Below are 72,089 nucleotides of genomic sequence, written 5' to 3'. Positions count from 1 at the left end.
TTGCCACCTTTTCTTGATCTCTTCTTCTTCTGTTAGGTCCTTGCCATCTTTGTTTTTGATCATACCCATTTTTGCCTGGAATTTACCTCCGATGTTTCTAATTTTCTGGAAGAGGTCTCTTGTCCTTCCTATTCTATTGTCTTCTTCCACTTCTGTGCATTGCTTGTTTAAAAATAATTCCTTATCTCTTCTGGCTAACCTCTGGAATTTTGCATTTAATTGGGCATATCTCCCCCTATCACTGTTGCCTTTTGCTTTCCTTCTTTCTTGGGCTACTTCTAGTGTCTCAGCAGACAGCCATTTTGCCTTCTTGGTTTTCTCTTTCTTTGGGATATATTTTGTTGCCGCCTCCTGAACAATGTTGCAAACTTCTGTCCATAGTTCTTCCGGGACCCTATCTACTAAGTCCAGTCCCTTAAATCTATTCTTCACCTCCACTGCATATTCCTTAGGAGTATTAGAAAGCTCATTCCCATCCTTGGGAGGAGGTTTCCATGGATTTCATTGTGGATTTGCCTCCTAAGAGAAAGACTGTGATTTGGGTGGTAAAGGACTACTTTTCTAAGCAAGCCCATTTTATTCCATGTGCTTCCATTCCGTCTGCGCAGCAATTGGACCGCCTTTTTCTAGTCCACATCTACCGGATTCATGGGAGCCCCTCCCGCTTGATCACGGATCGCGGGACACAGTTTACTTCCCAGTTCTGGAGGGCATTTTTGAAGCTGGTGGGCACCAAGCAGGCGTTGTCCACTGTGTCGCATCTGGAGACTGACGGATCTACAGAGGCTCTTAATTCGACCCTGGAGCAATTTTTGCGGGCATTTGTCAACTATCAGCAGGACAATTGGGTTGATCTGCTGCCTTTTGCTGAGGTGGCTTATAATAACGCTGTCCATCAGAGCACGGGGCACACCCCTTTCCGTACTGTGTTTGGCTGGGACTTTGTGCCCATTCCTGACTTGCCTCAGCCCTCCACACAGCCCTCCTCTGCTTCTGACTGGGCTGCTCACCTGGCTGATTCATGGCCGGTTATTCAACAGGCGTTGGCTGATGCCCAGTCTGCCTATAAACTGCACACTGATAAGCGACGAGCCCTTCAACCTGCTTTTAAAGTTGGTGATAAGGTCTACCTTTCCACAAAGTTCATTAAATCTTCTCAGCCCTCAAAGAAGTTGGCTCCTAAGTTTGTTGGTCCTTTTCCCATTGTGGGAGTTGTGAACCCTGTCACGTTTAAACTCGATCTGCCACACAATCTAAAGCGTTTACATCCTGTTTTTCATTGCAGCTTGCTCAAGCCGGTCAACCACTCCGATCATTGGCATCCACAACCCCCACCTCCTGCTCCAATCATGATTGACGGACAGCAACATTTTGAGGTGAAGGAGGTCCTTGACTCTTGCAGACTTCATGGCACCCTGCAGTACCTCATTCAGTGGAAACACTTCCCCCACCCTGAGTGGGTGTCTGCCCGTGATGTTAAATCTCCTGTTTTAGTTTGCCGCTTTCATCTGGCTTATCCTATGAAACCTGCTCCTTAATTTTTTTGGGGGGGCGGTATGTCATGTTCACCGTTTCAATGTTCCTGGTACATCGTAACATTTTGCATGTCATTTGGCTGATGCATGTTTCGTCTGGGAGGGGAGGAGGATTCCATCTCATGGGATTGTTATATGTTAGCAGCTGGTTTGGAATGTGTTTGGGTTATCTCGTGTGATCAAGGTTCCTTTCCCAGGACATCAGCAGAAACGGTTACCAGCACCTGGGGGGGGAGTTTGCAATGGCAGGGTGAGGGGAGGGATTACGTTTGAGCCGAGGGTTTTTAGTTTGTATTTGGCGCGCTTTTACTCATTCTCAGCTTTCTCTGTATTTGCATACTATTCTTTAATAAAACAGATATCATTAAGTTCCTGCTTGTGAGTCTGAGTCTATTAGAGTAGGCAATCATTACATTGTGGCTGTGACCACTGGCATGGGATTAAATGAAACCTCAATTACTTGCTTTTGAGCACTAAATTCTTTTGAAGAACCTATGTTTTTAATGATGTCAGCATTTTGCCTTCCTAGACTTCTATAGATGTCAATAAAAACATTTAATAGGATTGTTTTGTGTCACTTGATTGCCAGAATAGCAATCATGGCAAACAAATCAAAACCATCTCACACTTCTGAAGTTAAACTTTTAAATTTATTTGGCTATATGAGTATCCACACCTACTCAAGTTTACCATGAAATCCTCAAGCATGGAATCACACATCTGAGCCAACATTTTAGGCTGAAGACAGGATAAAATATAATGTCTCACAGGATAATAATCACTTTGGGTCAAAACTAATAAGAAACTGAGATGTGAATTTGACCCTGTAACAAGTTTTGAGCCATCACAGATTCTTGAAAGCAACTTCCACTCAAAACATAAATTGGATTGGATACCAACTCTCAAAGAACACACTCCTAGGAACATAATAAAGTATCTTTCATTGAGTCACTTTCTTGGTTGATTTATCTAGTGTTGTAGGTCTTTGAGGAAACAGAAATGAGTTAATAGCCTTATAAACACAAGTTCAGGTTTCACCTGAAACAATATGCATAATTTTTATTCTGCAAAGAACTTATTGTTGTTAACAGATCCTGCAGTCTTCACTCTCAGAATAAATCAGTGGGAACTTGGCCACACATCCATCTATTCAGAACTGAGATAGTGTTTAGGCTTCACAGCATGTAGCAGCCTCTACACATCTTTTAAAAGCTAAGAAGGGTCAGGTCTGGTTAGTGCTTTGATGGGAGACCATCAGGTAATTCCAGAGCTATAGAAAAAGCAAATCACTTCCACATTATTGCCAAGAAAACAACATGGACAAGTCCATGTAATCACCAGGAACTAAGCTTGACTTTACATTACCCTCTTATTCTTTAAAGAGTATCCTAAGCAGCTGAAAGACAGAGATGTGAGTTTTAGGGAATACGCAATTATATTTCAAGAACATTTTCAGCAATCTTCTCCACTCCCAGCAGCTGATACGTAATCTTGTGAGGAAAAGGAAGGAAGGAAGGAAGGAAGGAAGGAAGGAAGGAAGGAAGGAAGGAAGGAAGGAAGGAAGGAAGGAAGGAAATTAGGGGAGAAGGTGATGTAATGGTATGTGGGAATGACCTTGGCAGTCAGAGCAAAGAGACACAGCCAAGGGAATGGTCAGATAAAAGGCAGCTTAGCCCACAGCAGGAATGTGGGTGAGGCAAGAGGCTCAGAAGGGGCCTTCCTTTGTTTTGTGAGCTGTAAAGGGCATGGGGGAGAAATGTACTTTCAGACTTGCAAGATTCTGTTACTGTGACTTTTTAATAAAATAGAATTAGCTCATCTGGCAATGTTTCCTCTCTGGTCTACCTTGCAATGCTGACAGTTATGAATGCTATTGCTACGTTTATTATAAAGTTACAGTAACAGAATTTTGCAAGTCTGAATGTGCCTCTCCCCTCCCTGCCTTTACATTCAAGAGAACTAGGGAAGGCCAAGTCTGAGACATTTTCTCAAATTACATTCCTGCTTTGGACCCAGATTTCTCTTATCTGACCATTGTCTTGGTTGTAACTCTTATTTCTGTTTCTCAAAGTTATTCTCATACTCCATTATACTATCCAACCTGGCGGGGTGGGCAGATGCCTTCAGGGAGAGGTGATTCTGCATCCTTTAATGTCAGCTTTCTTTCATCCATGGTTCAGATTGGGATGAACTGGTATTTTTCCTTTAGAATCGTTTTGTCATCTGTTATCACAACAGAAACAACAACAAGAAACCTCCAGTTTCTTTGTGAAGAACTTGTGACTGACCAGTGGCATTTTATGGTCCAACTGGAGCACTCATTAGACATTTTTTTCAACTCAGTTGAAAGCAGTTGTTTTTTTGAGGCAGCTCTGCATTTTTCTCTTTCAACAAGAAATATGTGCACATTAATAACTGAAGTTAAAAAGAATTATTACATTTTATCTTCTTGTTTTTTAATAAGGATTGATTCTTCTTATCTCTGGTGAGATTGGCCTATCTCCTGGAGAGGAAACAAAGGCTGGAATCTTTAGTCACACACCTCTACGCTACCAAGCCAGAAGATTGCATTCTTTCATTTTTACTTTTTCACCACAAAAAAGGCAGCCCAGGTTGTAAGGGTCCTATTTTTTGCAGACGCTGGGGTTTGGGAGAGGACACTGGAGAAGTGTCCTAGGAAGATAGGTGGTGGTAGCATGAACTGACAAGTCACTACCCCAAAGCAGAAAACAGGGCCCAAGTATGTAGACTCAGACAGATTCTGGAAGAGGACATGTGAAACCTCTAACCTTCATAACCTCCCCAAAATCAGAGAAATTATACCTCTTCATATTACTTACTGGCTTTTTTCCTACTGTGATGGTAATTCACAACAGTGATTTTAACTTAGTTATTGCTTCCTGTGTTCAGTTAAAGTTCAAGAAGACCTTTCACCAAATTTGGGAAGAAAGGGTAACACATGCTTCATGTTTTACTTTAATGTTGTGACCTTTTAAATATTTTGTGAAGAAAATAAAAGCCCTGATGAAATCAAGGGCTTATTGTTGTCCAATAATTTCACAACCTTGCTTTGAGTGTTTCTATTGACCTTCAAACATCTTTTATTGTATTATATCCATAAGTTTGTTTTAGTATCTCCATTTCCTCTAATTACCTGGATTACTCTATACAGTTCCCTAAAGGGAAATATAATGCTGAAGTTTGAGCTTTTAAATACTAATTAAAAAATCATTAGCCTGTGAATTAATTTCCATGCTTTATATTTTTCTGTTCCTCCTGATAGCTATCAGAATTTGATAAGCAATCTAGTTGCTGCCATGCTATAACCCAGAACCCTTTTAATTATGGTTAGGACTGTCCCTTACCAGTGAAAAGTGTCGGTCTTTTGCTCCCTGTACAGAACCCTACTCAATTGTTCCCAGTTTAACCCTCTCCCTTGAAGCCAATTCAGTGGCCTGCTAGAACCACTGAAAACACTGGAGCAGAGCTTATAACACAGCTTAGAAGCTGGCACAGAAAAAGAAAATTATCTTAGATAGCTTCAATGAGCATGCCAGGGAACCACAGGTTATTGCTCTTACACATTCAGCCCTCCCAAGCTGAGACATATTAGGTTAAGAAGTAAAAAGAAGCTTACTGACTTTATTCTTCATTGGTTCTGCTACATCCATCTTGGTGGAAAAGATGAAGTTCCTTTGTTCTTCTTTTCTTTCTAATTACATAGTTTGCCCTAAACTCTCAGCCCTACAGCTGCCAAGAGCTATGTGAAAGAAAGGGGCAGAAGTCCCTCATCAAGGCCCAAGCACATGGCCCTAATGAAGAGAGCAGCATCCATGCTGCCTCTCCCTGGGTGGAGAAGCGGGAAAGAGGGAAACAGGAAGTGGGAGTGGCAACAAACAGCTTCCTCAGAGTTGCATTTTGGGCAACTTAATTTACATGTTAATGAGGCACGCTGGATTTGCTGAAACTTCCAACATCCCTGTCCCCAAATTACTAGATTCAAAAATGGATCAAGTAAAAGCAGCTAGATCCTTTAAAAAAAAAATCCATTTAACCTCAGAAGACTAGGTTAGCAGTTGCTCCCAGGTGCCCAACTCAGGGCAATGAAGATCAATGCCTCCTACATTCTGAGCTTTCTAGGCAGTCTAACATGCTGGTTTCATATCCTACTTAGTACACCCAAGTTTACAATAGAGATGTTGCAGCAAACTGTTTTAAGGAAAACATTAAAGCTGAAGCTAGGTAGAAACAAATGGAAACATGCAATGCTAGGCTTGAATCAACTCCAAGTACCTATTCAACTGCAGAGTTCACTGGGGGAGCTTTGAGCTAATTGGGCCAACCAACCTTCCTCACAGATTTACTGTGAAGATAAAATCAGGGGAGATCTCAGCATAACCTTGCTCTCAGATAAATACATGCAATAGAAATAAAATCTGAACTGCATCACACCCAGTTCTCATTTTCAACAATAACAACACATCTGTTCTGACTTCTCCTGTACATCTGCCCTGCTTTTTGATTGTTCTTTTCAGCAGCAACAATCTAAACATGAAAGCGAGGTGCATCTCACTTTCACAAGTAGCCACAAAAATGTATTGTACTGCAGATGTATCTAATTCGCTTTTTCCAGGAGTGTATACAGAATGAATATTTGTGCTTTCCAAATTTTGTGATGCAATTTGCTACTCCGAAAAGGAAGTCGAAAAAGCACACCAAATAGCATATATCCGTAAAATGTGCACAGAGATACATATGCTTTCCATGCAAACTTTAAACCCTATCACCATGAATATGCAGAAGCAAGAAGAAATGGATTTGAGACTAGAAAAAAATGAGAAACTGCATAACGTTAAATTTCATGGATTTGACCATCCAGAACTCAGGCATTATTCCCTACTGGTTTGGGTAAGTTCTAACTGCTCCTGTAAATTTTGCCTAGTTCCATGAAAAAATGGATTTTCTGCTTTTCCAGACTCAACTTCAGAATATGCAGCTGAGAATCTGAAGAGGTACATGCTTTGTACAATCCACATGACGATTTAGAAACCATGTTATGACTGTAGAACAAGTAATACAATCACATAGCTGGAAGGGATCATTTAGAGCAGCCAGTGAGCCCAACCCACTGTTCAGTTTTCTGTGACAGAGAGGCTCTGGAAATGCCCAATCAAAACTTCATTGTTCGTCTTTAGAAAGGAGGAGAATGAAAGTGTTCAAATTAAGCACATCTGAATAAAAAATCAAGCTGTTATCAATTTTGACAAACAGATGACAGTCAATATGCTTCGCACCCCCACCTCTTATAAGGCAATTCTGAAGTGGCCTTTGATGCATTCTTTTAATAGATTCAGTCATTTGTTGACTGTCTTTTATAATCCTTCTTGGTGAAGTAAAGTCATAATTTTGCTTCCCACACACAGCTGTTATTAATGCTCACAAGCTTCTACTTGAATGCTAGAACACAAGACAGCATACATGGGCTTTTCCTCCATTCGCTACAAGTTGCAAAATTATCTGAAAATAAAACTTGGATTCTACTAATATAAGGATACTATAATGGTGAGGTACTCTATATTATTCAAAAATGCAGTCATACATTTTGATTTGAGATTACTGGGGTTGGAACAAAGTTTCAGTTGGTGAGATATGCCAGTCATGCAGATACACACACACACACACACAGACACACAAACACACTCTTGAGAGGAACTGTTCAGTGGGTAAAATTATGTAATAAACAAAAGTTTGCCAGTGGCGATACTCATAATGGAAGCCTCTGACAATGATGTTCTCATAAATGTAATGGCCCAGGCAACAGGTAAAATAATTGTTTGTGCCATAATGTACAATAAGTCATTCTTCTGGCATAAACATCCAGGCTACGACTTTATGCACTTTCTTAATGGAGGTGCTTTGGTAAACCTTTTAAATATGTTTGTTTCCATGGTCATAACATCTTTCTCCCTCATTTACATTTGTGAATTTTAATGCAACTATTGGAAGAATTCAGGCAACTCCCCCCCTTCTCTTGCAAACTGCCGTTTTCAAACCACATCTTTCCCCAATAGACACTTCCCGCCAAAAATCACTTCCCCAAACTGGGTAAGAAGAGGGAAACCCCAGGGCAAAAGACTAAGACAGAAGGGAAATGACTTAAACATGAAAAGATCACGATAGAATAATAGGAGAAAACCAACACAAGCCATAAAGGAACCAATAATCTAATCAAATTCCCCATAAGCCGATCAGGTCAGGAAACTGAGAGGACAAAGGCAGAGAGGCAACACCTTAGCATAAGTAAAGGACAAGGGGCTTCCCCTCAGAATAACAATAGCCTAAACCCAATGGGCAAAAGCCACAGCCCTGCAGAGAGCCTAACTGACCAAAAGCAAGAAAACCACAAAACAATAGGGGGCGCGGCCACAGGAATGCCACTGTTCTTTGGCCAATTACCCTCTCTCAGAATTCTTAGAGAGCGCCCCCTTTCTAGGAAACCAACTAAGCATGATCTGGCTAAGACAAACATCACCTTTTGTGCTCTTTTTCTAACAAAAGACCTGCGTCTCTATATAAGGGGCTGGTGGGGGAATACAAGTGTGGCCACCTCCAACAGCTGACTTCTCTGTATTTTGCTCTCTCAGACAATAAAGCAACCACCTCTGTTCAAGCAACTGCCTGCATATCTTCATTCTTGGCTCGGAACAGACCCTGGTACTGTAAGATTTCCTTCCAACACAATGAAAAGGGCTCTGAGATTATAATGTCAGACTAACACCCCCTGTTAAAGGCAGTTGAAAACAATATCTATCACAGGTTTCCAACCATAGCTGCTAGGTATCAAAGCTATAAATAGAGCACATATTTTTTCATGCCCAAGTTCAGTATCTTAGTTCAGTATCTGACATCTCTGATTTAAATAGTCTCAGGAAACAGGATAAGGGACAGTTTATACCTCAAACCTTAATGGAGGGATCCATGTCCCATAGCCCTTAAGAAGTCTTTTGTGCATCCCAAGAGCTGCCACTAAATTGTCACTGTTAATATACAGAAGGTGGGAATTAGGTAGGAAGCAATCTTATCAACTGCATTTATTTAAATGTTAGTTACATGTAGCAATAAATTCAAATAAATCCATGCCCATTTCTTTGTCCTGCCCCATCTACCTCTGGCATACAACTCAAAGGCCAAACACTTTTTTTATTCAAAAAAGGGCCATGTTTCTACCATAGAAAGGGAGTCTCTGTCAAGCAGATCATCTTGGACTAGAAGACTAATGATGGGAGGCAAGTTTATACTTTAAGACTTTGCCCCCATCTGTCAAGGCTGTGAGAGGTGCTGTTCCAGGGGCCCCATGCCTTTGTCCCTCTCTCCATGATCTTCTTTGCTTGCAAAGTAAAACATAGACACAGAAAAGAGACCTCACACCAAAGAAAACTGGAGTCAGAAGTTATGATAAACCCAGTCCACTTTCCTTTTCAAGGAAATCCTGCACATACCTAGAGACATGCATGAGTGAGGGGCCCAGTATTTATTTGTTGTTTATTCATTCAGTCACTTCCAACTCTTTGTGACTTCATGGACCAGCCCACGCCAGAGCTTCCTGTTGGTCATCAACACCCCCAGCTCCCCCAGGGATGAGTCCGTCACCTCTAGAATATCATCCATCCATCTTGCCCTTGGTCGGCCCCTCTTCCTTTTGCCTTCCACTTTCCCTAGCATCAGCATCTTCTCCAGTGTGTCCTGTCTTCTCATTATGTGGCCAAAGTACTTCAGTTTTGCTTTTAATATCATTCCCTCAAGTGAGCAGTCTGGCTTTATTTCCTGGAGTATGGACTGGTTTGATCTTCTTGCAGTCCAAGGCACTCTCAGAATTTTCCTCCAACACCACAGTTCCAAGGCATCTATCTTCCTTCTCTCAGCCTTCCTTATGGTCCAGCTCTCGCAGCCATATGTTACTACGGGGAACACCATTGCTTTAACTATGCGGACCTTTCTTGTCAGTGTGATGTCTCTGTACCCCAAATCTATATTTCAACGTATCCCAGGCTGATTCTGCCCTCCCCCTCAGGCTCAGTTTTATGTTAAATAACAGGATCAGGAAGCCTCAAGCTATTTATCTGTCATTTGAATTTCAAATCCTTGCCTGGAGTTTCCCTATCAGCAACACAAGGCTTCCAGATTGAACTCCTCCAGCCTAAAGTGTCTGAGGTGGCCTACTTGCAAGCTGATTCATTGAATCATTCTTAGGATTTATACTTGCAATAGTAAAAACTTAGCCTGCCCACTTGCTTTTCTTTTGGTCTGGCTCTGTTAATAAATACACCCAACTAGAATTGAGACACAATGTCATTATTCTGACTAGTCTAGAAACTGGCGTTACTTGTGCATTGGGCTGCTTAGCATATATATTAACTTGGTGTTCAGAGAGTTCAAAGGAGGCTCCTTTCCCACTGCCTCCAGGGGTAAGCCTTGATTTCGTTGAGTTCAAACTAGCGTACATACACTAAACATACACTAGTACAGCTCTAAGAAATTAACACCTCTGCTTACCCACAGAAGGGGTCTTGCAGTCTGCAATATTTCACTATGTCCCACCCACTATGGTACTTATATCTTATATAGACTACAAGAATATACAGTGATATACAAATGTCACACGTATGCCTAGAAAAGTAAAATAGTACAGGCAGGGCAGGGCAGGGCAGGACTACACAGGACAGGACAGGACAGATTCCTGTTTCCTCCTCCTCTCAACTGGTAGAATATAGCTTTTATCCTGCCAGCACCAAGCAAAAGTGGTGTCATCCATAAAGCTTCTCTTTGGTGTAGAATTTTCTCCCTGCTATTTATTATTCCCCTCTCCACATTGCCTTTATTTGCACAGGGAAAGTAGGCCATTTGGCAGAGAAAACCAGGTAGTTTAACTATGTGGTACAATTGTATTTCTAGTCAGGTTCCATCAAAGGGGGCTGGATCTGGCTTACAATTGAGCCAGACTCTTGTATAGGGTGGGTAGGGACTTCTGTTTCAAAATCTTCCTGTATCCCCTCTATTCAGAATTCATTACAAAGAATCTCATTTAGGGCTTCAGGAACACAATAAAAATTTGCAATATATACATCAACATGCTTCAAGTTAATCTGCACAGTTTACAGAGGTTACAGAATTCAACTTTTTCTACTGCAGAATTTGTGTTATTCTTAGGAGACTTACTCCGAAATAAGATCAGGGTTAAGAGTTTACCATCTTTGTTCCCCTGGTATATCTGAAAAGCAAAATTACCCAGATTAAGCAGAAACTCCTCACCAACCTATTACAGTTACGGGAATCTCTGTAGAGCAAGTAAACATGTATGTGGCACATGATCACAACGTGTCTTCATATCATGCTAGCGATGATATCTACAGTTGGGGAGGGGCCATATTTAAAAGCCAGACTATTTTGTTCCCTTTTGCTTGCTTTTTGTGCTTAGAAGATACTTTCAAAGATCATGTACATCTTTGAAGAGGAGATGATTACAGATGACACAAGTCAATATAACCTACAGAAAATGCTTGCCTTCTTTGAGGCAAATAATAATACCTACAGTAAAACTCAATGAATGAGAAATTGATTGCCCTTTGTCTGTTCAGGCTACAAGAAGTTTCAGAGAAAAAAAACAGGACTTTGAGGGATGGTTTTAGCAGTGCATCAAATAATTGCACAGTCCAGGAGAAATCAATTAAGATGGCCTTCAAGATACTCAGCTGAATAAATAATTTTTTTAAGGCGGCCATTTTGTGTGTTTGCGTGTTGCACTGAATGAAAAAGATAATTCAAACTTTAATTAACATCTCTGGGTTTCAAGAGATGAAAGAAAAATATTGTTCAGGATCAAAGGACTTCATAGTCTGAAACCCCACTCCAGTTAAGTCCCCATTCCAGATACCATCATAAATCAGAACACAATTCTCAATAAAGTGTAATTTTTAAAACCAAAAACTATAGAAGATTTATAAAGATCAACCGAAGTCAACACTGAAGAGGCTGGCAACCTTTTTTGGCCCTGGGCATTGTCATGCACTCTCAGGTAATACTCTGGTCATCCAAACTGCTGAAAAGTCACACATTTCCGTGCACATTTGAGACTGTCTCTTAGGCATCTTGGTGATGTCCTGCCAATCTCTTCTCATATAGCAATACAATAGTCAATATAGCAATATATTGACTGACCATACTGGCCACATACCAGTTACCAAATGCTGATTTAGAGGAGTCACAGGATTTACAGCCACACTGGGCCACTAAGCAGAGCAGCAGGCAGATGCCAGCTATGGGTGACCTGTCTGAAAGAACAAAAGCAAAGAGGCTATAGCTGCTGTAGACACTCAGCCCCAAGAGAACAACTTGTGTTCATCTCAGGCCAGCAGGGTTGTCTACCCATAGGCTAATGCAGCTACAGGTTAATAGTAAGGCCCACAGGGTTTTCAGTAAGCAGGCCAGCTGACCCAATGGTTCATATGTGGCTCTGTCTTAACCAGTGGATAAATTGGGATGAAGCATTCTCAGGGGACCAACAGGAAGGTTGGGTTAATGGAAGTTTTCAAGCTGGCCATGACCCTCCATGGGCTAATGGAGCTTGGTGTTAGCCAATGGATATACTGTATCAGGCCAATAGGGTCATTCTCCTAAGCTGGTTTTTACTCTTCAGGGAGTGGTGCTGTTCTGTTTCCAGATCATTTTGTCAGACAAAGTCTCTTTCTCCATTTTGTAAGAATCCATTTGCAAGGTTCATCTGGGTGGATGTTAGGGCAGGAGGCACCAAACATAGTCTTTCATTTGCCCCCCGCCCCAATCCTTTAAACTGGCCCTCCTTCTGGAAGCAGCTAGCTCAAATAGAACAGAGCTACCCTGCAGCTTCTGGGCCATATCAAAGTGAAAATCCACGCACCTTCATGTCTCAATTATCCATTCTCAAGTCCCAGTATTTCTAGAAGAGCCATATTGTATGCTTTGTTCAGATGTGGGTTATATGCGATTCAAGCCAGGATGCTTTGAGGAGCCCGATACATTTCCACATAGAGTGGAAGGTCAGCTTGGGCTTTCCATCTGAAATGCGGATAGCCTAATGAAATATTTGAAATCTATATGGGAATACGGGTCCTTTGCTCACACCTGGGACCAAAATACTGATTTCTGCAGCTTTGGAAGTGTCCTGTATGCAAAACAAAACCTATTTTGTGGCTGTGTTATCCACTGATGGCAAGAGATATCCAGGTCCACAGTTCTGGTTAGGGATTGTTGCAGCATGTTTTTGCACATATAAGCTGTTTTGGCCACTAAGGCAAATAGTGATAGACAGATGAGGGGAAAGGCATCCACTAGTCTCTGTTTAAGAAATAAGGGGACTCTCTCATGCAGGGTTGCTCAACCAGGGTTCTGTGGAGCCCTAGGGTTTCGTGAGAGATCACGATTTATTTAAAAAATTATTTCAAATTCGGGCAACTTCACATTAAAGAGGTAAGTTTCATTCTTTATTTTTAGCCTAAGAACACAGTTAATGCATGTATACAGGCCTACCCATGAAACAAATATAATAATCTTGTAACTTCTGGCCTATATTTGGGCCTGAATGTGCAGGGGTTCCCCAAGGCCTGAAAAATATTTCAAGGGTTCCTCCAGGGTCAAAGGTTGAGAAAGGCTGCTCTCATGCTTCTCTCTCATCAAGATATAGTTTAGATAGGTGTCCTAGCCTATGTATTTTTTAATACATTTAACTTCTATTGTAAATATAAAGGATTGTGTTGGCATTCTTTGTAGCTGGGCACAGCCTATATCTGCATTTAAAAGAGTATGTTATGAACATTTTGTTCTTTTTTTAAATGGGATTTTCTGTTAATTGTGCTCAGGAGCACATCCTCTAACAAGGGCTCCTGCTGAAATGAAATTATGAAGATATATTCAAATCCTTGCTCCTTCTAACCAAACTAACCTCACCATTGAAATAAATAAGGCTATCCCCCTCCCCCCATGTAAAGGTCTAATAATGAATCTTATTAAAGGGGAAATGACAGAGTGATTGTGGACACCATGCACAGGCCCAAGTAAAAAACGGGATGTCCATTAAAACATTTCAGGTAAGCACTGTCAAAACCTGCAACCTGATAGCTGCATTTATGGCTCATTCGGGGTAGGTGGGGGTAGGGACTGCAACGAGTCCTAGGCTGGACTCACCCACTGGATTGTCATAAAGTGATATGGTAGGTTTTGGCTTAGTCAACTTGAGAAACTGGACCCTGTGGTTTATAAACCCTGTTTATGACTTGATATATGAACCCAGCCAGTATAGCTTGTTCAACAGTCCATAGCTTAAATCCACATAAACTGATAAAGACATATAGGAAAAAGTTGCATGCTTATGTTTTATTAATTTTATTAGAGTCTACTAAGTGTTTTGCAAATTTCAGATTTTACCTAGGATATATTGGGCAACGAAGTACACAATAGCTGATCTTATTTTTAAAATATATAACTCTGAGAGTTACTTTGAGTCTCAAGGGAAACAGACAGTTGCTTATTAAATATATAATGGATTTTTTTTTTTAAAAGCAGTAAAATTAGAAAATTCAAATCAATGTAGGTTGGTATATAATATACAGAATATACATGCACAAATGAATATATACATTAGATTTATATTCTGCCTTTTCAGCAAGGAATGGCATTTAAAGATGGCTAAAAATATTCAAACTAAAATAAAAACAAACCAGTCAAAAGCACTATTAAAATATGATTTGAAATTTTTCAGCAGAATCCAAGCATGGTAACACTTCTCAGCAATTGGTGGGAACAAAACTGCAAAAAAAGAAAAGAAAAAAAGAATTGTTCCACCTTCAGGAACAAAAACAATATTTCTCTAATATTAGGTTGTTATTGTTCAATGACTAAATTTAGTATTCTCCAGCGCACAAGAGCTTTTCTTACTTTTTTGTATCTGTGTAGTTTAAGTGCATTTATAATGCTGGACATACAAATATAGTAATTAATATCCCATATATACAATATAGAACATATAGCATTGTAAAGTTGCTTCGATTCAGAGTAAGTTATTACATCCAACCTTCATGTTTTCATATTCATGAAAGGAAGGTGGGTCTGCACTGAACAAACTGCACTAATTCACTTGCAGCCTGTTGAGATGCTTTTAGAAAAAAGAAACGAGGTGGACTGAGGGGGGAAAAAACCCTTCCTCCATCTCTCTTGACAACAGGGATCTATCTTAAGTATTTTAAATGCTTCAGACTCTCACTGACAAATACGGCTTGCATGAAGCAGGATCTGCAATGGAGCCTCTTTTGTTTCAACTACCCGGCCTGTATTTTTCCAGTTGAGGGCATACTAATGAATGCAGGTCAGTTTTTGCTATTTTTCTAACATAATCTAGTTCCACTCAACAAAACACATTGCTGCAATTGAGAGAATGGGAAATATGTATGTATGTAAGTATGTATGTATGTAATGACAAAGACATATTGGGCAGGAATGCAGAGTGTTCATTGCTGTGCAGTCCAATTAGTGCAACTTTTGTTCCTTCTCCATTGACGCTGTCATTTCAGCTCACTTTTTCCAAAGAAAGTCAAATAATTGCATGCATATCTCTGCAACTATGCAGGCTAAAGATTGGATATTTATTCACAGCTGTATAATTGTGTAGGTGTACAATAAAAAATAGCTTCAGGAAAAAGCAATCATAGACTAACAACAAAAGAAAACATATGAGGGACCAGAAACAGGAAAAAACTAATTTACTGTTCATACTTATTGTGGTAGGATTGTCCTAGATATAAATCTATTTTCATTTACATTTAAAATGAGCAACAGATGTAGTTCTAACAGCCGTGATTTTAATTTCCAGTGCAACAGGGAAAGCTGTAGGATACTCCCACAGATACATATTTTATTTTTTTAATAATACAATGTGATAATTAATCAATGAACAGTTTTAAATAAAAAGTTCATTCTACTGCAGCCAGCTATCATATCCTTTTACATCCTGTTTTCATTTCTACAGGAAGCCCATTATGTTGTATTTGTGATAAAGGCCTAGATGTTGAGTCCACCTAATTTAGAGCCTAATTTTTATCTAATGACACCTTGTAATTACTGTACCCCAGTGGCCCTCATTCAGCATTTTAAAACATGAAAGCCATATTTGACTCCCCATATCTTGACTTATTGTCAGCTTGATTACGAAGAACCCTGACCAGCCACAATTTTAGGAAGAAGGGATATTTTATTCACCTAGTAATATTTTGTTGCCATACCTCTCCTTGAGTTCTGAGATCCTGTAAAGTATTGGCAATGTCAGGCAACAGAACTGCCTCAAAAGCAAGTACTAAATACAGTGATTTCCTATATTAATGAGATATAAAATGAAAGAATATCCATTCTGGGAAGAGCACTATTGATGGGTCCAAGAGAAATGAAATATGCATGCATTATGCTTAGGAATCTTGAATCTGAAAAAAAAAATTACCTCTACTTCAGGGGCCTCAAACTCATGGTCTGCAGGCTGCGTGTGCCCTCCAGACTGTGCAACACCCCCCTTCCCCCAGTCAGACCATCATCAGACTGGTGTGTCTGGCAAAACTGCAACAGGAGCACATCCTTGTTCCCGTTGGGAAATTACTGCGTGTAATTTCAAGTTTAATTTGCACCCAGCATGCTCCCAGTCAATCTTGCTATCCAGATCAGAACAAGCACACAGGCCGCTCAGTTCAGCTATCCAAAAAGTAGCTCAATATTTATTTCTTAAACATCAGCAAACATCAACAGACAGTTGACTGGCCAAAACAGGAAGAATCATGAATAACAGGGAACAATTTGCATTATCTCTGTATTTCTCCTTTATTTTGCCCCATGAAGGAAGCAGTTTGAAGAATGGGGACTGATGGTGCCAACAGTTCCTGCTACAGGTAGTCCTCAGTTTACAGCAACAATTGGGACTGGAATCGCTATTGCTAAGTGACATGGTTGTAAAGCGTGATGTTACATGAGTGCACCACTTAGCAACGGCAGTTCTGGCAATCCTGGTTGCCATTGTTAAGTGAGGACCACATAGGTGGTTAAGCGAGGACCTCACATGACTGTGACTTCCAACTTCCTGCTGGCTTCCCCATTGACTTTGCTCGTGGGAAACAGGCAGGAACGTTGGAAATTGGGAACACATGACCACAGCTTGCTGTGACATCATAATCACAAGCCAGGTGCCAAGCACCCAGATCACAATCACGTGACCACGAGGACTCTGCGATGGCCAGAACTCCGAGGACTGGTCATAAGCCCCCCTCGTTCAGTGCCATCGCAAGTTCAAATGGTCACTGAATAAATGGACATAAGCCGAGGACTACCTGTACTTTGGTGGTATTTCATTTCATTTTATTGATTAGTCAAATTGACTTTATCAATACAGCAAGATAAAATTAAAATATAAACAAAGCATGATCAAATAATAGGAAGGGATACAATAATAAGACAAAATAAAACAGAATACATATATATGTGATCACAGTACAAGGAGGCAGTAATCAGATCAGAGAGTCGCCTTTACGGGGTACCCCAATTTGTTCAATATGTTGGGATCTTAAAGCCCCAGCCTTCAATATGAACATAGCAGTTCTGTGTACAATATATATATATACACAGAGAGAGAGAGAGACATACACACACACAAACTTACTTACTTTCTTACTTACCCTAGAGAAAATAAGGCAATCTAAAGTTTGGGTCCCAGTAAGCTGTTCTTTCCAATAGTGGAGATAGATATTTAAGTCTGATAGATGCATATAGTTGACAATTAAACAGGATATGATAATACTTTGGTGGTAGCAGCAGCAGCATTCTGCCCTCCTTCATGTCTGGAGGCACACTCACTCCCCAGACAACTTTGCTGGGGCTTGCTGACAGGAAGTACAGCTTCCCCAGCCTGTCCTCCTTTCCCTTCATCCTTTGGCAACTTCACTAACAGCTGCAAAGGCCAAGGAGACTCTGAGCACCCCCAGCCTCCCCACCTTCACTGGGGAAGGCAGAGGGAAGCCGCCAGGGGGGAGTTTAAAGGCACTGAGCAGCAAGCAATTGGGGCTGCCTGTCCTCCCCTTCCCCACTGGAGCTCCTGACCACCAGCCAGTTCCTCCAGAAAGGAGAGACCGGAGGCTCCCGGAACAGCGCTGGCATTCAATTACTCTCCTCATGTGTCTCAAAGAGGCGTGTCCCAGTTTGCCAGGCTGGCCCCTTTCCACTCACAACAGACCGATAAGGTAGGTGAGGTTTAGGCATAAATCTTAAACTGGATTTGAGACCCCGAGCCTCCATGCCAGCATCATTTTTGAGGTGCTAAGGTTTTTCCACCTCTGATCTTGGATGGGGTTGCACTGCCCCAGACGGACCCGGTGCGCAATCTGGGCGTCCGCATAGACGCACAGCTCCTGCTCGAAGAGCAAGTGGCAGCTGTGGCTAGGAGGGCCTTTGCACACCTTCGGGTTGTGCGCCAGCTGCGCCCATTCCTAGACTGAGAGGCTTTGCTCACAGTCACTCATGCCCTCGTGACCTCCCGTCTAGACTACTGTAATGCTCTCCTTGAAGAACATTCGGAAGCTTCAACTGGTGCAGAATGCAGCTGCACAGACAGTAAATGGTGTCGGGTACTCAACACATGTAACACCACTGCTATGTGAGCTGCATTGGTTGCCAGTGTGCTTCTGGGTGCAATTCAAGGTGCTGGTTGTCACCTTTAAAGCCCTTCATGGATTGGGGCCGGGTTACCTAAGGGACCACCTTCTCCGAGTTGTTTCTGCCCATCCAATTTGATCTAATAGGTTGGGTATGCTGCGGCTCCCATCAGCCAGGGAGTGTCGGCTGGTGGGAACTAGAAGGTGTGCCTTCTCCTCCATAGCTCCTGCCCTCCGGAACATCCTCCCTCCAGAAATTAGGATGTCCCCGACCCTAATTAGGATGTCCTTACAACCCTTTCGTAAGTCCGTAAAGACCTGGCTTTGTGCCCGGGCCTGGGGCCTCGAGCATGTGGATGGTCTCATCTCTTGGCTGTATTAATATCCATGCATTGCTCACTTGGCAGCCATGTATATTTATTTTGTATTTATTTTATATTTTAACTGTTTTAATTGTAATTGTTTAAACTGTTTTGTGGTTTTATTGTTGTAAGCCGCCCAGAGTCACTCGCTGAGATGGGCGGCTATAGAAATCAAATAAATAAATAAATAAAATTTTTAGTCTCCTGGCAGAACTGGACACAATCTTCCGGCAGAGCTCTTAGTCCCTCTAAGGAAATAAATCTTGCCAAGTTTCCAGTGATTACAGAAGGTGCAAGGGTTTTATGTTATTATTAAATTGCAATCCAATCAAATACTGGGGTTCTGGTTGATGAGAAAGGTGCCTGATTAGATTGCTAGAGTGAAATGTTTTGAAGGTTGCTATGTTCCACAGTTTTGTTTTGTTTTGTTTTTAATATATCCCTGTTTAACAGCACACCATGATAGTCTTTGTTTTCTTCATTTTGGATTCACTACAGATACTTGTATCAATGAATGAAAAAATGCTGGTGCTGTGGCCCAGGGGCTAGTTTGCATATAGCCCTCATAATGACTTACGTTCAAGATCCCTGCTCTAGTTCATCCCTCTTTATTATAATATAGAGATAATTGGAATTGGGAACATTGAAAAATTAAGAATACATTTTTATAGGTTTGTTAATCAGGGGGAGGCTAGTTCTTCCAACAAGTGGGGGATTAGACATAATTGCTCCTGTGCTTAGAATCAGAATTCCTGCACCATTATCCCACTTCGAGTACATTACATGCTGGCACTCCAAGTTCCTGTCAACAACCTTGACTCCTAATACAATCTCTTGCAAACAATTTTTACACTCTATAAATAATTCACAATTGCCAATCCTATGCAAATCAAAGCATCATTGGGAATCTCATTTGCCCAATTTATTTCGGCCCTGAAATATTTCGTCTGCCAATCATCTGAGATTTGTATTGAAGAATTCTCTATAGCTGGGGAAAGCAATATCCCTCACTTAATATATATGTGTAAAAATTACATTTGTTTAGTATTTTGGAAGACATATTCTGATTCCTTTGCCCCAAAAGCAGCATATCAGATTGAGTAATAAACATAGATTGGACAATCCGCATCCACAAAATATTTTCAGATGCAGTTATCTCGACTGAAGTTACTAGTTCCTTTTTGCCCCAACCTCACCAGTTGGGGACCTGCCTATTGATCCAGGAAGAGAGATCAGCATGCATAATTTCTTACTTAATTCATTTCATGTCTGTATATCCTTTCACTATATTTTCAGATTAACATACAGCCAAGATGATGTCAGCCCTATAAGGTAGACCTGACTAAGAAACCACTGCCTCATAGGTCAAGATGTCTTTTATTGGAACAGCCTTAGTAACAGAATGTGCTTCCCCCTCCCTCCCTTGATCTTTGTGTGAACTGGGGGGGGGGGCATCTCTCAAGTTACTTTCTTGGCCTGGGCTCAAGCCCCTTTTATCTGACCATTGCCTCTTCCTCCTGTCCTTCAAAGCCATCCCCTCTTTCGTCTACAGATAAAAAGAAATTTAAAATGCAAAGAAAAAAAATCTCAGAACACATATAAAAACCCAGTGGCCAATTAAAATAACGTAAATTGATGTAAATTAAAAGGCCATCAGTTGCTGCTGAAATTGTATCAGAGGTTAGACTAAAAATGTTCTTTAGCCAGAATGCTCAAAGGCCTGTTCCATAGCAGCCTCTTCACTTGGTAGGAGTGGCCAGAGAAAGAGCTCACTTAAAGCAATCAAGGCCCATGTAGATGGATGTGGATATTCAGATATTCCAAACCTTTAGCTGTGAAGGACTTTAAGGGTCAAATTCAAGGTCTTACTGGACAAGGAACCAATGGGAACAACCCAGTGGCTGCATACCTCTATACTGTACATACTACATATACGTATATATTTTCTTCACAATGCTCATCTCCACCTATTGAACTAGCTAAATGGGCCTTTGATAAGAGAGGAACCTCTGTTCCCTTATTGATCAGTTTGTTAAACTAGGATCCCAACTATGCCATATTGGAGTGCAGAAGAATATTGCCACATGTGTTCATGGGACGGTGCTAGAAAAGGCTAACACAGGCCCTTTAATTTTGGAACTGGGCATTTCTTAACCCAAAATGAGGGGATTGGTTCAAAGGAAGAGGAAGGGGAAAGTTCAGAAAGGTCAAAACCTTTCAGGAGATTTGGAGGTTATTTAAAGCCACTATGATGGAGGCTGACATAAAGTGTATACCATAGATTAGAAAGGGCACAGACCTATCCAAAAGGATGCCAGAGCGATTGAACAGCACTGTCAAAGGAGTCAGGAAAGACACAAAGTCTTCTTTCAAAAGGTCTTGCTCAAACAGAGGGTGAAGGTAGAAAACAAGAGAAACGGAAACAGAGGCTGTGACAGAACAACCACATGTTTATGATAAGGCAAGCCAACAAGGCATTTGAAGAGCAAATACCCAAAGCCATAAAATCAACACACCAGCATTTCTTCAGATATATCAGGAATAGGGAGCGGGGAAAAGGCAGGCTATCAATGAAGATTTAGGCATCAAATATGTGAAACTCATACTGAGACTACAGAATTAATTTCTTGTGCTAGGCATTACTTGCCAGGCTTTACAGTGGAAATGCTGGAAAGACATATGTCCCCACTGTCTTCAGAATGACTTTGTGAGGAGCTAGATAAAAAAAGATGGTGATACATAAGATTTTAGCAATAGTGAACCAATTAAGAATTACTAAGGCCCAAACCCATCCTCAAATGTTCACAGAACAAGTCTGAATTTTGGGAACTACAAAACTACTAATTTCAATTTCCAACCCAGGTAATTTGAATGATTGAAGTCAGAAAATTTAAACATAGCCAAGATAAATTAGAATAGTATTTTAAAGCCAAGTTCTGCCTCACCAATGAACTTGCAAACAGAAGCACTTCTTTAGATTTCTCAAAACAGCACTCCAAGTTCCTCAGTACATGTTCTTAAGAAAACCTAGCTTTCATGGAATACCAAAACAGAACCTCTTAAAGACTGGAGACTGAGAAAAAGGAAGCAACCCAATTTTTTAAAATAATAAATAACTTTCATATTTATTCGACTTACTGCCTCCCTATTTTCACCCTGCTCTAACTTCAAGGGGCAAGGCCATTTCATCTTCCCAACAATGCACCTTAGCTTAGCCAGAGAGATAGGATTTATTATTAATTAGGTTTAGATGCTGTTTCAATCTGACTCTATGTGGCCTATACTCCATAGCAGCAAAAAAAGGCTAGAACAATAAAAACTATCTATGTCTATGTCCATGCCCATAACCCATTACTCCAAGGAATGTACTTTCAAAAGTATAAATAATTCTTACTGTGGAACATCCCATGTCTACTTTCAGTCCAACAGGCTTCTTGGAACAACCAGGTCTTAATGGCCTTCCTAAATCCTAACAGGATTTGAGGAAATGCTATCCTGAAGAAGGGGGTCAACAACAGAAGGCCTATCACCATGTTCCCTGCAGATCTTACTGGACAGATATCTCTGAGAGAAGGCAGCCCCAAAGGGACTGAAGTCCTCAGCCATGTAGGTCTTTCGAAGTGACAACCAGCACGTTGAATCACACCTAGAAGTCTTCTGCTATGGTTGGTGGGAAAACTGCTTACTTGTTTTGGCCTGGCTTCAGCCTGCCTCAGCCACGGGCTGGCAATGAGATGGAGCATCCTTAGCAAATGGTAACTAGGTTATCTTTGCTCCATGGCAAGAAGGCTGCCTAGATGAGCCCTAAGGCTGGTGAGAGAGGAGCCAGTGATTCTAGGCAGATTATTATGTGAACATATTTCAGCTGCCTCCCAACACACTGAAGAGGCTGGCCAAAAATATCTGTTAAGTCACAAAGACAGAAGGAAAACGACTAGAGTTTAAACTCTGGAGCACAGACTTACATTAAAGCTTTGACTAGTGAACAATCAATTTTGTGTTTAAGGCTTTATTCTTTTCTTCAACAAAGCTGCTAATGTAACTAAATCGTGTCTGCTAGTCTTCATTTACATGAAGCCCAAGGCTGAACAAAAGATTGTGCCTGGAGAGCTGAAATTTACTGTTAACCCTGACTTGTAGCCTGATAATAAGAATGAGGCCAATATACATTGATGTAATTGTTATAAACACATGTATATGGCTCTCAGGACCCATCCCCAATGTACTGGAGCACCTACCCTATGAGGAAAAGGCAGAATTGTTTATTGTAATTTAAAAGAGCACAAGGAGGGTTGTAAAATAAGGAACAGCATGGAGGGTTCATCCTTTCCTAACCTGGTGTCTTCCAAATGTCTTGGATTTCTATTCCCGAAGATACTAAGAGACATTAATGGGAGTCAGAGTAATTGAAATTTAACACATCTGATGGGTATTCAGATGGGAGAGAGATGGCTTTCTGTTTCTCCCATAATATCACAATTTGGAACCATCCAATGAATAGGATCACCTTACTGTCACTACAGATAAGACAAAGCACTATACAACATAACACACAGATAATTCTGGAAGTTAACCCTCCCAGATTCCGTAGGTGAAATGATCAGGAAAATGAATGGAACTTCTGAATGTGTGTAGATCTATGTAAATGGATTCTCTAAGTGCAGAGGACTGCTGCTTCCATCTTTCCTGAATGAAAAAGACACTTGTTACATCCTTACAGCTATACTGTATATATCTGTGATAGGAAAACACCCATGTAAAAGTCTTTGACCCAGATCCTTCTTTCCTGATCTGCAAACTGTGTAGGGTTTACTGAGATACATGAAAGAGTTCAAATACTTGAAATGTGCTATATAATTGCAAAGCCTGATTATTATTATTATTTATCCCATAATCTAAAAAACAACCCAACCTATCTTCTCCTTCCCCACAGCCATTTCATTCCAAGAGAAAGCACAAATCATCACGTGAAGCCACATAGTGTTCTAAATAATTAAAAGTATACATCTGGAAAACATCAGCAGCAAATGGGTTTACAGACCAAAGATTGTATGCTGAGCATGACTAAACCACTTTCATACTAACCTGTTAAATGGCCGAGGTAATGGCTTACATCTCTCAAGAAACAGAAGTTTATGGAAAATGTATGTTCTGAAATCTTTACTTTTGAAAAAATAAATTGCAGCACATTAATGTCACCACATGTTAAGTGTTCTTGCTACCAAGTTTTTCTTAGAGAAAATAATGTACCCAAGGCCAATAATAGTTTAAAGTGCTGGTTTCTGATCAATAGGCTGCTCGCATCACCAACAATGGAACCAGATGAACCTCTCCGATTCTACCTTCTCTCCTCTACCCATTTCTTTCCTCTTTTGTATATTATCAACTTTTTAAAATGCAATCCATCCTCTCTGGAATAACACACCAAGCTTTACCCAACGTGTATGCAATCATTCTAAAATGTACCTTTGAATTGAACAGCTGAGCTTCACTGTAGCTCCTGCTGTTAAAAAAATGTTTTCAGGAAATAAGAGCCATGTTGGAAAAAAAAACCACCCTTTTTTCTGACACTTGGAGCCAGTGGCCAGCTGAAGCTTCTGGGAAGGTAATAGCCTTTCACACTCTTTTTTACCAGTGTCTGGTACCCAAAGATAAACTGCCTTTGGACATGGAGATTCCATTTAGCCATTACAGCTAATAGCTTCTGATAAATCTGTTTCCTTAAATGCATTACTTCTTTGCCCTTTTAAAACCATACAAGCTACTTGCTATCACCACATCTAGCAACAAAAAAACAAAAGTGAGGTTTGTGACTCCTTAAAAACTAACTAATGATTAGGGCATAAACTATCACAAGTTACAACTCCTTCATCAAATTCAAGAAGTGTTATTGTGAGCCATGAGTGGGTGGATGCATGTAATTGTGAATAATTTCATTCTGTCTCTTATCTTTTGATCTATTTTACACTGGTTTAATGTTTTATCTTCAGTGTGAATGATGGGCAGATTTCAAAAATTCCTCTTAACAGTTCTGCTTTTGTGAGACACTAGAACTAAAAGTGGCCGGGGGGCAACATTATCCTAAAGACAAAGATTTCCTCTAGTCAGCTCTTGGTGCCTCCATGGACAAACTATGTAATTTCTTGGCATTGTTATGAAAGTATTTGTCACTGGGTTTTTCCAGGATGGATGGATGGATGGATACCGTGTGTGTGTGTGTGTGTGTACTTCTCAGGCTAACCTAAGGCCTTGAGATTACTGAGTGGTTTTCTTATTCAAACATTAACCAGGTCTGATCCTGCTTTACTTTTTCAAGAACAACTAAGGTTATCTAAATGCTGCCATTAGACTCTAGGCCATGTCCTCTTACACTGTCTTTTTCCTACAGAACTTTTAACTAGATCAAACTGGGCATCTTCAGCAGTGTCTGGTAATTAATATATTATTATTATTATTATTATTATTATTATTATTATTATTTCAATTTGTATGGCCACCCATCTCATCTAAGTGACTCTGTGCCTAAAAGAGGCTTTTAGCAGTTGCCCTTCTTCCAGAGATCCAGAAACATCATCTGTGGCTCTAGAATATATTCCGAAATTCTCAAGAAAAGAACTCTTCTTGACAGGCTTTGTGTCATGTTCCTCCCTCTCTGTGGCTGTTCTGCCTGACTTTCTTCTGTCTCCTAGGAGGATTCTTGGCATATTATCCCTTCACAAGTACTTCTTTTGTCAGATCCAAGAATTCCTCATCTTCCCTGATAAGCTGGAGGGTAAACAGATTCACCTCTAGAGCCTTCATCTTCTCTTCCAGGACAATCAGCCTACATTTACAGCATGTGCATTTTTTGTTGCCTTCAGGGAAGAAAACAAACATGGCATAGACTCACAGGTCATGCAGGTCTCTCTAGCTTCGTGGTCCTAAGATGAACAAAGGAAGAAAAAAGAAAGATAACAATCTCCATCTTGACCTTCCCTGATAAACTCCTATTTGCTAGCTCAGTAAGCTCATTCTCTGAGAACTGGCTTCCTTAGATGCACCCTGAAGCTGCTTCAACTAGCTCAGCAGGAAGCCTTGCAACAGTCAGACACAATGGGCAGTCAGTAGCCTTCAAGACTGTTCAGCAACCCTCAGGAATCATTCAGCAGCAGCCAGTCAGCGTAGTTGGAGCTATTTAATCATGGAGTCCATCTTGGTAGGTACTTTGCTCCAGGACGCTTTCTCAAGTCAGTGACAAAGTCCGAAAGATGTCTCCATTGATTTTAGAGTGTTATTATTCCTAATTTGTGTCCATCTGCTTTGGGGCACACAGTCTACCCTATTCGTTACATATTAAGAGCAGCTGGGAATTTCTGACAAATGATAACATATAACACATTGGAAGCAAATTCTATACATCATGTTCCAAATTCCATAAATGTATTAGACAGCATATGAAGAGATGCTGTATTTTATCTATGGTAGGTTCATCTCAAATTCTCACGAGAGACAGTGATATTGCTGCTTACCTCGCAAGTTCTAAAGTGTTCTCTGTTATGGCAAGCTGGTTGTGAAATCTTCTTGTCAAAAAGATCTATCTTTTGTGTAGAACTGCACACTTGACGGGTGTTTTTAGACTGCTACCTCAGTTTACTATGTTATTTTTATTAGATTCTAAAGTCAGTTGCCATGATTCATGGTTCTGTATGTCAGTTTGACAGTGATGATTTGCAAAATTCATTCAAAGGCCGTAAATGATTGCCTATGGTTGCCCATTTTTTTAGAAAGTGCCACTTTTTATATCTACTTTCTATGGATAATATAGGAGATACTATTGCCATTCCAGTGATCTGTTTTGTCTTCTCACTTTTTTGCAACTCTCATTAGATGTTATAGATGCAGATGCAGCACCAGCCTGACCATTGTGGATTTTTTCCAGGGCTGCTATGCTCTTAATTTAAAGCTTCCTATTTACTGGCCCTATATATTTAATTCCATTCTCCTGAACGTGCTTGGGGTATTATTGATTATTAATCCATTAACTTTTCTTGGGTAAGAGAAGAAGCATTCTAGTATATCGCACTGTGCTAACCCTGTGTGGAACCATAGTTTAATTTTTACTGCAGGTTAATTACTGAGAAAAGAAAGCCTCAGCAAAAGCTTCAAAGTGGGAGATGTCTTGAAAATAGGTAATTTATGACACAGTGTAGATATCCTGATCAGTGTATCAAGCAATTTATTAATTACATTTATGTTTCCCCCCTTTATTCACAAGTTCAAGGTGGTGCCTATCACACTTCCTCCTCCTATTTTTCCCACCCCCCACCACCAAGTCAGATAGATTGGGCTTTGAGAGAGAGAGGTTGGCCTAAAGCCATCCAGTGAGCTTCCATGGCTGAAGGTGGGCCAGAATGCGGGTCTCCCCACTCCTATTCCAGCTTTTTAACTATTATACTGCCCTGTCACACTCTCTCTAGTTCAGTTCCATATAAATATTGCATTTACTTTTTATCTGAAAATTCATTATTGCCCAAATTGTTTACCTTTAGAAGGGGGAAGTCACCTTAGATTAACTGAGAATACAGAGACATAGGTGTTGTTTTTTTTAATCTAATCTTCCTTCTGGCCGAGTTGTCTTCTTTTTGGATAAATGAATAGGGGCTTGTCTCAACTCCTAAAAGTGGCCTTCTTTGTCCAAATGGGCACTGAGCCTGCAACATTGGAAAGGAGGACAGTTTTCAAGACAAACTTTTATTTTCAATATACAGGTAGTTCACTTCCAGCAGACATGTGATTAATAATTCTAGCCTAGATAGTGAGAAGAATCTAAGCTTATTGTTTTAACCGAGAAAAAGGGTTGCTTCTCCAGAGTTTGATCATAATTCTTTTATCAATGCAGAGAGCTAAGTAATGCAAGCAGGCTTCTCCATATTCAGTCCATAATCTAAAGCAGTGTTTCTCAAACTTAGCAACTTTAAGATGTGTGGACTTCAACTCCCAGAATTCCTCAGAATTGCTGGCTGGGGAATTCTGGGAGTTGAAGTCCACACATCTTAGAATTGCCAAGGTTGAGAAACACTGGTCCAAAGTATAGTGTGCTATGTTGGGTTATAGTGTCAAGGGTACCTCAGAAGGCTACAAATGCAACTACACCCTATTTCTGCAACACACTTATGTGGGAAGGGTTTCAAAAAGGGATGCATTGACCCAGTCCATTAAAGCTAATGCAACAGAGACCCAGTCATGTACAGGCTTAAACTATTTTCATGTTGTGGGAACACTGAAGCCCAGTAGATTAACCCATGTGGCCTACCTAGTCCTGGGGGCAAAAAAGCAGCATCTGAAAAGCAAGCCTCTCCATTATTCTGCCAAGGGCTGATCCCAGCCTTGAGCTTCTGGACCTAAGTCATGCCTACTGCTACCTGTGGCCAATGGGGAAGGAGCGAGGGAAGTTGTGAAATATTCTTATACTACAAAGGCTCATGGGATACTAGGCTCTCCCTAGAGTAGCATTTCTTAAAGTGTGGTCCGAGGACCCCTGGGGGTTCCCCAACACCCTCTCAGGGGTCCGCAAAATCAAAATTATTTGCCAGATTTTAAAGACATTTGCAAAAATTTAAAACAATGTCACTTTTCTCGTTATTTTTTAATTTGTTAAAAACATATAGGATCTTTTTTCATGAAAAATATTTTATTTATGTTAATAACTAATGGGTTTAATATTGTTATTTTTACATGATTTTTACATGATTCAACAAATAAATATTCTACAAAGGCATCAATTTTAATTTTTAATACGATAAATATCGATAAATATAAGGCATACAAATAAAAGCTCTTTTGAGGTCCTCCATAATTTTTAAAAGTGGGAAGGGATCCTGAGAGCAAAAAGTTTAAGAAACACAGCCCTTAGCAACTTTAAGATGTGTGAACTTCAATTCTGTGTGGACTTCAGTGCTGGCTGAGGAATTCTGGGTGTTGAAGTCCACACAACTTAAAGCTGCCAAGGTTGAGAAACACTGCTGTAGAGAAAAGGGATGAATATTTTTTGTTCCCAAAATGGTGATTTTTTTTTTTGGATCCAGCCAATGTAATTGTATGCTGTCAGAACCACAGGTAGGGAGGTATAACTGACTCAGTTAAGGATATTGTGGGGAAAGGGCCACTGACTAGTAAATCTGACCCTTCAGCTTACTTTAATATAATTCAGAAGAACTTAGCCCATGCCCTGAGTTCAGTTTGGTTTCTTTTTCCTCCTGCAACTTCCCCCATCAGGTAGCTACTTTTGTACATCTGCCTGCAACTTTTCCCCTTCCCTCAGTGACTAATCAATCTCTACGCTTACCATAATCCATCAGGATCTAAGAGTCTAGAGAGAAAGTAGCTTGGATTAATGGCCACGGAATGCCATTTTATTAATAATATTACTCATGTTTGCGTCTGGGGACAACTGAAAACAAACAAGGACCACTAAGCCAAGCACATTAGAGTCCTGTTTCAAAAAAGGATCTGCCTAAAGATGCTCCAGACCATTGAGTGGGGCAGAGAGGATGGTGCCCAACATAAACATGAGGAATTACATGAAAATGTGCCATGCAATTCTAATGGTTCCCTGGAGGAGGAACATATATTCTCAAGTTGTTCCTCCAGTTGAGCCAAAATGCTGGCTGCTCTTCTTACCATGATCAGGAGAAGGAGAGACAGGCAGAAGATAGGCAGGTATCAGAGAGAAAGGTTGGTGTTGTTCTTCCACTGGGAGATGCAATTTTAAGGGCTGTAAGATGGGAAAGACTAGAGATCACTAAGTAATATGAAGCATTGTGTAGAGATTGTGAAAACCAGCAGTGCTTTGCTTCATTAACTTAATGTAACAGAAAGCTTTTAAGTAGTACCATGCCAATGGACACCACAGTGAGCCATAGATGCACTGAGACCTCTTTGTCCAATGTGGAGGTGTGATTTCTGCAGACATGTTCCATGCATCTTGAACAAACATTTTGCCTTTACCTGCAAAAAAACAGATCATTTCGTATTCATTAGGCATGATACCAGCATACTTGATAGTATCCATGACAGAATAATCCTTGGGTCTGATAGTATGCAATGCACAGAGAATAGTTTAGAGACATTTTGGCCCATATTTTGGCAGTGACCTAAACTTTTATTTGAGGTGCACGTGTCAAAGCCACTTTCATGTTTAGAAGGCAGTAGTAGGCTTGATATTAGTCTGGCAATCCAATGAAGCATTTGGCTGAAAAGCAGTGATATGACAGGTTGTAGAAGACAGTCCCTTGGAAATTTTGATGTGTAGCTTGGGGTGTCAAAAACTTACTAAGGAGTGCATATTTCCATGTCTATATTCATTTCTATATACACTGGGGATTACTGCCCCAACGTTAATTGTCTTCTATAGGATGGTAAAGACAGAGCTGTTCCAGTTTAGCTTAGCAATACTTATTATATATATACATACATACACACACATACATACAATTATTTGGCCAGCCAACTCAACAAAATGACTCTGAGGAGCATACACTAAGGTCATCTAGAAATACAAATCCCCCAAAGCAACAAAATACTTTAAAAACCAACTAAAACCATAATATATTACAACACAATGATTGTGACTCCACTCATCCAGACCCAAAGGCCTGGGGAAAGAGTCAGGCCTTTACTTCCTTTCTAAAGGCCTGCAGGATCAGGGCCAGTTTTATGCGGGGCAGCTTATTCCCAAAGGCAAGGACCACAACCAAGAAAACACATCTCCAAGGTCCCATACGGTGACATTGTTTCAGTGAGAAGATCTGGAGTGTGCCCTCCCTACTGGAGCATGTGGAATGGACAGATACCCTGGGGACCAGGTGGTTCAACAAATAACCAAGTCCTATGTCATGTAGGGTTTTATAGGAGATAACCAGCACCTTGGATTGCACTTGGAAGTTCATTGGGAGCCAGTGCAGCTCACAGAGTCTCACATGGGCATAATGAGGAACACCCTTAACTACACTGCCACTTCATCCTGGACCAGCTTCCAGATGGTCTTCAAGGGCAGCCCCATGTAGAGCTATGTTGCAGTAATCCAATTGGGAGGTGAATAAGGCATGAATGACCATGAGCAGCCCCCCATACTCATCCAAGAATGGACACAATTGTCACACATGACAAATTTGTGCAAAGCCCCCCTTGGACACAGCTATCATCTGCTCTTCCAGCAGGAACTGTGAGTCCAGGAGGACCCATACATTGCACAGTGAATCTGAACAGGGCAGTGGTATCCCGCTCAGAGACAATGATGAAAACTCTCCAGTTCCCAGACCCATGGGACCCAAAACCCACAGCCACTCAGTCTTGGAAGCGTTGAGCTGAAGCCTGCGTTTCCCCATCCAGACCCCAACACTCTCCAGCCACTGAGACAGAACCTTGCGAGCTTCATTTGGGAGGCCAGGAGTAGAGATGTACAATTGGGTATGTTGATAGTGTCAAGTGCAAACGCACACACAAAATGAGGAGGCCTTCTCTAGCCTCCAAAATTTCCTCTTCTATAATTATATCTATAATACAAAGAGAGTTAATAATTACAGTACAGACTGACCAGGTACAGATGCAAATGTTCATTATCCTAATATGCCCTTCCAACATTTTGTGGATTAGACATGATTTTCCACATGTTTCTACAAATGAAAATTGGCTCATACTAATTTATTAGCACTGTGGTATGCCCTTCACTGAGGCCATACTTTAATTTCTAAATTACTAGTCACTGCTTATTCTAAATAACTTCCAGATTTCATTATATGCACAAAACCTTTGTAAAACAAAGTAGAATTATCTCTAATTACTGTAAGAATGGAATCTTAAATTTGTTATCTTGCTGCTGTTGTAGTAGATTTAGATGCAGGCTTGCAGTAAGCCTAAATCTTGTTAATGCATTACATTTACTTATTGTTTTCCCACTTATATCTTCTTGGCATTGGCTTCTTGTGATCTCCCAATGAGCCAGAAAATCAAAACAAGTATCTCTGGAATCTCTTTTTCTTTCTGTCTCCTTGTCTAATTCCAATTTATAAATATGCCCCAAGACAGCTAGTTATGCATATGAGTTGAAAATATGTCTAGATGAGTTTAGGATTATAGTGTTACTGAATAGCTGTACCCTCTGTGCAAAATTCCACCTATATTGGTAGCATCAGTCCTGTCCCTATAGGAACGCCCATCATTTCATTCCTTTGTGCTGAATGCTGAATGCTGGATGAATTGATTCTGGGAAATAAGCACTGGGTTTCTGTTCATTGAATATGAAGTATAAATTTTGCCTCAGTTGGTATACTCACATATTCCGAAGAAAAGGAAGGACTTTTAGTCTCTGTGCAATGGCCCCATGTGGTGAGCTATCAGAGTTTAGCTTGGAATATCTTGCAAGTTAAAACATTTTAAGATCTGCCTTGGCTCTTCCCAACCAGGCTGAACACTGACCTTTTGCAAATTGGAAAGCCAGTAAGGGCTTCCAGTCTCAGCTGAATAATATGTTATTTCTTGCTTTGGCATTAGACTGAGCACAGTTATAGTGCTCAGTGTGAGGACTACGCAGTCGTAACTTCTGAGCACATCAACATGTAACAATATTCAATCACACCTGATTTTTTTTCCCATCTTTTTCTGCCAACATAAAGTCAGGGTGAAGGGAGCAAGTTTGTTCTCAGGTCCCTATTTTCATCATTACAATATACCAGGCTGTTTGGGTAGCGCACTTGCAGTTGCCGGCGCCTGCACATTGCTTTCAGTGAGCATTTCCCATTGTGTGCCTGATTTCTCTCTTGTAATCCCTTCCTCTCCAATGAATGTAAATGCAGACTTCAATTCCCTTCTTGCTAATTATCCCAGCACCAGGGTGAGTATTCCAAAAGGCAGGGGAGTGGTTAGGAGGCAAACAAAGGCCCTAGGTGTGAGACTGAGTAGTCTTTTCAGTTACAGGCTGGAAAGCACAGTCAGGTTTATGTGATTTCTCACTTAGCAATGGAGTTGCCAGTCCCAGCTGTGGCAGCTAAACAGAGACTACCTGTACAGGTAGTCCTCACTTAACAACTGGTCACTTAACAACTGTTCAAAGTTATGACAGTCTCAGAATGTACTTTCAAAAATATTGACCAACCATCACAAAACATTGCGCACACTGGGGGCTGTTTCAAGAGCTCCCTGCCAAAGGATTCTTAGTCCCTGAGCAGAAGGCAACACAGTAAGGTAAGGAGCGTGGGGTGGGGATGGGTGAAATCCTTTGAGATTCTTGCTCTGTGCAAGTGATCTAGCTAAATCCTTCATGCTGCTTGCACAGAGCAGGAATCCTTCAGCAGGGAGCTCTTGAAACAGCCCCCAGAGACAAGAAGGAGCCAAGATCCAAGCAGGATTTTCAGATCCTGAGTGGAGAGACACTTGTACATGGCCTGCACCAGGCCTCCCAGGGTCTCCACCATCCCCCTAAGGCACCCCACGCTCCTTACCTGGGACTCCGTCCACTTAACGACCCGTGAGAACACTTAACAACTGTAACCTGGAGTGCTGATATTGCAGTTGTTGAGTGTGCCGTCTTGCTTAACTACAGCTTTGCTCAATGACCAAGATTACAGTTCCAATTGTGGTCGTTAATTGAGGACTACCTGTAATTGATTGGGTCCATCAAAAGGTTGCTAGGGGAGAATGGCAGGAATGGGCTTTTCCATGTCCTCACATTTTGTCCTGATTACCAGGAAACACACTGAGACAATGACTTGGTCTCTAATATTTATTAGTAGTACTTAACAAGAATCCTAACAAACTGAGGAAGCGTGGGAAAACCCAGCCATATAAACCCCAAAGGTTAAGGCGGTCCCGATCTGTGTCTCTTTGAATGGCTGAACAGTTCCTCAGTGCTACGCATGCGCTTGACAGTCTGGGTGGGAGCCCCCTGCTCGCCATCCTTACTCATGACACATTTTAGTAGTTCCCTGAAAAACTTTTGCCAAGAGTCAAAATCTCTCCTGAGGTTTGTTGAGTTGGGGGCAGTTATTCTAGCAAAGAGATTGATGGGGGAGAATATTATAAAAAATCAAGTGGAGGTAATTCTTCCCCTTTCTCCTCAAAGTCCTGGCTTATAGCTCATGTCACTCCCAAAGGCCTCCAAACTTTCACAAGAGTCTTTTTGGGACGTATAGACACGGCCCCTACTGAAAGGTCACCACCACACCTCCTACTGTGCAAAAGTCTAACTTTCTGGTGCTTGTTTGTTTGTTTCCTAAACCATCAATAATTTATTAAAAAGTTTTTATGCGTTTTTCATACAAAATTATACATTTTTAAAAATGTTCATTTTAAGCATATTTTCCAATGTTATCTGACCCACTGTTAGCACTAGACAACAGGACTAACATTCAAAATCAGTCTTGTTTATCTGTTACACTTCTTATGTGGCCTTGCATGAAATAACATTCTATGCTCCTCCTCTCCCACCCTAAAAAAACAACACATCTATGTATATGTAATCCACTAAATTAAGAATAAATTTAGCATAAAACAGATTTTCTTTCTTTGGATGCCTGCCTGTTGTAGCCCTGACAAAGTCTACTGCCAGTTCACCTTCTCTTCTGATAGCAGAGAAAGTGTCTAGAAATGATTGCCTAATTTACAGCCAACCCATTCTCCAGACACATCTGGTGAACACTCCTGTGAAGCTGGAATATTCCTTTTCTACCATATACGAACTAATGGGAACTGTATCTAATTGTAAGAAGCAGAGGAATAAAGTGACCAGCAGGGCATAGAAATTAGCAGTTTGTAAGACTTATTATTTTTCATAGAGTGTTTACACTGTTTTGAAATATGCGGGTTTTTCCCCCCAATAATATGGCTGCTTCCCCTGCACCACATAACTCTTCTGCCTTGCCATGAACTCATCCCAACTCCAGAAATGCATGCAAGTGACTACAACAAATATATGGAGGCCAGCAGATTGGGATCACAGCCAAGGTCCATGATTTCCACATGTTCATTAGATCTTCTGTACAGATTCTATACCTTGGCAATGTATAGGAGTATAGGTTTTGACCAAGCTGTGACCAAGGTCTGGCTCCCAGATGTGTAAGTGTCTTCTCAGTATCTGGCCTCTGAATCAAACCAAGAAACAAGTGAAGTGATGATTTTGTATTTTTCCTCAATACTTCATGGGTGTTTTAATTCATAATTAAAATAATACATTTTTGCCAATGGGCAGGTCTGCATTTTTCCTCCTCATCTTTCCTTTACAGTTGCTCCACTAACTTCATTTTTCTGGTTAAGTATCGATGGACCAATTTCCAGGCTGTGTCAGGTACACAAGGATTCAAAGTCTATCGCATTGTATTTTCTGTAAGTGGAAGACAAGCATTAAACTTTGCATTAAATTGTATATATTTCCCCATAGCATATGGACTTTTCAGATTTTTTTTAATCTGAGGACTGCATTTCAGAATTCAGATAACTATATTCCTATCAGCCTAGTAGTCTAAGAAGATAGGTTAGTTCACTCCAAAGTGAACATAAAAAACAAAACTCAGCAACATCCCTATTTCCTGGTTTGCAGTAAATCATTTGCCCAGGTCTCAAAAAACACTGAAACAGTGAGTGCTTTATTCTGTCCTCTTACTTCAGTCTTCCTGCTTATATCTTCAATAACAATCCCTTGAATATTAATGGTATTTACAATGTTACATTCTCATGAATTTAATCCTATTTCCATATATTGTGCTCTCTCAATTTGCATGAACTCTGCTATATTAATCTCTGCCTTTCTAAACCCATTAACATGATTTGCATGAAAACCTTATAAAATGGGAGATTCACATTATTTCAAGCAGCAAAATAATTTTCTGAATATTGTGCAAGAATGGAGGAGAAGGGATTTCTTCCATAGAAAAAAGCATACAGAAATATTCATATTGATTGAGAATGAAAATGAAAATGATGCTCACATCTGATATTTGTGGGGGAAATAGGAGGAGGAAGGAGTATTAGGTATGTTCGCCACCTTGAGTTATTTATAAAAATAATAAAGGCGGGATAAAAATTAAACAAATAAAATAAATAAAATATTTAATATAGATGGGAGAGTATCTGTGACCAGTTAATCTGCCCAAAGTTCTCAACTTTGCAACCTTGGGATTTAGGTCTATAGTTACAAAATAGTGTTTCTTGATCTACTTTCCTTAGGCTAACACATCTTTTCCATAACTCCTACCTTCTGTCATGTTCACTGTTTCAATGTGCCTGGTACATCGTAACACTTCACATGTCATTTGCTAATTGCGTGTTTGATTTGCAGGGAAGGGAGGCTTCCATTGCCCGGGCTGTTATCTCTGGGTTGAAGGAATGGAATGTGTTTGGGTTTTCTCAACTGCTCAAGGTTGCTTTCCCAGGAATGGTGAAGACAGTTACTGGCACCTGGGGGGGGGGGTGTTAGAACGGCTAGGTGGGGGGAGGTCTTACGTTTGAAGCCGAGGGTTCTTAATTTGTATTTGGCGCGCTTTTGCTCATTCTCAGCTTTCTCTGTAGTTGCATACTAATCCTTCAATAAATCAGATTTCATAAAGTTCACTTGTGAGTCTGGTTCACTTAGGTTAGGCAACCATTACATAAAGCTGAGAATCCTTAAATCTCACCACTAACATCTATCCAGAGCAATCTGTGAAGAACTAAAGTTAGTGATGACTGAGCCTACTCCTTACTCGGGGGAAAGCGAGTATTCGGATGCTGGGGAGCCAGATTCCATGGCCAAGAGAAGTGGAAAAGCACCCACTCCGGAGTCGGAGGACTTATCGGGGGTTTCGAGTCCCAGTCCTGCGAATGGGAAGACTGTGAAATCCAAAGTGGTTAAGAAAGCCGAGGAAGCGCCGACTGAACAGGTGATGTGGGATGAGGAGCAGGGAGCCCTACCAGGCACGTCGAAAGCATCCTGGAAGCTGAGGTACCCGCTGTGCCCGAATGTAGCCAGGGCCGGTGAGAGAGGGTCAGAGGGCTCTGGAACCCCTGTGAGAGCACAAGGGTGGGAAGCCAGGTTACAATCCCTAGAAGAAATGATGCTGAAGATATCATTGGCTTTGTGGGACCCACTCAGAGAGAGAAGGGAGCACCATTCCCGACAGTCGTCCCCCTCTCCTCCCCCTTCCCCAGGGGTGAGGATGAAGGATCGGAGAAGGCATCGGGCGGGTTCACCATCGGGCAGTCCCAGACGGTCGTCCCCATCGCCCCCTCGGCATGCAGAGGACCGAGGAAGAAGAGCGGAAAGAGCGGAGAGGAGACATCCAAAGGTCAGGATTTTAGATTCCCCCCCCCCGATGAAAGATCGATGGGGTCCAAGAGGAAGGCTGGGCAGAAGGAGAGGAAGAAGAGCCCGCTGGGTGCCAGATATAGGGAGTTTACGGTCAAGTTTGATGGGGACCCCACGAAGTTGTCATTCTTCCTGACAAAAGCTAAGAGCTATATGGAGGAGTTTGGGACACTGTTCCCCTCTGAGAGGGCTAAGATAAATGCTGTGGCCACCAAGCTGGAAGGCAGGGCAGCTGATTGGTTCGTACAGTTAACCGAAATGGAGGCCCTGGAATTGGACGAGTTCGAGGAGTTCTTGTGGGCGCTCAAATTGCATTTTGCTGACCCGTTGGCAAAGGAGAAAGCCAAGGTGGCCCTGAGGGAGTTGATCCAGGGATCAAGGTCTGTTGCGGACTACGCCTTAGAGTTCCAAGCTTTAGCTGCAAAGGTGGACAATTGGTCACAGACGACTCTGATAGAGATGTTCAAGGATGGTCTGCGACCCGAGTTGTTGAGGTGGTCGTTGGGGAGAGCAGATCCCACCACCCTATATGACTGGATACAGCTGGCAGGGAACATGGAGCAAGCCCATGCGAAGTTTGCTCAAAGTAAGAGAGATCCCAAGCAAATGGCCATGATGAGAGCTGCCAAGCCCATGGGCATCGCAGCCCGTGCAGGGCGAACGGCATGGCAGGAGGAGAGGGAGAGCCGCTACGTGAAAGGGCAGTGCCTCCGATGTGAGAAAGAGGGCCACCGAGCGGCGGCATGCCCAAAAGGGAAACCTGAGGAGCGCCAGGGGAGATTGTCGGGAAAATCACCCTCCTTCCCCAGAAAGATGAAGGCGGCTGTAGCGGAGGGCGAAGAGGAAGGAGTCTCGTATCTCGGAGAGGAGGGGGAGCCTGAATTGCTTCAGCCAGCGGGAAACGCCAGCCACCTGCTCTAAAGGGCACCGCTGGGCAAGTGGAAGAGGGAGGGCGCGACTACCCCTCGGTGAGTGGAAACTTTCCTACGTTGTCAGTGAAAGTTAAGTTGGGCTCCCGAACAAGAACTGTTGAAGCATGGGCGTTGGTCGACTCGGGGTGTTCCCGATGCTTGATGCACCCGGACATGGTGGATGTGCTGGAATTACCCATGTTCCCCCTAAAACACCCTATGATTTTTACCCAGTTGGATGGTTCTATAGCGGGGGGGGGGGGGGAAGCCAGTCACCCATTTTACGGGCATGGTGGCATTGCAGATGGGTAGCCACCGGGAAGGGCTGCCGTTTGTCGTGGCACCTGTGGGAGGGCCGTTGGTCATTCTGGGGATGCCCTGGTTGGTCCAACAAAACCCACACATAAACTGGGTGCACCGGACTTTGACATTTGAGGATGGGTTCTATCAAATCCCTATAGAAGAAGACGCTCCACAGGAGGCCATGGGGAGGGCGGCGGCGGCGACCCCGCATCTCGCCGCCGCCCCCCTGGAGGGCCTGCCGGAGCAATACCAGAGTTTTGCAGATGTGTTTGGAGAAAAGGAGGCAGACCAACTCCCTCCTCACCGGAGAACTGACTGTGCAATAGAGTTGGTTCCTAATGCACAGCTGCCCAAACCTAAAATCTATGCCATGACGCAAAAGGAGCTGGCAGCATTGCGTGAGTTTGTGGACAAAAATCTAGCTAGGGGTTTTATTGAGCCAGCTAATTCGCCAGTTGGCGCCCCTGTCTTGTTCCGGGCAAAGAAGGATGGGACTCTGAGACTCTGTATGGATTACCACGGGCTCAATGCGGTCTCGATCCTAAACAAATACCCTCTGCCCCTCTTAAAAGACATGCTAGCACATCTGTCTAAAGGGAAAATTTTCTCTAAACTGGACTTGAGGGAGGCATATTTCCGTATCCGTATACGGGAAGGGGATGAATGGAAGACTGCTTTCAATTGCCCTCTGGGTTCCTTCCAGTACAAGGTTTTGCCGTTTGGGTTGGCAGGGGCACCTGGGGTGTTTATGCAGCTAATCAATGAGGTGTTACATGATCATTTGTTCAAAGGGGGTTTGGTGTATTTGGATGATGTGTTGATTTACACTGAAACAATGGAAGAACATGAGCGTTTGGTGAAACAGGTGCTTAGCAAACTAAGAAAGGCAGAGTTGTATGCTAAGCTCTCCAGATGTGAATTTCATAAGACACAACTTGACTATTTGGGGTACAGAATTTCGGATGCAGGGGTTGAAATGGACCCCGCCAAAGTGCAAGCCATTTTGGACTGGGAGTGCCCGCGCACGCGCAGGCAGCTCCAAAGTTTCCTTGGGTTTTGTAACTATTATCGCCTGTTCATCCAGGGGTTCGCTGAGATTGCATTGCCTCTAACTGATTTATTGAAAACCAAGAGGCGGGGTGACACACGGAGGGTGAAAAACCCAGGGGCCGTGCTCAATTGGACTCCTCAACGCCAGTCGGCATTTGACAAGCTTAAGAGATTGTTCACTGCTGAACCTATTCTGCAACATCCTGATCCCGATAAACCCTTTGTGGTTCAGGTGGATGCTTCCGACTTTTCCATTGGGGCTCTTTTGATGCAAGCCGATGCTGCTGGTTGCCTCAAGCCTTGTGCGTACTTGTCCCGAAAGTTCTCTGAGACAGAAAGACGGTGGCATGTCTGGGAGAAAGAGACTTTTGCAGTGAAAGCGGCTTTAGACACTTGGCACCACCTTTTAGAGGGGGCTAAATGTCCGTTTGAAGTGTGGACTGACCATAAGAATTTAGAAGCCCTTAGCACGCCCCGCAAACTCAGCCCAAAGCAGGTTCGTTGGGCTCAGTTCTTTAGCCGTTTTGATTTCCAGTTAAAGTTCATCCCAGGGAAGAAAAACCTCCTGGCCGATGCGCTTTCCTGCTTGCCTCAGGATTCAGCCCAGGCACCTGACGTTGTGGGGACACTTTGGACAGAGCCCCAATTGGGGATGCAAGCTGTCACACACAGCCAGACCCGTGGGTGGTTGCCCTCAGTGTCAGTATCACCGGCTGCTAGAGCACCGGCTGTTCCTTCCCAATTGCAACAAAAGTTTCTCTCTGAGCTGAAATCTGACACCTGGCTGCAAGTAAATAGAGACAATGTTACTTTTGACAAAAGCTTCGCTTGGAGGCAGAATCACCTCTATGTGCCTGACAGTTTGCGAAAGGAAATCTTAAGGGGGTCTCATGATGATAAACTGGCAGGTAATTTTGGATTTGTAAAGACCCTACACCTGGTCCGCAGGCAATTCTGGTGGCCCTCCTTAAGACGTGATGTCAAAGACTATGTCGCTTCTTGTCCAGTGTGTGCCATGTCAAAACGGAAGGGGGGCAAACCTCAGGGCTTGCTGCAATCTGTCGCCAGTCCCTGCAGCCCTTGGGAGGAGGTCTCCATGGATTTTATCGTTGATTTGCCTCCCAGCCAGAGGAAGACTGTGATTTGGGTGGTGAAAGATTATTTCTCTAAACAAGCCCATTTCATTCCATGTGCCTCCATTCCGTCTGCACAACAATTAGCCCGCCTTTTCCTAATCCACATCTACAGGATCCACGGGAGCCCCTCCCGTTTGGTCACGGATCGCGGAACACAGTTTACTTCCCAGTTCTGGAGGGCATTTTTAAAACTGGTTGGCACTAAACAAGCCTTATCCACTGCATGGCATCCTGAGACTGACGGGGCCACGGAGGCTCTCAATGCTACCCTGGAGCAGTTTCTCCGCTCATTTGTGAACTACCAACAGGACAATTGGGTAGACCTCCTCCCCTTTGCTGAAGTGGCATACAACAACTCCGTTCATCAGAGCACAGGACGCACACCTTTCAGTACTGTGTTCGGGCGCAACTTTGTGCCCATTCCTGACCTCCCTCAACCCACCGTTCCACCTTCATTTCCTTCGGATTGGGCTGCGCACTTGGCAGATTCCTGGCCAGTGATTCAACAGGCATTGGCTGACGCCCACTCAGCTTATAAGCTCCATGCTGATAAAAAGCGTGCACCTCAGCCTCCTTTTAAGGTGGGGGATAAAGTCTACCTGTCTACTAAATACATCAAATCTTCTCAACCTTCCAAGAAGTTAGCACCTAAGTTTGTTGGTCCCTTTCCTATTGTGGGTGTTGTGAACCCTGTCACATTTAAGTTAGACCTGCCACACCATCTTAGGCGTTTACATCCTGTTTTTCATTGCAGCTTGCTCAAACCCGTTACCCACTCCGATCGCTGGCACCCACAGCCCGCTCCTCCCGCACCAATCATGACTGACGGGCAGCAGCACTTCAAGGTGAAAGAGATCCTGGATTCTCGCCGGCTTCGTGAAACACTGCAGTACCTCATCCGATGGAAGCATTTTTCCCACCCTGAGTGGGTCGCTGCCCGCGATGTGTGCTCTCCCCTTCTAGTTACATGCTTTCATGCTGCTTATCCTTTCAAACCTGCGCCTTAATGTTCTTTGGGGGGGCGGTATGTCATGTTCACTGTTTCAATGTGCCTGGTACATCATAACACTTCACATGTCATTTGCTAATTGCGTGTTTGATTTGCAGGGAAGGGAGGCTTCCATTGCCCGGGCTGTTATCTCTGGGTTGAAGGAATGGAATGTGTTTGGGTTTTCTCAACTGCTCAAGGTTGCTTTCCCAGGAATGGTGAAGACAGTTACTGGCACCTGGGTGGTGGTGGTGGTGGTTAGAACGGCTGGGTGGGGGGAGGTCTTACGTTTGAAGCCGAGGGTTCTTAATTTGTATTTGGCGCGCTTTTGCTCATTCTCAGCTTTCTCTGTAGTTGCATACTAATCCTTCAATAAATCAGATTTCATAAAGTTCACTTGTGAGTCTGGTTCACTTAGGTTAGGCAACCATTACACCTTCCCCTTATCACATCAAATTAGCAAATCACATATATAAACAGGTTAATTTGTACTGGCCTCATAACTCTGAGATAGTGCAGCCTATGACCTTTGCAATAAGGTGCCTGTATTGTGTGGAAATGAACACATTAGCAACATCTTGCTAATTTCTCCATAAATGGCTCCGCACTTGATGAATTTACAGCATTTGAAGCTGAACAAATGGCTTCAGATGCTTCAGTCTCTGTGGCATGACTCCTTAGAAAAACAAGATTTGTGGCTTTAAGGTGCCTTGCATCTGGTTATAGATCAAAAATAAATAACATTTCATGCAGTAAAATAAAATGTGTATCTGCATAAATCAAAATTGCCTTCTTATTGCATATTGGTAGATTGCAAAAGCAGGCAAGGGAATTAAAGGCTGGACAGCCTTATATTCTCCTTTAAGGCAGTCCTGTATCAAAGACTGGAGACCATTGGCAAGCAGTGAGTCAAGAAAACGTTGAACAGCATCCACGCATAATTCAGGGACATCACATTACTTAGGCTGGGTTCCACCGCACCAAGTCACTTCACTCCTTTAACCTTAGTTTTTACACGAAAGAAAGAAAAGTAGAATCCAAAGAACCATCAAATTAGCACTAGGTGATAAGGGAGCGAGGTGTGCATTGGGTTGTTCTTTCCTAATAACTAGGACTATTTGTTGTTTATTTGTTTAGTCGCTTCTGACTCTTCGTGACTTTATGGACCAGCCCACGCCAGAGCTTCCTGTCGGTCGTCAACACCCCCAGCTCCCCCAGGGACAAGTCCGTCACCTCTAGAATATCATCCATCCGTCTTGCCCTTGGTCGGCCCCTCTTCCTTTTGCCTTCCACTCTCCCTAGCATCAACATCTTCTCCAGGGTGTCCTGTCTTCTCATTATGTGGCCAAAGTATTTCAGTTTTGCCTTTAATATCATTCCCTCAAGTGAGCAGTCTGGCTTTATTTCCTGGAGGATGGACTGGTTTGATCTTGCAGTCCAAGGCACTCTCAGAATTTTCCTCCAACACCACAGTTCAAAAGCATCTATCTTCCTTCTCTGAGCCTTCCTTATGGTCCAGCTCTCACAGCCATATGTCACTATGGGGAATACCATTGCTTTAAGTATGCGGACCTTTGTTGTCAGTGTGATGTCTCTGCTCTTGACCATTTTATCGAGATTTGTCATTGCTCTTCTCCCAAGGATTAAGCGTCTTCTGATTTCCTGACTGCAGTCAGCATCTGCAGTAATCTTTGCACCTAGGAATACAAAGTCTTTCACTGCTTCTACATTTTCTCCCTCTATTTGCCAGTTATCAATCAAGCTGGTTGCCATAATCTTGGTTTTTTTGAGGTTTAGCTGCAAGCCAGCTTTTGCACTTTCTTCTTTCACCTTCATTATAAGGCTCCTCAGTTCCTCTTCACTTTCAGCCATCAAAGTGGTATCATCTGCATACCTGAGATTGTTAATGTTTCTTCCAGAAATTTTAACTCCAGCCTTGGATACCTCAAGCCCAGCTTGTTGCATGATGTGTTCTGCATACAAGTTGAATAGGTAGGGTGAGAGTATACAGCCCTGCCGTACTCCTTTCCCAATCTTAAACCAGTCCGTTGTTCCGTGGTCTGTTCTTACTGTTGCTACTTGGTCGTTATACAGATTCTTCAGGAGGCAGACAAGATGACTTGGTATCCCCATACCACTAAGAACTTGCCACAATTTGTTATAGTCCACACAGTCAAAGGCTTTAGAATAGTCAATAAAAACAGAAATAGATGTTTTTCTGAAACTCCCTGGCTTTTTCCATTATCCAGCGGATATTGGCAATTTGGTCCCTAGTTCCTCTGCCTTTTCTAAACCCAGCTTGTACATTTGGCAATTCTCGCTCCATGAACTGCTGAAGTCTACCTTGCAGGATCTTGAGCATTACCTTACTGGCATGTGAAATGAGTGCCACTGTTCGATAGTTTGAACATTCTTTAGTGTTTCCCTTTTTTGGTATGGGGATATAAGTTGATTTTTTCCAATCTGATGGCCATTCTTGTGTTTTCCAAATTTGCTGGCATATAGCATGCATTACCTTGACAGCATCATCTTGCAAGATTTTGAACAGTTCAGCTGGGATGCCGTTGTCTCCTGCTGCCTTGTTATTAGCAATGCTTCTTAAGGCCCACTCAACCTCACTCTTCAGGATGTCTGGCTCTAGCTCACTAACCACACTGTCAAAGCTCTCCCCGATATTGTTATCCTTCCTATACAGGTCTTCTGTATATTCTTGCCACCTTTTCTTGATCTCTTCTTCTTCTGTTAGGTCCTTGCCATCTTTGTTTTTGATCATACCCATTTTTGCCTGGAATTTACCTCCGATGTTTCTAATTTTCTGGAAGAGGTCTCTTGTCCTTCCTATTCTATTGTCTTCTTCCACTTCCGCGCATTGCTTGTTTAAAAATAATTCCTTATCTCTTCTGGCTAACCTCTGGAATTTTGCATTTAATTGGGCATATCTCCCCCTATCACTGTTGCCTTTTGCTTTCCTTCTTTCTTGGGCTACTTCTAGTGTCTCAGCAGACAGCCATTTTGCCTTCTTGGTTTTCTCTTTCTTTGGGATGTATTTTGTTGCCGCCTCCTGAACAATGCTGCGAACTTCTGTCCAGAGTTCTTCCAGGACCCTATCTACTAAATCCAGTCCCTTAAATCTATTCTTCACCTCCACTGCATATTCCTTAGGAATATTAGTGAGCTCATATCTAGCTGATCTGTGGGTCTTCCCTAATCTCTTTAGTCTGATCCTAAATTGTGCAAGAAGAAGTTCGTGATCTGAACTACAGTCAGCTCCAGGTCTTGTTTTTACCAACTGTACAGATGTCCGCCACCTTTGGCTGCAAAGGATGTAGTCAATCTGATTTCGGTGTTGTCCATCTGGTGAAGTCCATGTATAAAGCTGTCTCTTAGGTTGTTGGAAGAGAGTGTTTGTTATGCAGAGTGAATTGTCCTGGCAAAATTCTATCAGCCTATGTCCTGCTTCGTTTTGTTCTCCCAGGCCATACTTACCTGTAATTCCAGGTGTCATTTGACTGCCCACCTTAGCATTCCAATCTCCTGTGATAAAAATAACATCTCTTTTAGGCGTGTTGTCCAGTAGGTGCTGCAGATCCTCATAGAACTGCTCTACTTCAGCTTCTTCAGCATTTGTGGTTGGGGCGTATATTTGGATCACTGTGATGTTAGATGGCTTGCCCTGAATTCGAATTGAGATCATTCTGTTGTTTTTTGGATTGTATCCAAGCACTGCTTTAGCCACATTACTATTAATTATGAAGGCTACTCCATTTCTTCTGTGGTCCTCTTGTCCACAGTAGTAGATCTGGTGGTCATTTGATGTGAAGTGGCCCATTCCAGTCCATTTCAGTTCACTGACGCCCAAAATGTCTATTGTTAATCTTGACATCTCACCAATAACCACATCCAATTTGCCCTGGCTCATAGATCTTACATTCCAGGTTCCAATGGTGTGTTGATCCTTAGAACATCGGATTCGCCGTTCACCACCAGCACCGTCGGCTGCTAGCCATCCTTTCGGCTTTGAGCTAGCTGTGTCATCACGTCTGGGGCTAGTTGAACTCATCCTCTGTTCCTCCCCAGTAGCATTTTGACCATCTTCCGACCTGGGGGTCTCATCTTCCGATGGTATACCGACATATCTCTGGTTGTACTGATCCATTGAGTTTTCACGGCAAGAATACTGGGGTGGGTTGCCATTACCTTCCCCAGGGATCGCATTTAGTCTGACATCTCTGTCATGACCTTCCCGTCTTGGGTGGCCCTTCACAGTTTAGCTCATGGCATCATTGAGGTGCTCAAGCTCCAGGACCACGACAAGGTAACGATCCTTTGCTGAAGAACTAGGACTATAAAAATCCTTTTAATGATATGGCTTCCAAACACATTTTATTCATTTATTTTCTATCCCGCCTTTCATTATTTTACAAATAACTCAAGGCAGCGAACATACCTAACACTCCTTCTTCCTCCTATTTTCCCCACAACAACAACCCTGTGAGGTGAGTTGGGCTGAGAGAAGGAGACTGGCCCAAGGTCGGCTTTCATGCCTAAGGCAGGACTAGAACTCTCGGTCTCCTGGTTTCTAGCCCATTGCCTTCACCACTAGGCCAAATTGGCTCTCTCACATGGGAGCATGTATAAAATACCTCTTTTCAAATCATTCCCAACTGTGTCTACATGTATGTGTATGTGTGTATGTATTTGTGTGTGTATGTATGTGTGTATGTATACCCCCACCCACTCACAACACAACACAACACAAACTTTGCAAAGAAGTAAAGTAGCTAGTAGATCTGTAGATCCAGCCATTTTAACTGAAAAAGGAATGATGCTACTTTCAGTTTAAACTGAAACCATGTATTAGGACACAGTTCAGATATGATTAGCAATTATAGAAGTAGTATTAGTTACAATAAGCAATGGCTTTCATTGATAAGGAGAACCTCTAATCTTGTCCAATCCAGAAGACAGATCAGAATCATCAAGTCACTGACATATTCAAGTAGTTTCTCTGGTCCCATTTCAGCCAATCAGGAAAAGGCTTGGATCGCAGGAGAACAAAAAAGAACCAAGAACCACAGAGTTAGTCAATAAAAGAGAGTCCCAGGTATCATTGTAGGTGTCATCTCCTTCAAAGCAAGCAAAATTGTATTGGGTCATTGTCCTTTAAATATCTGCAATCTGCAGTGCAACATCATTGTGAGCACACACATCAAAAGTTCGTGCATTTATTTGTTTTATTAAATTTATTATGGCCATCCACTCCAAAAGACTCCAGGCAGCTAAAGAAAAGGATAGCTGACATTATTCTGTGACAATGAGCATAATGCAAAAAAAAATGGTGATTTATTCACTGATTTATAGTAACATATGGCTGTGAGAGCTGGACCATAAGGAAGGCTGAGAGAAGGAAGATAGATGCTTTTGAACTGTGGTGTTGGAGGAAAATTCTGAGAGTGCCTTGGACTGCAAGAAGATCAAACCAGTCCATACTCCAGGAAATAAAGCCAGAGTGCTCACTTGAGGGAATGATATTAAAGGCAAAACTGAAATACTTTGGCCACATAATGAGAAGACAGGACACCCTGGAGAAGCTGCTGATGCTAGGGAGAGTGGAGGGCAAAAGGAAGAGGGGCCGACCAAGGGCATGGTGGATGGATGATATTCTAGAGGCGACGGACTCATCCCTGGGGGAGCTGGGGGTGTTGACGACCGACAGGGAGCTCTGGCGTGGGCTGGTCCATGAAGTCACGAAGAGTCGGAAGCGACTAAACGAATAAACAACAACAATAGGCTGCCCCAATCTGTTCTGACTCTGGGAGGCATATAAAATACAATAGGCATACTACAAAATACATGACAACAGAGATCAGGTTGAATCCTGTTTGTTTAATTGATGGGAGCGGAGCATGTTGACTCTGTCAGACCTGGTGGGTTATGATGCCATGGATTGAACCTGGAATCCTGGAATGTAATGCTTTTATCCTGCCACTGAATTATGACCAATCTGCTGGGCAGGATATTCATGATTCCTACTTTATAGGTATACACAAACAAAAGATCCAGCCCAGTTAGATATCAAATGGGCCTTCAGTTAGAAGTAAGCAAAATGTTTTCTTGTGAATAGTTCCATGCAACTACGTTCCCCTTTTTTCACTGATGTAACTACTGTTCCATTATTCATGTGGCCCTGGTGATAGCAGTAAACAATCTTGTTTCCTGATGCTATTTGTATTTATCATAATTTGTCTTAGGGCTGTTTCTGGGTTAAAGGGAAAAAAGGGCCTCAAATGTAGTTACATATGCTCCCACTTTTTTCCCCCATGCTGTTATTTTTCCTCATACCATTCCATTTTTAATCTTCAATGTCTAGTTAATTCCTGAATAAAATAAAAAATACAAATACAGGTAGTTACATATTATAATAAATGGTACTTTTAATAATGACCATACAGCCATTCCTCTCCTTTGCAAATTACAGGGTTTTTTTAACCACAAATTAGTTTATGAAATAAAAAGGACACTTTTGCACTGAAGTCTCTGTGCAACACTTATAGATTTGACTCAGAGCATATTTGCAGATCTGTTTCAGCATGTCAACATAGCCAATAACACAAACTGAACTTTGCAGATGCCTCCTAAGTGGAAAAACCTAATAAATTGAGGACTACTTTGTTGGATGATATAGATTGCAGTTTACTTAAAAGGAACCATCTTCCTGCTGGAAACTGTGTAATCTATTCAATCCTTCCTTAGGTGTTCATAAATATTTGTCTTCTGAACTCTGGATACTTTTATAACAGTTTCACTCCCAGCATTGATCTTAAAGGCAAATATAGTGACCTTTGGAGTTTTACTATTGATTGGTTTGTGTGTTCCTTAATGGATGGATTCACACCAAACCAGTCTATTTCCATGCATTAGAAACATCATTTAAATCAATGAAGTAGTTGTGAGATACTTAAAAAGAAAGAAAAGATGTTGAAATTCAGGAGTTTATCTCCCTTCATTTGATTTCATTCAAATGTATTTTCTGCTCTTCTCTTGTAACTTTGATTATATGTTTTCCCACATGAACAAGCCTAAAATTGCATTCCTCATCTATGGCCCTTTTCCAATGTCTCTCCCTCTGCAATAGTAACAGAGAAGGAATCTTCCTAGATTTAGTCTAGTATAAAATATCCTTTCCAAAGAAGGATGTTCACCAGACACTCGATCAAATGTCTTCAGCATTACAGAAACATCTTTTTTAACCATTCGCCCAAGCATTCTACTAAAACAGTTAGCTGACATCCATAACTTGCATGGGGTTCTCACCAATATTTAGCTCAGTTGTTGGCTTTCAGCATGTTTTCATTCCTCTGGTGCGTTTGTTGTGGATGGCCAGCAAACCAGTGCTCTACTCATTTGGCCATTGAGATAGTATTCAACTTAGGTATCCAGCTGGGAGGTTGAGAAAAGACGATGTATTGAATATGTTCTGTGTTCCTCCTTGAAGACTGGAAGTTGGATTGGTGGTAGTGGGGACATTAAAGTAGGAGAAGCAGACTTTAACCAGACCGGTTAGCATTACCATTCTGATATCTATGTTGATGCATTTCCACTGCTCCTTGGCCACATCCTTGTTAGTACTGTAGGCAGTGAGCAGTTGGGCAGAGAAATAGGTTCTGCTTACCAAATACTCATGCTGAATACATACAAATCTCAGGCATGGTGGGATGACAAACAGTCTTTTGACTTTGGCAGCACACTGCAGGACCACAAACATAAAGCATACCTGTCCTCTCCCTGATTAAGACATGTATTTAAAATTAGCACAGAGTAAAAGATTAATTTAAAATGCAAAGGTACAACAGCCAGAAACAAGAAAATCAACTATTCCTTTTTCATTCAGAAATTATGGAAAGGCTCACAAATGACTCCTCAAAACTGCCTAAGCTGGTTACTTCAGATTGGTTGTCGACTCATTGCATTTTTAGAAGTCTAGATTCCTCCAGGGCTAACTCTGACCCTGTAGAATCCGCTCTTGCTCAGACCTGACCCACTTAAGAAGCCAATATTTTGAAAATTCAAGGTTACCATACTCCTCCCCTATACCTGCTTTTATTTAATTGGTGCCTTGCAATTTTGGCTGCCAGTTTGCCCAGCTAAAATAAATGCAGGCTATTCTGTAAATAGACTCAGAGATCTAAGGCAACAATAATTTACAAGGTTTTGAATACCTTTTACTAAGCTTGCCGTCTTGCTATTATTTTCACATTCCAGATAGACATATAGATGATTGCATTCTGAACAGCATGGGAAGAAAAATATTTCGGAGAGGAGAACAGTGCAGTGATTAGTCATTCCTACATCCTGAGAAAAGTCTCAATTCTTCATTTCATTTCTCCTGCATGGCCTAGCATCAAAGAATCTCAGAAGACCAATCTTACTCCTGGGAGACTGTACACACCTAATAGGCAGTGAAATGTAAAAATGGAGATGCCCCCTGGTTGACCCTATGAAAAATGATGGGTTGTGTACCTTTCTGTACTGCAGCTAAAATCCCAAGTTCTTGGACTCACGTTTTAGAAAGTGCCTGCCTTGCAGAATGCTACAGTAATTTAGCTTAATAATTCTACTGAACCCCCACAGAAATTCAGATGTTTTTATGGGGACTGCTATAAATAAAAATACCTACTCAAATAAATTGTAAAAATATCCTGCTAGCTGCTGCAATCCACTCAACTGATATAGCCATAGTCACATGTCCCCAACCCTCCTTCTCTCAACAGTATTCCTTTAGGAATGGGCAACAGTATTCCTTTAGGAATGTGCTTGACTGTATTATATATATATATATAGAGAGAGAGAGATTTTTTGCAGGTCTCCTCAGACTGCATCAACATCTTCTGAACCCTGTATTGCTATACCGCATGCCCCCCCTGCTCCCCAATTAAACAATACTGGTAGGAAAATAGTACACTGCATACTCCTTCCACTATTACATTTTCTGAGTTTGTAGAAATATGCTTACGAGTAATATTGAAGCCCAATTTTTGGCACTACAAACATAGGTTGGTCTTATTTAACATTATCCTCAATGATATGGACTGCAGGATTTTTTATTTTGTTTTTGGTGGTGGTGGTGGGGATTGTTTGTTTTTTCTTTGTTCTTAGCAAGACCAATGAGTTCGGAAGTTGCAATAAGAGGACTGGAGTCTTAACTCTAAGATAAAAGTTCCACACAGGCATGGATCAATATTATTAAAATTCACATATGTAAATTTTGCACATGGACAATAGGATTAAAAATCAGAGGTCCACAATGTTTGGACAGAAAATTCTTCTTTTCAAGGAACTGTTACTTTTGGCCAAAGTCCCAACCTCTGTTTTGAAAGGCGTGGGTGGTTTACTAAAAGCCATTTTCATTATCCCTGAGACCTTTTTCTTTTCCACAACACAACTCCTTATGCTCCAGGTTTCCAAGACTGGCAATGGCACTCATAAAATAGCCGTGGGATATTATTTAGTTAAGAATCTCATTCACATGAGCTTCTGCAAAATACGTGGTTGAGATATGCCTGATGACATTATCCTACAAATGCCACAACTTTAATGGTTGGTTCCCTGATAAGGATAAGGATTCAGGTGATGGTTTTATAAACAACCATTTGCAAGTCCCTTTGTAATCAGTTTGCAAGGTAGTAAAAAAGAAAATGAGGACGATTCTGTCCTAATGTACTGTGTTGGGATTATGTTTGTTGTAGGCAAAAAAACATTCACTTGCTGATGTTTTTATAACCCCATCCCTTTCTTCTTAATAGATCTTGCTAAAAAGACTGAGAATAGGAAAAGCTATTGGAAAAGCTATTACTTTTGGTTTTAGCGAGAGGCCAAGAGAGTAACATACACACTTACATCAGTTGTTAGGTCACAAATACATAATTGCAGCACTTGTGTGATGACATCATTTTGGCATCATTGTGGTTTGCTAGAGATGCTGCTGCTGCTTCCATGGGAAACATTATCGTTAGATGCAGATGCACAGAAGTTACATCATAGATGGGTAGTAAACAAAATCAATTTAGCCAAGGCCCAGCCTTCATTTTATTATTGTACACACTGGCAGCTATATAATAAGAGAACTGATTTGAATATTCAATAATATTATTGAAGTTCTGCTACTTTCAATGTTTCTGAGTACTGTAAGCTATGTCCCTCAGATAAATCAGGTATGCCCTTTTAGGAAATGAATACTAAAAGCCAGTTTGGTCTAGTGGTTAAGGCAACAGGCTATAAACCAGGAGACTGAGAGTTCTAGTCCCGCCTTAGGCCTGAAAGCCGGCTGGGTGACCTTGGGCCAGTCCCTCTTTCTCAGCCCAGCTCACCTCACAGGGCTGTTGTTGTGGGGAAAATAGGAGGAGGAAGGAATATTAGGTATGTTTGCCGCCTTATGTTATTTATAAAAATAATAAAGGAGGAATAGAAAATAAATACTAAGGACAGAACTTTTCTTCTTCTGGATCTTAGTAGGTAAGTCCATTCTGCAATTTCTCTCCATTCTAATTTGTAGAGACACAGCTTAGCAACAGTTTTTTTCACCAGCATGGAAAAAGCTATATTGCTGTGTCTTAACTATAAGTAAACATGGAGAAATGGATGAAGAAATTTTAAGGCATGCAAATGATGGTAGGAGGGTAATGCATAGTATGCAATCAGTTATTAGAAATACTCTCAGAAAAAGAATCTACCTACACATCCCAGTCATCACAGGCTGTGTATAACAGTGTGCTTCTGACTACTTTATTATATTGAAATTAGGGTTAGGTGTATCAGGAGAAACATAAAAATAAGTTGAATGCTACAAGAATAGGCAATATTACAAAACAACTTAAGAAGCATGTGTGTGGTAAGGCAATAAGAGATATTTTTAGAAATAATGGGGTGTTCAATGAATGTGTATTGAAGACTATTGAATGAGTGACCAGTATGAAAAAGGTGGTTTGATCATGATGAGAGAATGAATATCCAGTCATAAAATAAATATATGAAGGAGAAGGGGTTGAAAGAGAGGGGAAGACCAAGAAAGTAGTGGTGGATGGAACTGACAGATTCTCAAAATGAGAGGCAGTATATGGATTGATGTATGAATATGGTGGGAAGCAAGGATAGAAAGACATGAAAAGGTATGGTGAATGGTGCTAAATTTCCTCTCCTTTCCTCTTATTGCCTGAAGTTAATGTCTTCCTTACTACTTCTTTTCTTTCTATGCATTCTAAAACATTTTTTTACTCTGAAAAGAAATCACATTATGGATATATGTACAAATAACATTTTGACAAATTGTTTAGACTTAAAATGTGGTAAGGTAGACATGCATTGCTTGGAATCCCAACCCCCCACCCTTCATTCTCTTTGTGACAATTACCCCAAAGATTAATAAACAAACAATAAATGGGTACCTTTTTCTTGAATCTAAATCCTTTATTACAATACAGAGAGACAGCATTTCCCCCCTCTCCTCCCAAAGGTCCTTATCTAGCCAAATTGTTACCTTTTTAAAGTTTAGTCATTCTGTATTTGGCAGAGCTAAGACAATAAAATTGTTCTTATCAACCATTGAAAGCCACTTCTAATAACTTAGGCTGACTTCTAAGAGAATTAAATTCAATCCTTACTTTAAGGATGAACAATTTAGGAATAATAACTGAGCTTAGACTGTCTCCTAATAGACTTAAACTCAATCCTTATTTTAAGGGTGAACCATTTAGGAATAAATGTATTTTTTTAACTAAGCATTTCACAAGAAAATAAGTGGATGGTTTGATCACAGATGTGGATTAGACACATTTTCAGTCATGGTGAAGAAGCCCTAGCCCACAAACCTGAGAAAGCGTGTGCACTCACACACAGAGACACACTTTTTAAATGATGCTTTAAAAAACTTATTTCAAATATAGCAGGATTAGAACCATAGAGCTGGAAGGAGCTATTTAGGACACTGAGTCCAACCTCTTGTTCAGTGTAGAAATCCTAATTAAATCTTCCCCATGAAATGGCTATCCAGTCTCTGCTTGAATACATCCAGTGAAAGAGACCACAGAACTATTGCAATCATTGGATTTTGCTATCTAATTGCTATTGGGTTTCCCCCCCCACCCCTATCATTCAGCTTGAATCTGCCTTCCTGGAATGTAAGATCACCATTCAGTATCCTAAACTCTAGGATGATTCAGAATATTTCTTGACTTCGTTCTGTATGACATCTTTCAAAAGTGCTATCAAATATCCCTTTAGTTGTCTTTTCTCAGCATTATACATATACAGTTCCCTCACGCTCTCCTTGTAAGATTTGGTTTCCGGTCATATGAACATCCTTGTCATCTTTTGGTGAATGACCAAGGAAGAAGACAGGGAAACTATTATATCCTGTGATTTGTAAGCTATATGATTATTGATACAGACTTGGATCAAATCGCTCCTATGCAGACTTCCTGTGCGTATGGATCCCTGATTTTCAGGGGAACTTCAGTAGATGAAGTGGCATATCAAATGCCTAGAGCGCTGATGGAGGAAGACAAGAGAGCAAGTCTGATCAAGCACAAGTAAGAGCCTGCATTTAGGATTACCTTACAGTGATAAGGATGGCCAAAATGAATTATTTCTCTGTCCTTATGGCATCCACAGATGGCTGCCAGTGACCCCTGTATCGGGCAGCTCGGTCCCTTCTGGGCAAAGGGAAGTTATGGGGATCCTTGCAGGATTATACTATGAGGATTATACTATGCACCTATCAGATAAAGTCGCTCAGGTCTGCTTGAAGTTAGACTCCAGCTATGCTGATCCTGTGGAGGTGACTGAGTTCTTGTCCAGCCTTGTCCTGTTATCTGGGCTGTGTTTGAGCCAGTTACTCCTCAGAAAGTAGACAGTGTCTTGGGTGTTGAGTTCTGCCATCTGTGTGTTAGTTCCATGACACCCCCCTCCCCCATTGGTCAAGACTTACCAAGAGATGACATGTAACTGGGTCCAGAAAGTGGTGAATGCCACTTAGTAGGGAGGATGGTCCCACCTACTTTAAAGGAGGCTGTGGTCCACACATTCCTTAAGAGATCATCCCTGGACCCAGCTATGCCAAACAAATTTCATCCAGTCTCCAACTTTCCATTTTTAGGCTTGCAGGTCCAATGGACTCTGGAAGAAGTGGTTATCTCGATCTGTTGTTTCATGCTGAGTTATAATACCAAGTTGGCATCTATCATGCTTGTGGATGACCTCTGGCAAGCTTGAGAAATGAAATCCTTGATCTCTCAATGGCTTTTGATACCATTGATCATGGAATCCTTCTGGTCCAGTTGAGGAGACTGGGAGTGAGAGGCACAATTCTCTAGTGGTTCTCCTCCTTTCTCCAGGGTTGGTTCCAGTCAGGGTTGGTAGGGCATGAAGTCTAGCTCTAGGCTTCAGGTTTATGTGTTGCTACACTCTCTCCCTGCCCCTATTTAATTTATACATGAAACCACTGGTATCAGCACAGAGGTTACTAACATCAGTATACTGATGATATTCAGTTATCCATCTCTGCCCCTACTGTCCAAGTGATGCTGTCATTTGATGTTGTACAAATAAACCTTCTGTGCCAGTTGCACCTATTCCTACATGGTCACTCATGCACTAATCACCTCCAGATTAAACTATTGCAACATTCTGTACATGGAGCTGTCCTTGAAGAGTATTCAGAAGCTACAGCTGGTCCAGAATGCAGCAGCATGTGCAGTATTGGGTACATTGCAGAATGCCCATGTAACACCATTGCTATGTGAACTGAACTGGCTTCCAGTAGGCTTCTGAGTGTAGTGCAAGGTGTTGGTTGTCACTTTTAAGTCCTACATGGCATGAGGCCACATTACTTGGGGACACCCTAGCCCCTGGTGGTTTCTGCCTATAACACTAGATGCAGCAGAGTGGGCATGCTCCAAGCTCCTCAGTGAACGGTGCCTTCTCTATTATAGTCCCTCCCCACAGAGACTCAGATGGCCCTGACCCTGTTGACCTTCTGGAAGTCAATGAAGAACTGGATTTTTGCCCAGGCACTGGGGCCGGGATGTTAATGGAGCCCAGCGTGGGTTCATAAGATGTTTGTTACGTTCTTTTCATCAATTTTTGTATTATGTTTTTTTTTATTGTTTGCAGTTTCCATTGGTAAATAGGCAGCTGTATAGATTTATTAAATCAAGCAAGCAAGCCTTTTTGCAATGACATATTTCACTGGTATAGGTACATATTTTTCCTGCATCTCTACATAGGACATTGTTTGTTTTGTTTGTTTGTTTGTCCAATTTATGTAGCTGCCCTTTTCATATATATGACTCTGGGCAGCTTACAAACAAAACAAATATAAAACAAGAAAAAACAATACAACAATTTAAAAACAAGAAAAAAGCATATGAAAGCATATAAAAAACCAGCACAGAATACATAAAACTCACAACTGAGGTAATCACATCCACCAAAACACTCAGTACAGCCACTGGCCAGCCCCACCACACTCCCAGGGCTCCATGCCCATTGGCACAACCATGTTTTCAGGGCCTTGCCAAAGGCCAGCAGGGTCAGGGCCAATCTGATCTCTGTGGGGCAGATGTTCCACAGGGCAAGTGCCATAGCAGAAAGCAGCCTCTTCCTGGGCCCCACCAGATTACACTCTCTGGCTGAGAGGACCCCCAGCATGTCCATCCTGCCAGACCTGATGGGATGGGTGGGTGAAATTGGGGTCTTTCAGAGATCATCCAAAAGTGCAACTGATGCCATTTTGGTCCCATACCCAGGTCTGAATCAAGGGGGTTCAGATAATCCACTTCATCCAGGATCTCTGATGCTGCTGCATGATGACCTTCTCAAAAGAAAGAAACATTTCAAAACATTTTCAACATTTTCAAAAGAAAATTGTCCAGAGCAGCTGGGTCTAGCAATGGCTTAATATTGAATATTGTATAAATATACAACCCAAATTCACAGATAAACTAAAAATCTCTATGCATGATTCTTACATGTTATGTTCATTCCTACAGAGAAACGCTAGAGTAAATTCTCTCCCAGCCTTAAAAAATGAACTGTTAATTTATTTCCCAAACTGAAATGAAAGGACAGCATGAACAAAGTTCCTTACCAAAATCTTAGGAATCTTTAAAATAGTAAAGTGGTCATTGTTTTGGCTACCAGTCAAAACCACGTCAAACAGGATTTGAAACCTCAGCTTCTTTCCAAATATGGTTATATTCCTGCACTTGCCAGTTTCTTCCAATCACAAAATAATTATCGCAATTTTGTAACCACAGTGCCTAAGAAAAGGAGAAAGCAACAAGGTACTCTTAAGAACAAACAGTAACAGTGAAAATGAACAGTGAATTTTAGGTATTTGGGGTGTTTATCTTACACTGAAAACATCTACTACTCCTTCTGAGCATTCTTGCATTTTTTTAAACTAATTCAGCAACATATCTTTGCTATGTGTGAATTATGAAAGCAGCATGATAACCTAATCATAATAATTCAAACATTTCTTTAAAATATGGCATTTGCAATAGCCAGCCGCACATTGCTTCCAGATGTCCATTAAAAAGCCAGGACTCTTTATTTACTAAACCCCAGAAGCCCAATTATCAGTTTTACACAACAGTAACGGTTGTGCTGATTTTGAAGAATTTATTGCAGTTGCAAAAAACACTACAGAGATCAATATAATTCATTTGAAAGGACACAGAACAACTCAGTCCAATTACAAGATTTAGCATTCTTTCTGCACCAAAACGGTGACTTGCTGTCTTGTACAGCAATTTTTCATGGGCAGAAAATCATTCCTATTCATTTTAATTGCACCTGCAAATTTGAAGGGGACTAGCTGTTAAAAGTGGTAGGGCAGAAAAAGACCGGAGGTTCTACCTATTGCAGACTGATATCTACCTGGGGAAATCAGCTGATCTTCATAAACTATGGACCTGCTGAGCAAATCAGTCCATGCTAGAACACAAGCTTCTCCCTTGCTTTTCTTGGAAAAAAGGGCTTGTGCGCCCTCATCGTCTCTCTATTTTCTCCGGCATAACAGTTCTGCTATCACCAACCTGCAGGACAAAACAAGCCATTAAAACCTACTTATTCTAATAACTCCTGAAATATGAGCACTCCATTAAACCAAGAATGGACTAATTGTACATTTTTATTGCCAGCCCTGGGAATAGCAGTGCTCAGAACTGAATGGCAGATGAGCTTTTTTCTTCAACACTTTCTGTGTTTTCTGTGGTTTAAAACTGGGCTACCGGAAACTAGTTGGATGTTCTTCTGCCTCGGAAGGAAAAGGGAAAGGAGGAAGGTAGAGGGCAAAGAACTGCCTCCGTTATGTGCTATGGATATTGTCCCCAGGCAGTCACAATCGTTTCTAAAGGATTACTGGATAAAATCCAATTAAATTGGAAGCAGAGAGAGAAAAGCCACAAATGAGTTGAAAAATGCCTCTAAATCTAAGCTGTTAAAGGAGATTCTCCTACAGCATGAGGGTGATGTTTATTATTACTTCATATGTAGCAACCAGGTGAATTTAGACCTTACTAAAATTTGTTGAAGTTCACAAGTTCAGTTGTGATTTAATTTATGGCTCACCTGATCCATAAAGTTCCAGGCAGGTTGCAACATTTCCTTATTTCATTAATCCGCCCACCACTCCTGAAATGGGCCATTAGTCTTCCCATTATGGAGAACTGAGGCAGAAACACTGTGACTTTCCTAATAACATTGAGGAAATCCATGGCTGATTCCAAGTGTCCTGTTCACTTTTCCAGTTGCCTATCATCGTTTCTCAATATCCCACAAACCTCAGAAATCAATCTTCACATGCAGGAAAATCATGCAGACCATTCAGTGATTTCAGGACTGCCTGCATATGTATCTGGGACCAAATGTCAGCATTAGAATTCTGAATAGCTTTGAAAATACATGAAAATAGCTATTTCCTTTATTATTTTTTAGACACACAGTAATGATGCCAACTGTCTGATGCTGGATACCTGCAAAAGACTCTGTGGCATCTTCCTGTAACATGTTCCCAGATGATATACCACATCTAAACATCCATAGATGTTTAAATGAAGTGCATCATCTGGCAACACATTCCAGCCCTCTGCTCACAGAAAGGCTACCATATCTGCATGAAAATTCCAGATGATCACTTGGGCTGCCTTCTAGTGGTCAACTGGGCCTTTGCAAGCCAGTAAGGTTGCCTTGTTTCACAGTGGAGCCTGGCATCATGAACTTTCTTGCTTGCCACTGACGTACCTACTCAGATGTCATAAAAGACTATAATTAGGCAGATTGACGTTATGGGTGTTGCAGAATGCTGGGAAAGCCTTTAGCCCAGGAAAGATCAGAAAAGTCACACACCAGGCATTTCTATAAAAATAATTTATTTACAAAAAGCAAAACAAAAGCAAAACATATTTAAAGGACTTAGCTCTCATTGAGAGCTACCTAGCTTGGCTACATATCGGCACAGAGAAAAAAAAGAGGAAGTAAGAAACAAGTCCGGGCAGGTTCCTCCCCCCAGGCGATTTGCATCAAGCACGTGAAAGGAGACAATCAAATACAACCTCTTCACCCGGCCAAAATGATTAGGTACAATAGCAGTCTTAATCGTTAGTAGGAAAATCTCAACACTCCCCTTTTTACACTATAGATTAAGATGCAAACCAATCTTCTCTGACAACTTTATATGTCTTTCCATTCACATTACTTTACCATTATCTCCCCTTTGGTTTAACAGAAAGCTACCATTCTTCTTCCTGTGTTTTTCCAAACCTAGGTTGTTATAATTCCAAGACTTTTTAATGTGAAATGGCTTTTCATGCTTCAAAATCAAGCCTTTGTTTTTCTGTTGATGTGAACAGCAGCAAATCATCAACATAAATGCACAGATACATACAGCCTTGTTTGTCCTTCTTCATATATACACAGGGATCTGCTTTTCCTTTTTCAAAACCAAAATTCTGCAGCTTTTTCATCTACTTTTTGGTTCCAGGATCTAGCAGCTTGTTTTAACCCATAGATTGACTTCTGCAGTTCACAGACTAGATTCTCCCCTTTTTCATAGCCAGGGGGTTGCTGCATGTATAATCTGTGGTCTAAATCACCATAGAGAAATGCAGTCTGAATGTCATAGTGGTTAACTGACATTCCTTTTAGTGCAGCAACTTTTAACAGTAATCTAATTGATTCACCTTTAGTAACTGGTGCAAAAGTCTTGTCAAAGTCTAAATCTTTCCTTTGAGTGAACCCTTTTGCAACCAACCTTGCTTTATATTTTTGGATTTTGCCATCAGCATCCCTTTTCAGTTTGAAAACCCACCTACAACTCAGACAGCGTTCATTGGGAGGTAGATTTACCAGTTTCCATGTTTTATTTTCTTTCAAGGATGCTAATTCCTGTTGCATGGCAGAATGCCAATTTTGTGCAATCTCAGGTGGTAAAGCATTCACTTGTTCTAAAGACTCAGGTTCTGTGAATATGTGAAAAGCCTTTACTGTTTCAGCCTGAAAACGTGATGGAGGAACGCCTTTATTACTCCTCTGAGATCTGCGAGGTAATACAGGGCTTAAATTTTGACTCCTATCACTTTCCTGAGAAGCATCTGTCTCATCAGACAGATCTTCAGTTTGCTTTTCTGGTTTAATGTCCTCATCAGGCAAAAGATCACCATCAGCAAGTCCTTGCTGTTCTCTTGTGGTGGTCAGTTCAACTGGAGAGCTAGAATTTAATCTCCCCCAGTTTTGTTCAGCAAAAGAAGTGCTTTTGCTAATTATTAATTTCTCTCCCATTATGAACCTGTAGCTCCTTTGGCTTTGTTCATAGCAAACAAAGATGGCTTTCTTTGTTGTGGGGCCTCCTTTCCTTCTCTGCTGTTTTGGAATGTGAACCCATGCAGTGCTACCAAACACTCTAAGATGGTTTACCTTTGGTTTCACACCATAAAACAAATGGAATGGAGTGTCCTGAATCACAAAGTTATACAATCTGTTTTGTACATAAGTGGCAGTAGATATGGCCTCTCCCCAGTACTTAAAAGATAATTGTGAATCTTTAATCATGCATTCCATTGCATTTTGCAAGGTTCTGCCCTTTCTTTCAGCAACACCATTTTGCTGAGGGGTGTAAGGGTTAGAAAGAATTTGTTCTATCCCCTTTTTCCACTAGGAACCTTCTGAATTTGTGAGAAAGGTATTCTCCTCCTCTATCACATTGGAGTGCAGATACAGGCCTAGGGAATTTTCCATTTGCCCATGTCACAAAACTTTTAAATTTCTCAAATGCCTCATCTTTATGTTTTAAGATGTAGATAAATGTGTATCTTGAGAAATCATCAATGATGGTCATTGCATACCTTGCTTGTCCAAGACTTGGAGCAAAAGGACCAATAATGTCAGAGTGTACAATTTCCAAAGGTCTAGTTGTAACTCTGTCACTGTGCTTACTCACAGGAGCTTTTAGTGTTTTGCATTCTTTGCAAACTACACAATCTAAGTATTTATCACAGGGTTTTATCTTTAGGTCAGCACACAGCTGTGGCATTTGTGCTATATACTTGAAATTAGCATGACCAAATCTCCTGTGCATCAGGTGTACACATTGGTCATGATATGGAGTGTTGCCAACTGCAGCCTTGCAGCTTGGCTTCCTTGCATTTTGCACAATGTACAAGGAGTCTTTTAACATACCAGTAGCACACAATTTCCCATTTTTACGTATCTCACAACCATTTTTCTTAAATGTTATGATATACCCTGTTGCAGCCAATTGTGCCACAGATAAAAGGCTTGATTGTAAATTTGGCACATACAACACACCTTTTACAGTTTCTCCCAAGCAGGATAAATACAAGTCACCTTGTCCCATAATTTTGGTCACAGACCCATCAGCCAAAGATACACTTTGTCTTTCAGTTTTAGACAGTGACACAAAAGAGCGTTTACAATTACATAAATGACAACTGGCCCCAGAATCTAACACCCATACATCAGAATTACCCTTCTCAGCAACCTGTGCAATTTGGGTTGTCTGAAGAGCCTTCTTCTGTGTTGCCCTTGTGTTCTTCTTCTCTGTCTTTCTACTCTTGGGTCTCATGGCACAGTCTCTTTGCAGATGTCCAGCTGAACCACAAGTGAAGCATCGCTGGCTGGCTAGCGCTGTGGCCTCAGGTTCCTTTCCCTTCTTTTCCCTCATTTTCTGGTATTGCAGCTTTCCAGAAGAGATGGGGGGGGGGATCTTTCCTCTCTCTTCTCCCATTCAGCGAGTAAGCGCTATGTAACATACGATGGGGTGAGGTCTGCTTCAGGCATAGCCTCCAGGGTACAAATCAGTGTGTCCCATGTTTCATTTAGCGAGGACAGGAGGATATATGATTTTGTGAGAGGTGTAAATTCCATTCCTCTCTCCTGCAACTCAACAAACAGCTGCTGAATATAATGCAGGTGCTCAGGAAGGCTATCTCCTTCTGCAAGGTAGGCTCTGTACAGCTTTTTTGTCAGGGTAACTTTACTCCCTGCTGTTGCCTTTACATATAAGTCTCTCAAAGCGTCCCAAAGTTGCTTTGCAGACTGCATGCCTCGCACGTGGACTAGCTGATTGTCCTCAACTCCCAAGATAATGGTGGCTCTAGCCCGCTCATCCTGTCTCAGCCATTCAGCGCTGGGATTTTGGGGGCTTTGCTCATCAATTGGCAGCCAAAGATTCTCTCTGCGAAGATTCATCTCCATCTTCAGGGCCCAATTCAAATAGTTGGTCTCTGATAGGCGCTCCAGAGGCATCGCTGAGGGCTGGGAGGTAGCCATGGCTTCTTCCTTCTTTTGCAAGTCACCTCAGCTAGCTTCTTTGTCCTGTAGACCAGCAGTTGCTGGAAAATCTCCAGGTGGCTCCAAAGAAAATCTTCACAGGTCTTTGCTACCTGCCTTTAAATAGTGCATGAGGTGTGGAGCTGATCTCTCTTGGTTTTACTGGGCTGTTTACTGGGCACATAACCTGTTGCAGAATGCTGAGAAAGCCTTTAGCCCAGGAGAGATCAGAAAAGTCACACACCAGGCATTTCTATAAAAATAATTTATTTACAAAAAGCAAAACAAAAGCAAAACATATTTAAAGGACTTAGCTCTCATTGAGAGCTACCTAGCTTGGCTACATATCGGCACAGAGAAAAAAAAGAGGAAGTAAGAAACAAGTCCGGGCAGGTTCCTCCCCCCCAGGCGATTTGCATCAAGCATGTGAAAGGAGACAATCAAATACAACCTCTTCACCCGGCCAAAATGATTAGGTACAATAGCAGTCTTAATCGTTAGTAGGAAAATCTCAACAATGGGAAACTACGGAGACTTAGAACTGCATGGCTGTGAGGTACTGGATCAGTGTTTGTTAAATGAAACTGTATGAATATTGCTTGCAGGCCATACTCTGATTGCATTAGTGAAACATTTAAGTTAAAAAAAAAAAAGTAGGAAAATCCCTCTGCTGCCTCCCTTCCTGACTGGATAGTTGGAATAGAGCATAACTATTCTCTATATAAAACTATTATTATTATTATTATTATTATTATTATTATTATTATTATTATTCTCTATATAAAACTATTAGTTTCTTAGAAGGACCCAGCTCTGCCTGCAAAGCATAAAGAACTTTTAGCCATCGAGGTTTTTATTATATTTATTGTATTATGTATTATAGTGTTTTATAGTGTTTTTATAGTTTTATATTTTATTTATGTTTTATTGTAAACCGCCCAGAGTCCCTCTTGGGAGATGGGCGATGATAAATTTGATTAATAAATAAATAAATAAATAAATAAATAAATAACTCTCGATAAGCACCATTTCCTTCAAGTCACTATTTTGCTCCGAACCCTGACCGGCTCTTTGTCTTTCAAGTTACATACAATTTTCACATATAGCTCACATACAGAGTTTGCTGATCTGGAGGTATATAAAGAAAATGGAGAAAAAGTTTAAAAGGGAGGAAAAAAAGTGAGCAGCAGAGCATTTTCAGAATCTAATTATGAAGAGTCATTGACTACAGAACATTATATGAATATTTTTGTGAATGCAATATACAATAAAATATGGTAACAGGGAGACTACCCTAAAAAGGTACTATACAAATAAATATGTGTGACAGATGGCTTATTTGTAATCTGCCTTCCAATATCCCTTAAGTACCTCATTTTCTGCAAATGCTGCTTCTTTCTTACAGAGCCATCCTTCCTTCCAAGTTAAGTTACAAGAAACTGGATTACCTTTCCACAAAGGGAAACCGCAGTACATTACATTCCATGTAGTGTGACCGAACTAAAAGAAGAGAATGCTAGAGATGATTGAGCAATTTGCAGAGAGAAATCCCATCTGTGTACTTTTACTGGTAGTGTGGATTTGAACTGGTGCCAGCTGCAGCTCGGAGATATTATTGACTCTGGCGCTTTTCTCCAACCAAAGCAATATGAAAGTGTCCTTAACTGTAGAAGCAAAGGTTTATTACTACCCATGGTTTGCGCATGCTGCCTTTGCCATCATGAGCTCAAGGCAGTATAGAGGGCGTTTACAACAGCCCTGTAAAGTGGATCGTGGGCTCTTCTGTGTGCAGCAATTGCTCTGCTTCTGTATCAGGAGCAGAGGCATGTGCAGGGGAGATCCAGGGAAGGCAAATGACAAAAGCAGTGTCACACACCCATACAAAAGTGGCAGAGGTTGCATCACAACAGCACAGCATTGCCTTCATGATTTTGACGAAAGCAATGGATCCTGCCTATGCCTCTGATCAGGAGTCTACCTCCCCCAAATTTGGAATGGCTCAGAATTGTTGATCCTTATTTGTTATTTACAATGCCTTCCTCTAGCACGGAACATTTTTAAAAGTCATTAAATGGTGGTGGTAGTGGTGGTGAAGCTATAAACCAGTTTTCCAAGAAGTGCAGTGTAGTCTATTTAAGACTCTTTCTTAAATAGAGGAAAAGAGGAATAGAGAAAATCAATAGTTCTACTGATGCTTTCACTGTAAGCTTCTCCTGTCATTACCATCCTTCACAGAATAAAATAAGCCAAAATACATCAGGGTAATTGCAATAAGATGTGTAACTCCAGAAGGGTATCTACTTTTCACAGTGGAAGACTGCAGAAGAGACCAGATAGCACTGCCAAGGAGGGAGCTATCTCTAGGCCATCTTGTTTCACTCCCAACCTTTCTACAGTCACCACCATCAATTACAGAATAACAAAATGTATTAAAATATATATCTCAAGCAGAAATTGTCAGCAGAATTGGACAAAGCTTCATTCTACAACAGAACCTGCAAAGATAGTTGTTTTATATATTTGGAAGTTTGGAGTGTTTGTGCGTGTGTGTGCGCACACGCACATACTGCAAATTATATCAACCAAGTTCCCAGGGCCAGGAATAAATACAAAAACATTGCACACTCTGAGGAATTTGAAGGACTGGCATTTATTTAGACCATGTAGCAGCCATGGGGAATCTGTGGCCCTTTAGAAATTGCCTTAGTTGCTAAACTACAAATCCCAGCCAGTCTGAGCCATGGGAAATGATAGGCATTATAATTCAGGCAGTGTCAGGGGACACACTGGTTGCCAGCCCTTTCTTACAGGGAAACCTTATGTGTGTCTACTTGTACAACATCAACCACTTCCTTCCCCCAAACAATGGGCTAAATTTTGTGTGCTAGCGGCATATGATGGAGGAGAGCTGGGTCTGTCATTTTTGTATCGTTTGATACCACTCTTTAAGTTAAGGTAAGTCTTAAATTAAGTAGTATCTTTTCCAGGTTCACACAGAAGCTTGAAAAATGTCAGACGCCTTTCATGAATAGCAGAGAACTGCTTTACTCACACTTACCTGAAGTCCAAATTGCTTCTTCCAAATAATTTTTGAGCCCTGCACAGAGCTATTAGATGCATTTGGCAATAGATCCCAATGAAAACAAAGCAGTTGTTATAAGAATTAAAATGTAGGGAAAAGTAGAATAACCAACATTTGTTCCTAGAGAAGAATGTGTACATACAGAGGAGCAAGCTAGCTGAAGTCAACTCTGAAATCAGACAAGGAGCCAAAAACAGCAACCAGAGATAAGAAACTTAACAGCAAGTCATGTTTGACCCAACAAGCTAACAAGTCAGTGAAAGCACAGCTGAGGAGACACATGATGATGAAACGCAGCTGGCAAAGGAACAAAGGATGTGCTGCACAGGTTTCTACTGGAACACACAGACACCCATTGGTGGACATAAATATCATCTATGGAGCCCTCCCATCTTCCCCAAGCCTTTACATAACTTGATCAGTTTTGTAGCAGGGCAAATGAGTACAAGTGTAAGTGCATGTTGTGCATAAGTAATTGTGGAATCCTTGGTGCTACAGTGCACTGAAGATGTTGCCTAGCTGGGCAATGAAACATCTGCAAGAAAACAACCAAGCTCAGAGAGCACCAAGAACCCATAGTTCAACCCTGAGCTACAGATGTTCTCTTCGATTGATAATTAATAAAGCCTTTGAAGGTTAACATTGAGCATTTCATTACTCAATTTCAAAACTATTAGGAAAATGTATCTTTGTCCCTAAAGTACTTATGCAAAAATGATTATTTATAGATAAACATATTGGGGGGATATTCTATGGTATATTAGTATTTTTTGGTTAGAATATTTTAACATATGCCTGAAGATGTGTGTTTCCATGTTATTAAAGTAATTAAGGGCTATCAGGATTGGAATTAATCAGGATTATCAAGATTTAACAAATTGTTATAGATTAATACAGTGTGATTGTTTTATTCTTTTCAAACCCCAGCAGCCAGATGATGTGATCTTTTGTTCAAAGCAATTACATGGACGTCAGACTATATCTTTCTGTTGTAAAAAGCATTGAATGCAAATCTCCAATGCAGCAATGTGCTCAGCAAGCCACAAATAAGCAAAAATTATGCAAGAAGCAATATCATGGTGGGAATCCTGCTCTTAAAGACCTGCATCCTGACGCTGATGCAAGTATGTCACAGAATTTGCATCAGGACATCATTTGCTACCGCCTCAATAGATATATCCAATAGTAAGTCCAGTTTGTTGGATTTTGTAAAGGCTTCACACATTTTTACCAACATTTTTACTAACAAGCAATTTTATTTGAGATATTTTTCATAGTTTTATAAATCATCTTCCTTAAAATAGCTTTTGATCTTCCGTGATTTTCTGCCCTGGGATAGATAGATCATTGCTAGTTTTATGTGCTCTTAACAGGATTTCTTTGTTCATGTCACTTGGTATGCTTCTCAGCCACAAAAACCTCTAAATTTGAGGAAACAACAACTTGATATAAAGGACTGCACAAAATACTGTACATCAATACTTTAATTGATCAATGCTTACTGCTGAGCCAGGTACACCTATATTTTGTGATCTGCTCAAACTATAGCTTCAAGAATTCTTGGAGAAAATGGATCTTTTAAGATACTTGCATGGCCTAGGTGCATATTACCTTCAGGAATGACTGCTCTCTTACACTTCATCCTGCATTCTCAGATCTCCAACAAGGCATCTTTTGCAGTGACATCATAGATACTGTACATCTAACACCAAGAATAAAATCTGCTTTTTCCTGGTGGAGCAAATTAGTGCAGGAACTGAGATAAGCCCCTTCCTAATTACAGTGCTTAAATTTCACATCCATTTTTTTAAAAAAATGCTTCTGTGGCAGGCTATAAATGAAATACATACATTATATGTATATATGTGCGTGTGTGTGTGTGTACAGATATACACACATGTATATGTATATATGTAGAGAGCCCGATTGGTGTAGTGGTTGAGGCTATAAACCAGGAGATTGTGAGTTCTAGTGCTGCCTTAGGCACAAAGCCAGCTGGGTGACCACCACTTCTGAAAATGCCATCAAGAAAACTGCAGGGACTAGTCTGGGCAACCACCAGGAGTCAGTATTGACTTGAAGGCACAAAAACAAAAAATTAAATATATATTTTTAAAAATTTTATGCTACTGAGGCAACATATAAGTTAAATACATGTATAAATACACTCATACATAGTGTCCAAGATGTGTTAAGGATCATTTAATGTAATACATCAACTAAACCCTTGTGAAACTAGACAAAATGATGCAACTGAGACCAAAAATAGTGATGGTGAGCATATGTATGACAATGGCCACAGATAAGGAGGTTTAATCTATTTATACCATTTTGTATTTCTGTTGAAAATCCAAACTCAGGCTTGCTTATTTATTTGTTTGTTTGTTTGTTTGTCAAATTTATCACCGCCTGTCTCCCCCTCAAGGAGGGACTCTGGGTGGTTTACAGTAAAAAACAATATAATATAATATAATATAATATAATATAATATAATATAATATAATATAATATAATATAATATAATATAATATAATATAATATAATATAATATAATATATAATACTGTACAATAATATAATATAAATAAACAATAAAATATAAAATATAAGTATACTAAAATGTAATAGAATCCAGATGGCAAGATTCTCTCTCAATCTGTAAGCAAAACAGGGCAATTCTAAGGAGCTAGCCATCCCCAGGAGGAGCTGTTCTCCTTCCCAGGCATGATGACAAAACCAGGTTTTTAAGTTTTTGTGGAAGTCCAGGAGTGATGGGGCCTGTCTCAATTCCAGGGGAGAATGTTCCAAAGAGCAGGAGCTTCTGCAGAGAAGGCACGCTTCCATGACCCCACCAGATGGAACTCTCTAGCAGATGGGATCCACAGCATGACCTCTCTGCATGCCCAGGTGGGATGGGTAGATGTCATGGGGATGAGACGGGCCCTCAGGTAGCCTGGCTCTATGCCATGTAGGGCTTTAAAGGTCATAACTAACACCTTGAATTGGACCCAGCAGCAAACTGGAACCCAGTGCAGTTCGCGCAGTAAAGGTGTTACACGTGCCACCCTTGGGGCACCTAGAATTATTCACACAACTGTGTTCTGGACCAGCTATAGCTTCTGGATACTCTTCAAGGGTAGCCCCATGTAGACCACATTACAATAGTCCATGTGGGAGATAACAAGGGAATGAGTGACTGTTCGAAGGGCCTCTCGTTCCAGGAAAGGGCGTAACTGGTGCACAACACGAAGTTGTGCAAAGGCCCTCCTGGCCATGACTGCCACCTGCTCTTTGAAAAGAAGTCATGAGTCCAGGAGGACCCCCAAGTTATGCACCGGATCTGTCTGGGGCAGCACCACCCCATCCAGAACTAGGCAATTTCCAAGAAACCAAGGAGCCATTAATCCACAGCCACTCTGTCTTAGCAGGGTTCAGCCAAAGTCTGTTGTTCCCCATCCAGGCCCCCATATACTAAGGTAAAGGTAAAGGTTTCCCTTGAGGTAAAGTCCAGTCGTGTCCGACTCTAGGGGACGGTGCTCATCTCTGTTTCTAAGCCTTAGAGCCGGCGTTGTCCGTAGACATTTTCCGGGTCATGACGACACGGAACGCCGTTACCTTCCCGCCGAAGCGGTACCTATTGATCTACTCACATTTGCATGTTTTCGAACTGCTAGGTGAGCAGGAGCTGGGACTAGCAACGGGAGCTCACCCCGCTGCGCGGTTTCGAACGGCCGACCTTCCGATCGGCAGCTCAGCGGTTTAACCCGCAGCGCCACCACATCCCCATATACTAATTGACCATAAATATGACTACAATTTTTCTTCTGTAAATCACAGAAATTATCAGAGGCAAGGAACTTTAATAGGAAAATAACATAGGGAAGTTAAATCCACATTTCCAGGAGGTATACTCTGAAACAGAATCTCAACCACTGGTCTACTGTGGTTGCTTAGAATTCTCTTCCAGGCAAAGTATGACTGGGCCCCATGCTTTGTAGTTTCAAATGAATAAGACATGCTTGTTTTCCCAGAATAACAACTGCTCCAGGACAAGATTTTCTTCCAAATGAAATTTGTTTTAATTATTGTACTGCTAAATGATCCATTTGTATTATTTTTATAATAAAAATGCTTTTCTGAATTACATTTTATTCTCTGTATTGCTTTGGGGAGTATTCAAATAAAATCTATCATGATGGTGATGATGACGATGATGATTCCTAAAATGCCTTATCAGCATGGATACATGACACAAGTCTAGGGCATGGGTAAGTTATCTACAGCATGCAGACAGCTCTCAACCTCTTCTTTGTGGCCCCTGAGAGCCAATCAGAATTGCAGTGCTGAAATATAGTACTAAGTTCCTGAACACCCACAGCATGAGCTACTGCTGACTTCAGGCAGGAAGCAAAAGATGTCAGGTGCATTAAACGTTCTGATAACTTTAGGTGTGAAAACAGAAGCCTTAGAGTCCCCTAACCCTTTTGTATAACATCACAGAACCAGCCTGATTTGCATATATGACCTCATGGTGATGTCATCACATTCTCTGTAGTACCCAGCCACCGATTTTTTAAAAAGGTAGAATTTGGTAAACAAATATTATTCTAAAATAACTCAGGGATGATAGACAAGGGAAATAATAACCCATTGAGAATATAAAAATTCCCAACTGGGAACATTTGCAAAGTAATTTATTACATTTTATTGCCTTCTTTAAAAATAAAATGTTAGCACGTAGAATAGACTTCCTAAAAACATGAGCCTCGAAAAATCAGTACTGGGGATTTATGGAAATAACCACACACTGGCTATTTTGAATGAACTCTAATGTGAAAAAGGGAAAGAGTATGAAACTTCAGTGCTAGGCTTTGAAATATTTAATAACCTTCAGGCACTATGGTCAGCTAAGAGTAGGGCTCCTTCAATTCCTATTATTCTTATTCTCACAATAAAAAGCTCCCTGAAATGAACATTTAAATGAGCCTTCACATTAAAAGAAAAAGCCAGGGATTAGTGGTATAAATATCTACTGTGTATTTTAAGAGCTGTTCTGAAAGAAATCTTCCAATGTTATTTCACTGCAATTTGTGCAATTGCTTTTAGCCTTAACAGCTACACTTGGTTATTTCTGACCCTTCATTTTTCCTTAGTAAGTGTGAGAATTCTAATGAACCAGAAGCTTTTGAGAAGTGAAAGCCAGGGGCATTTTATTGCTGCTTCAAATGGCTTCATCTGGTGTACAATAGATTCTAATACTATGCATAGAAGTTTGACATTTCCCATCATGGTTAATCAATGCTGCCCTCTTAGAGTTTAAGGTTTATTCTGAAAATGGAGGGGAAAAAAGATTTAATCTTATAAAGCTGAGAAAAACAATTTACTTTTTCCAGATACCCTGTCAAAGGTGGGAGGGTCCATTCACCACAGCCATATCCCATGTTAGAGAACAGAGCCATTACGCCTGTCACATACATGCCATTGAAAAAAGAAAAACTCTATCCCTCTTTGCTATAATGTTGAGAAGCAATCACAATGTGGAAAGCTGCATATGGCAAGATTCACCACTACGCTAAATGGCAAGAAAACAGAGTGCCCACCATAAAGGTGCAGAAAATCTAGTGATGTAGAATCATCTCCACCAAATTACATACAGATATTTTTGATGTAAAAGGAGACTTCTGCACAAAGGAAGCTATCCTTGCTCATCTTCCCTGATAATTACTTATGACTGATTCTTTCCCAAAGATGTGTATACAAAACAGTTTTTAAAAAATCAAGTCTTTTATTTGATGGGCTACCCAGTCCAAGGATAAAATGCAAAAGAAGACAGACCAGAGATCTTGAAGATACCCAGCAACCATAATCTTGGCCACAATAGCTTCTTATCTATGGTAACAGCCACCTATGTTTAAATGTGTGCATTCCTGCTTAAATACATTATTCAAAATTTGTATCTTTGGGATAAAAACTGGGAAACCCTGAGTTCTAGTCCCACCTTAGGCACAAAGCCAGCTGGGTGACCTTGGGCCAGTCTTTCTCTCAGCCCTAGGAAGCAGACAAGGGCAAACCACTTCCAAAATCTTGCCAAGAAAACTGCAGGGACTAGTCCAGGCAGTCTCCAGGAGTCAACAATGACTTGAAGGCAAAAAAATAATAATAATAACTTATGCAAGCAATATGCAAAACAACATCCTTATTGAAGGACTAATTCATTTTCTCTTGTTTTAGGAACACACAAATGGCTGTGCTAGTTATTTCTAGGATGGATCTCCTTTTATTTCTGTGATCCAAAGCAAATACAAATTTCAGTCAAATCTCTTGGTTCAGTCAGTTGTGCAAAACGGCATAATTTCTCTAGCCATCCCTTAACAGTTAGGGTCATACACAATTCCCAAGCCATTGCCAAACCCTCAAACTAGAGGAAACATCTGTAGTGGTTAAACAGAGGTACATTATGGAACATGAGTCCTTCATCTCATTAAGATTTTTTACACCTTCTTCCCGGATTACCCATTAACACTTTAAAAGGAGAGCTGACCCTTATCAAAACCTACTGATCAGTGCTAAAAACCCCACTTTTGCTCAGCGGTGACCATCACAGCACTTTTGTGTTAGAAGGAGAACACTATAGCAACTGTAGTTACTTTCTATGCAAGCTGAAAACATTGTAAAGATCAAAGTAAGAAGATGAGAACGGCCAAAATGAGATTATTTACGTAGAGCAATTTAAAACTAGTGGAAGAATGGATGGCTGATAGATAGAGATGTATTATCCTACCTAGAATAGCTAGACACTGGTGGGTAAAACTTCAGCACTGTAAATCAGTTTTTCTGCATTGATTGCAGAGGAA

The 72,089-nt window shown here is 41.2% G+C and overlaps 1 long non-coding RNA gene across 1 annotated transcript; it reads right to left on the bottom strand.

Moving 5' to 3' along the window:
* Positions 1-55,476: 55,476 nt before the first annotated feature.
* On the bottom strand, positions 55,477-63,644 carry LOC134488811 (uncharacterized). The gene is made up of 3 exons (XR_010067054.1): positions 63,526-63,644; positions 57,244-57,401; positions 55,477-56,621 (listed from the first exon to the last, which is right to left on the bottom strand). It is a non-coding gene; the product is annotated as an uncharacterized LOC134488811 (long non-coding RNA).
* Between the last annotated feature and the right edge of the window lie 8,445 nt (positions 63,645-72,089).

The sequence above is a fragment of the Candoia aspera genome, chromosome 1, assembly GCF_035149785.1.
Source record: "Candoia aspera isolate rCanAsp1 chromosome 1, rCanAsp1.hap2, whole genome shotgun sequence".
NCBI classification, from domain to species: Eukaryota; Metazoa; Chordata; class Lepidosauria; order Squamata; family Boidae; genus Candoia; species Candoia aspera.
The sequence above is the reverse complement of the archived record's forward strand: the minus strand, read 5'-3'. Positions and strand labels throughout refer to the sequence as shown.